Below are 70,331 nucleotides of genomic sequence, written 5' to 3' on the forward strand. Positions count from 1 at the left end.
ATACATGACTTGAGCATTTATTGTCATATTGCTTTGCATGATCGTAAGATAGCTAGCATGATGTTTTCATGGCTTGTCCATTTTTTGATGTCATTGCTACGCTAGATCATTGCACATCCCGGTACACCGCCGGAGGCATTCATATAGAGTCGTATCTTTGTTCTAATATCGAGTTGTAATATTGAGTTGTAAGTAAATAAAAGTGTGATGATCATCATTATTAGAGCATTGCCCACCAAAAAAAAGAGAGGCCAAAGAAGCCTAAATAAAAAAAGGGGCCATAGAAGCCCGCAAAAAAAGAGAAAAAGGGGGGCAATGTTACTATCCTTTTACCACACTTGTGCTTCAAAGTAGCACCATGTTCTTCATATAGAGAGTCTCTTGAGTTATCACTTTCATATACTAGTGGGAATTTTCATTATATAACTTGGCTTGTATATTCTGATGATGGGCTTTCTCAAATGCCCGAGCTCTTCATGAGCAAGCAAGTTGGATGCACACCCACTTAGTTTTCAGTCTGAGCTTTCATACACTTATATCTCTTAGTGCATCCGTTGCATGGCAATCCCTACTCACTCACATTGATATCTATTGATGGGCATCTCCATAGCCCGTTGATACGCCTAGTTGATGTGAGACTATCTTCTCCTTTTCGTCTTCTCCACAACCACCGTTCTATTCCACCTATAGTGCTATATCCATGGCTCACGCTCATGTAATGCGTGAGGGTTGAAAATGCTGAAGCACGTTAAAAAGTATGAACCAATTGCTCGGCTTGTCATCGGGGTTGTGCATGATGTGAATATTTTGTGGTGAAGATGGAGCATGGCCAGACTATATGATTTTGTAGGGATAACTTTCTTTGGCCTTGTTATTTTGAAAAAAGATGATTGTTTTATTAGTAGGCTTGAAGTATTATTGTTTTTATGTCAAATGATAGACTATTGCTTTGAATCACTCGTGTCTTAATATTCATGCCATGATTAGATATGTGATCAAGATTATGCTAGGTAGCATTCCACATCAAAAATTATCTTTTTTATCATTTACCTACTCGAGGACGAGCAGGAATTAAGCTTGGGGATGCTGATACGTCACCGTCGTATCTATAATTTTTGATTGTTCTATGCCAATATTCTACAACTTTCATATACTTTTGGCAACTTTTTATACTATTTTTGGGACTAACATATTGATCCAGTGGCCAGTGCCAGTTCCTGTTTGTTGCATGTTTTTTGTTTTGCAGAATATCCATATAAAACAGAGTCCAAACGGGATAAAAACTAACGAAGATTTTTTTTGGAATATATGTGATTTTTGGGAAGAAAAAATCAACGCGAGACGATTCTTGAGGGGCCCACGAGGCAGGGGGCGCGCCCCTGACCCTCGTGGCCACCCCGTAAGGCGGTTGATGCCCTTCTTTCGCCGCAAGAAAGCTAATATCCGGATAGAGATCGTGTTAAAATTCCAGCCCAATCGGAGTTACGGATCTCCGGAAATATAAGAAACGGTGAAAGGGCAGAATCTGAGAACGCAGAAACAGAGAGAGACAGATCCAATCTCGGAGGGGCTCTCGCCCCTCCCACGCCATGGAGGCCATGGACCAGAGGGGAAACCCTTCTCCCATCTAGGGAGAAGGACAAGGAAGAAGAAGGAGGAGGGGGGCTCTCTCCCCCTCGCTTCCGGTGGCACCAGAGTGCCACCGGGGGCCACCATCATCACCGCAATCTTCACCAACAACTTCACCGCCATCATCACCAACTCTTCCCCCCTCTATGCAGCGGTGTAACCCCTCTTTTACCCGCTGTAATCTCTACTTAAACATGGTTCTCAACGCTATATATTATTTCCCAATGATGTATGGCTATCCTATGATGTTTGAGTAGATCCGTTTTGTCCTATGGGTTATTTGATGATCAACATTGGTTTGAGTTGCATGTTTTATTATTGGTGTTGTCCTATGGTGCTCTCTTTGTCGCGCAAGCGTGAGGGATCCCCGCTGTAGGGTTTGCAATATGTTCATGATTTGCTTATGGTGGTTGGCGTGAGTGATAGAAGCACAGACCCGAGTAAGTAGATTGTTTGCGTATGGGATAAAGAGGACTTGATACTTTAATGCTATGGTTGGGTTTTACCTTAATGATCTTTAGTAGTTGCGGATGCTTGCTAGAGTTCCAATCATAAGTGCATATGATCCAAGTAGAGGAAGTATGTTAGCTTATGCCTCTCCCTCAAATAAAATTGCAATAATGATTACCGGTCTAGTTATCGATTGCCTAGGGACAAATAACTTTCTCGTAACAAAAAGCTCCTTACTAAAACTAACTTAGTTGTTTCTTTATCTAAACAGCCCCTACTTTTTATTTACTTGCTCTTTATTATCTTGCAAACCTATTCAAAAATACCTACAAAGTACTTCTAGTTTCATACTTGTTCTACGTAAAGCGAACGCTAAGCGTGCATAGAGTTGTATCGATGATCGATAGAACTTGAGGGAATATTTGTTCTACCTTTAGCTCCTCGTTGGGTTCGACACTCTTACTTATCGAAAGAGGCTACAATTGATCCCCTATACTTGTGAGTTATCACGTGACATGACAAGCAATCTTGTTGAATGCTTCAACTTCCTGTTGAAGGGTGCCCTTCAATTGCTAGTGACAACAATAATGGAATATACATTTTACAGGTTAAATGAGTATTTTTTGAAGCACTCGGATGAAATCGACAAATTGATTGGTGATAGTGAGAAGCCTCCCAATGAGGTTTATCCGAAGAAGGTTGTGGATTGGCTTGAGTTTCAAAAGGACAAATCAGCCTTATAGCGAGCCACTTGTTTCGACAATGTTGAGATGAAGTATCAAGTGGGCGAGTCAGGTGGGACAAAGAGAGATGGGCAATCATATGGTGATCGCTCATTTAAGGTGTATTGATACGTCTCCAACGTATCTATAATTTTTGATTGCTCCATGCTATATTATCTATTGTTTTGGACATTATTGGGCTTTATTTTCCACTTTTATATTATTTTTGGGACTAACCTATTAACCGGAGGCCCAGCCCGGAATTGCTGTTTTTTTGCCTGTTTTAGGGTTTCGAAGAAAAGGAATATCAAACGGAGTCCAAACGGAATGGAACCTTCAGGAACGTGATTTTCTCAACTAACAAGACTTGGGAGACTTGGACCCTACGTCAAGACACAAAAGAGGAGGCCACGAGGTAGGGGGCGCGCCCACCCCTACCAAGCGCGCCCTCCACCCTCGTGGGCCCCCTGTTGCTCCACCGACGTACTCCTTCCTCCTATATATACCTACGTACCCCCAAACGATCAGATACGGAGCCAAAAACCTAATTCCACCACCGCAACTTTCTGTATCCACGAGATCCCATCTTGGGGCCTGTTCCGGAGCTCCGCCGGAGGGGGCATCGATCACGGAGGGCTTCTACATCAACACCATAGCCCCTCCGATGAAGTGTGAGTAGTTTACCTCAGACCTACGGGTCCATAGTTATTAGCTAGATGGCTTCTTCTCTCTTTTTGGATCTCAATACAATGTTCTCCCCCTCTCTTGTGGAGAACTATTCGATGTAATCTTCTTTTTGCGGTGTGTTTGTTAAGACCGATGAATTGTGGGTTTATGATCAAGTCTATCTATGAATAATATTTGAATCTTCTCTGAATTATTTTATGTATGATTGGTTATCTTTGCAAGTCTCTTCGAATTATCAGTTTGGTTTGGCCTACTAGATTGATCTTTCTTGCAATGGGAGAAGTGCTTAGCTTTGGGTTCAATCTTGCGGTGTCCTTTCCCAGTGACAGTAGGGGCAGCAAGGCACGTATTGTATTGTTGCCATCGAGGATAACAAGATGGGCTTTTCATCATATTGCATGAGTCTATCCCTCTACATCATGTCATCTTGCTTAAGGCGTTACTCTGTTTAATTTAACTTAATACTCTAAATGCATGCTGGATAGCGGTCGATGAGTGGAGTAATAGTAGTAGATGCAGGCAGGAGTCGGTCTACTTGTCTCGGACGTGATGCCTATATACATGATCATACCTAGATATTCTCATAACTATGCTCAATTCTGTCAATTGCTCAACAGTAATTTGTTCACCCACCGTAGAATACTTATGCTCTCGAGAGAAGCCACTAGTAAAACCTATGGCCCCCGGGTCTATCTTCATCATATTAATCTCCTGCTACTAAGTTATTTCCTTTGCTTTTTTACTTTGCCTTTATTTTACTTTGCATCTTTATCACAAAAATACCAAAAATATTATCTTATCATATCTATCAGATCTCACTCTCGTAAGTGGCCGTGTAGGGATTGACAACCCCTATTCGCGTTGATTGCGAGGATTTATTTGTTTTGTGCAGGTACGAGGGACTCGCGCGTAGCCTCCTACTGGATTGATACTTTGGTTCTCAAAAACTGAGGGAAATACTTACGCTACTTTGCTGCATCATCCCTTCCTCTTCGGGGAAAACAACGCAGTGCTCAAGAGGTAGCAAGAAGGATTTCTGGCGCCGTTGCCAGGGAGGTCTACGCAAAAGTCAACATACCAAGTACCCATCACATACCCTTATCTCCCGCATTACATTATTTGCCATTTGCCTCTCGTTTTCCTCTCCCCCACTTCACCCTTACCGTTTTATTTGCCCTCTCTCTCTATCCTCCCTCTCTTTCTCTTTTTGCCTCTTTTTGCCCGCTTGCTTTTTGTTTGCTTGTGTGTTAGTTTGCTTGCTTGTCATGATGGCTCAAGATAATACTAAATTATGTGACTTCACCAATACCAACAACAATGATTTTATTAGCACTTCGATTGCTCCTCTTACCGATGCTGAATTTTGTGAAATTAATACTGTTTTGCTGAATCTTGTCATGAAAGATCCGTTTTCCGGCCTTCCTAGTGAAGATGCCGCTACCCATCTAAATAGCTTCGTTGATTTGTGTGACATGCAAAAGAAGAAAGATGTGGATAATGATATTGTTAAATTGAAGCTATTACCTTTTTCACTTAGAGATCGTGCTAAAGCTTGGTTTTCGTCTTTGCCTAAAAATAGTATTGATTCATGGAATAAGTGCAAAGATGCTTTTATCTCTAAGTATTTTCCTCCCGCTAAGATCATCTCTCTTAGAAACGATATTATGAATTTTAAGCAGCTTGATCATGAACATGTTGCACAAGCTTGGGAGAGAATAAAACTAATGATACGTAATTGCCCTACTCATGGTTTAAATTTGTGGATGATTATACAAAAAAATTATGCCGGATTGAATTTTGCTTCTAGAAATCTTTTAGATTCGGCCGTGGGAGGCACTTTTATGGAAATCACTTTAGGAGAATCTACTAAACTCCTAGATAATATTATGGTTAATTATTCTCAATGGCATACTGAAAGATCTACTAATAAAAAGGTGCATGCGATAGAAGAAATTAATGTTTTGAGTGGAAAGATTGATGAACTTATGAAATTATTTGCTGATAAGAGTGTTTCTTCTGATCCTAATGATATGCCCTTGTCTACTTTGATTGAGAATAATAATGGATCTATGGATGTGAATTTTGTTAGTAGAAACAATTTTGGTAACAACGCGTATAGAGGAAATTTTAACCCTAGGCCTTATCCTAGTAATCCCTCTAATAATTATGGTAATTCCTACAACAATTCTTATGGAAATTATAATAAGATGCCCTCTGATTTTGAATCTGATATTAAAGAATTTATTACTTCACAAAAGAATTTCAATGCTTTGGTTGAAAAAAATTTGCTTAAGATTGATGATTTGGCTAGGAACGTTGATAGAATTGCTCTTGATGTTGATTCTTTGAAACTTAGATCTATTCCACCTAAGCATGATTTCAATGAGTCTCTCAAAGCCATGAGAATTTCCATTGATGAGTGCAAAGAAAGAACTGCCGGGATGCGTGCTAAGAAAGATGCCTTTATAAGAGCGTGTTCTTCTAGTTGCTATGAAAATAATGATGAAGATTTAAAAGTTATTGATGTGTCCCCTATTAAATCTTTGTTTTGCAATATGAATCTTGATAATGATGGGACTGAATATGATCCACCTTTACCTAGAAGGCGTTCCAAGAATTCGGAATTTGTTGATCTTGATGCTAAAATTGATAAAAGTGGGATTGAAGAAATTAAAACCCTAGATGTTGCTAAACCCACTATTATGGATTTCAAGGAATTTAACTATGAAAATTGCTCTTTGATTGATTGTATTTCCTTGTTGCAATCCGTGCTAAATTCTCCTCATGCTTATAGTCAAAATAAAGCGTTTACTAAACATATCGTTGATGCCTTGATGCAATCTTATGAAGAAAAACTTGAATTGGAAGTTTCTATTCCTAGAAAGCTTTATGATGAGTGGGAACCAACTATTAAAATTAAAATTAAAGATCATGAATGCTATGCTTTATGTGATTTGGGTGCTAGTGTTTCCACGATTCCAAAGACTTTGTGTGATTTGTTAGGTTTCCGTGATTTTGATGATTGCTCTTTAAACTTGCACCTTGTGGATTCCACTATTAAGAAACCTATGGGAAAAATTAATGATATTTTTATTGTTGCATATGCAAAAAACGATAGATATGCCTTTATATGCAGGGAATCGTGACCGCTCCTGTGTTGTTCGCGATGGAAGAGTTCCCCGAACTAAGTATGAGTGTAGAGCGTGGATTCGATGACCCTTCAGATGTTGCTACTGTCAGTGTTAAAACTCCTTTTTTTTCAAGTAATATAATGAAGACATTTGGCTGTGAAATGATCAATGCCAGGAGTGATCACTTTTACATTTCAGGCCCTCGAATACCTTGCGACAAGCCAAGGAATCGAGAAGACAAGGTTGCTTGCTACTGAGCATGCAAAACTGGCAGCGCGTGCGATTGATGCGCTTCCTGAGGTTGGGAACAGAGTTGCACTGTTGTCGAGACAAGCACTCAAAGACCTTGCTCAAAAGCTCATCACGAGAACAAAGTGAAGCGACAATATGTGATACATCGATAAACATGCCTATTTGTAGCTTTCATGCATGTTTATGTCCCTAACGGTATCTTTTACTGATGGAGTACAGCAGACGTGGATAGGAGATAAGGAGATCTCTCTCTCTCTCTCTCTCTCTCTCTCTTGCTCCCATATTGTCAGCAGCTATTTATCACTAGTCCAAAAGCTAAGGTGCTTCACGGATCTGCGCCCTTGGACAGATTCAGATGAGTTTTTTTTTTTTGCGGGTAGATGAGTTGACTTGTCAGGACTAATTCAGTGATTGTTTGAGGAAGAAAGCTATTCCATCTGCGGCACATTGAGTTGAGGGCTTCTGAAGTTTTTTTGAAACTGTTAGCAAAGAATAGTAGCTGTGGGTACTGTTATGACATGAAGTCATGAACACATCCAATTTTCACCCAAAAGCATCACAAATTATGCCTTTTTTATTTGACAAACAGTCAAGCTGTAGCATGTCCAACCCCCACAAAATGTTCAATACTTTTATTTAACATTTAGAGTGCAAAACTGTTAGAAAAGAATTCATAGATCTACATCAGAATATTGCTCGAAGCAGTGACCGGAAGCAGCACTGCAAGCGGCCATGGCCAGATAGAAGTGAACTTGTGTAGGACGGGCTACTTGTAGCCCGTTATTTCAAAAAAAAATGTCAAATGATATTTCCAAGTTAAAAAAATCCTGTGAAAAGTTATACTACATATTCGCGACGGATTTGTAATTTTTGTTAAAAAATATTATGATTTGCAAGCTATGAAAAAAGATCCTGGCCCAACAACAAAAAAAGTTGGCCCATTCTCATGTATGTATTTGTCTTTTTTGTCTACGCTACGTATGAACTTATATTTGTAATGAAAAAAATTCGAATGTGTTATATATGTAGAAAAAAATCTTCTGCACTGTCGAAAATTGTATTTTAAATACGGGCTATATTGGCAATTTTTGTGGCCAGATACCCTAAGGAAAAGGCTAAAAAACGAGGACGACATTTGGTGCCGGGGAGCATTTGATTTTGCTGATGAACAGTAAAATCAAAAGAAATAGAAATAATAAACATTTCGAAATTTTTTGGCACAAAAGTTGCACAGGCTTTCTAGGTGTATGCAAAAACTGGTGGCGATATGACATCATAGGAGCTCAGGAAAAAAACAGAGTATTGAGAAAGGTTCATTTTTTTGATTTGGAGCACTAATTTTGTTTTTTCTGTCCCGAGCTCCTCCCATGTCACATTGCCATGAAACTTTGCACACACACAGAAAACTTGTTCATGATTGATGTATAGAATTTTTAGATTTTTTGCTGTTTTATTTTATTTTTAGATATGATCGTGTCTAGCTATGGATTTTCACTACAAAACCCTAGTGGATAAGATTTCCCTATTGTATACTCTAGGGGCAATGCCCTAGAGTGATGGGGAAATCTTTGTTTCCCTTGGATTTCAGGAGAATACCCCTAGGGAACGAATAATTTCCCATGGGTTTGAAGATTCTAGAAGTTATGGTATGGTCCTCAACATGCATCCGATGATTTCTCCAGCAGTGTGGAAGAGCCCTCGACTCTCTCAAAACCCTAGAATCCAGCTAGCGTTACGTCGTCAGCCGGTAGAGAGGTTGATGACAGTGATGGATTCGGGTGAATCGAACGGTTTGCGTGCAAGGCAATCAAACAGCTCTTGAGGCCGCTTGCATCGGTCGACTGATGGCTAGTGTCTGTAGTGTCGGCCTATTATGTCTGTCTTGTACCCTTAGATGCTTCATTCTGTATCCATAAACTCTACTCCCTCCGTAAAAAACATAAAAGCGTTTAGATCACTGGAGTACTCTTTATATCATGTACAATGATCACAGATAATGCACTGATAGCTTTTGAATGTTTTCATAAAATCCAGCACAACAAACATCCACAGAACACATACTGTGCGTACAAGCTCGACCTAGCCAAAGCTTATGATCGGGTGGACTGGAATTTCCTCGAAGGAGTCTTAAACAAATACGGCTTCAGCAAGAAATGGATCGTGTGGGTTATGGTGTGTGTCCGTTCAGTACAGTACACGGTAAAATTCAATGGTGAATTGTTGGAGCGTTTCAAACCATCGAGGGGGCTGAGGCAAGGACACCCGTTAAGCCCGTATCTTTTTCTGTTTGTGGCCGAGGGCCTAAACCGATGTCTGCAAAAGGAGGTGGAGGGCAGAAATATTACACCAATTAAGATTGCCCGAGGAAGCCCGGGTATCTCAAATTTGCTTTTTGCGGATGATAGTTTGCTCTTTTTCAAGGCGTCTGTAGACCAAGCAAAGGCAATTAAACAGGCACTTGATGTGTTCCAACAGAGTACGGGCCAATTGTTGAGTGCTAATAAGTGTTCATTACTTGTGAGTGAGAAATGCCCAAGTGATACTCAAGAAAGAATAAGGCGGGTTTTGGAAGTCGAAACGTCCACTTTTGAGAGCAAGTATCTTGGACTTCCCACCCGAGAAGGCAGAATGAAAGAGGGACATTTCCAACCTATCATGGAACGATTCATGAAAAGATGCAATAACTGGTCGAGCAGGCACATGTCTTATGCGGCGAAAGAGGTGCATGTTAAAGCAGAAGTTCAGGCTCTGCCAACATTTACAATGGGGGTCTTCAAGTTGTCGGCGGGCTTCTGGGAAAGATATGAACGGCTAATTCGAGAGTTCTGGTGGGGAAAGGAGGACGATCATCATAAGGTGCACTGGATGGCATGGGAAAGGAGGACGATCATCATAAGGTGCAGTGATGACGCTAGGGGTAAAATACTTCTATTGCTATGGCGGGCTTGGCACCTCCGGGACGACATGGTGCATGGAAAAAGGCAAGGAAACCATCTCGGCATCTGTAGGTTTCCTGCTCCGGTATGAACAAGAGGTGTCCAAAGCTAAGGACAAGCCAGTTTTAGCTATGAACACATGTGGCCTAAATCTCTTCGGAGATCAGCAAGAAGAACAACCAGCCACCGCCAGCCGGGTTGGCAAAGATTAACACCGATGCGGCTTTTGATCCAAACTCTGGAGTAGCCTTCGGGGGAGCCATTGCTAGGAATAACCTGGGTCAGGTTTACCTGTCGATGGGGTGCAGCCTGAACCAGTGCGCAACAGTGGAGGAAGCGGAGGGACTGGCGCTGCTACATGGCCAATTATTACAATGGGCCAATTCAGGTGGAGGTGGACTGCTTGTTTCTGTCCAGTGCCATGAAATCGGATGCTATAAATAAATCAAGCTTGTTTCCCGTTGTTGCAGATCTTAGAGCAACGTTAGCAGGCTTCAGTGAGTACATGATTAGTTGGGGCAGGAGGGATCAGAACAAAGTTGCCCACAGCTTAGCGAGCCGAGCAAAGAGCTCTGGGGACGATGTGTTAGATACCCTGGCTGGTTATTGTAATGGTTTGGCCTAACCCCTTTGGGTAAAGCTCAAAAAAGAATGTTCATACCACTAATACCAAATTGGTGTAGAGGGGTGGGACAGCGAGGCGAAACTCAAAAAGGAACGAAGAGGAGCGTCTAGTGACAGCTTGGCGCCACTGAGCTTTTTTTTTTTTGAGTGGTAAACCAAAGCTTTATTATGGCGATGCCGAACGGTTTACAGGAATAACAAATTGGTCATGGGTACTCCCAGCCACAAATGACGACCAACATCTAAAGAAGACGAAAATTTAGCTAAATTATGGGCATCAATGTTCCTCGCCCGACCTTTAAAAATAAACTCACAGCTTCTGAAACTCCTCGCCCTGGCACGAATCATCTTGATAATGGCACTGTATGGGCCTTCAGTTCCGTTATCGATATCCGCCACTACAATCTTATTATCACATGCGATGATAATGTGTTCAACTGATAAATCCAAAGTTAGATTCAGCGCTTCTCGACAAGCTAGCGCCTTTAGCGTCTCTGGGTCAGAAATATCTGAAAAGGCCATAGCCGACGACCCAGATAGACGTCATTATGGTCTCGGCGAGCACCACGGCGCCGTAGACTTGTGTAGACCAGTCCTAGCGTGTCAGTCCCACGCACCACTGGCTTCCCCATCGAGGCGATCGGCCCGGAAAAGCCCAACGGACAGGGACGCCTTGATACGACGATACCCGTCGCCGTCGGCCCAGAAGACGCCGGAAACCGGGCCCAGCCAAAAGCGCTGGCCGCGCGCGTGGACGCCACGCCGCCTGTCGTCTCGTCTCCCCCAACCAACACCGAGCTCACCCTCGCTCAGGCTCAGCTCGCCAAAAGCACACCAGCCAGCCAGCCAGCTCGTCCGTCCGTTCATTTCCTTATCTCCTCCCAGCCACCAGTCCAGGACGCACGCGCGCACGCAGCTCGAACGCCCATGGCCGCGCCGGTGGCCTCGCCGCTCACGGCCGTCGCCCGCACCGCCCGCCTCCACCCCGTCTCCTGCTCCGCCTCCTCCTCCTCTCCCAAGAACCCCAAGCAGTCGTCGTCCTCGTCGTCGTCGTCTTCGTCGCCTGCTGTGCCGTCGCTGAGGTCCGCGGCGGTGGCGTTGGCGGGGGCGGTGCCGCTGCTGGCGGCGCTCCCGCCGCCGGACGCGCTGGCGGTGGGCGGCGAGCTGGGGATCATCGAGGGCCGGACCGTCGCGCTGCTGCACCCGGCCATCATGGGCGGCCTCTTCGCCTACACGCTCTGGGCGGGCTACCTCGGCTGGCAGTGGCGCCGCGTCCGCACCGTCCAGGACGAGATCACCGAGCTCAAGAAGCAGGTCCGCCCCGCCGCCGCCGCCACCCCCGCCGCGGTCGGCGCCGGGGACTCCGCCGCCCCGCCCCCTCCCCCAGCCGCAAAGTCCCCCACCGAGATCAAGATCAACGAGCTCACCGAGGTAAGTGACTAGCAATAACCTTCCACCTCGTTCGACCTGCTGTTCCTGCAATGGCGCCGTGACTGATTGCTCTGTTCCATGGCCATGGACGGCGCAGGAGAGGAAGAAGCTGGTGAAGGGGGGCTTCCGGGACCGGCACTTCAACGCGGGGTCGATCCTGCTGGGCCTGGGCGTCACCGAGTCCGTCGGCGGCGCGCTCAACACCTGGCTCCGCACCGGCAAGCTCTTCCCGGGCCCGCACCTGTTCGCGGGGGCGGCCATCACCGTGCTCTGGGCGGCGGCCGCGGCGCTGGTGCCGGCGATGCAGAAGGGGAACGAGACGGCCAGGAGCCTGCACATCGCGCTCAACACCATCAACGTCCTGCTCTTCATCTGGCAGATCCCCACGGGGCTCGAGATCGTCGGCAAGGTCTTCGAGTTCACCAACTGGCCATGAGCTCCACCTAGGCAGGCCCGATCCGCCCACAGTGTTGTTTGGTCCGTCTGTCTCTGTTCATAAGATCGTAGCTGACTTTTGGAGTGTGAAGTTTTGCTGTCACGAGTAAATAAAAACGAATTTGCAGTGTTTTTGTGTTCCTTTGACAAAGGCTTCTCGCCCCGTTTTATATATAAAGCAACGACCAAACATCACAACCCAACGCAAACCAGCACCAAACACGACGCTACGACACACGCGATGCAAGATACAAGGGTGCCGAATATCAACCACAACACCCTATACAACTCCGAGTATACCACAAATGGAGACTAAGCAACACTACAGAGTCGATGGAGCCCACAACCGTGAAAGACACCGCGAAGAGGTGAAGTTGAACGTCGACAAGCCGTGAGCTCCAAGGCGGTGCCTTCAACAAAATCACGACACCGGAGCGCCGCCACTGCCCGATCTAAAAGATCAAGATTTTCATCTGGAGCACGACGCATGATCCGGAGCAACCACGACAGAGACTTCAAGAAGTAGATGACGTCCACGGACGTCACCTCCATCAGCTTAGCCAAAAGCCAGACAAGGTTTTCACCCTGGCACACTCCACCTTCGGTCAGTGAGCGGCAAGACACGAAATCTCTGCCATACCACCATCACGGAGGCCAACCACCAACCACCATGCCGCCCCCACAACCATGGTAACTAGTGTGCACCCGAGCCCCGGTGTCAGCCCACGAGCACCGTGGCTCCCACCACCAGGGCCGCCATCCAGGAGACCGAGCCCATCCAAGGCCATGGGTGAAGCATTGGTCAACATACCCCGACCACCGGCATCGACCGACATGGCCCATGACGGTCAGGGACCAGGAGCAACTAGTGCGGGGGAGAGGTGAAAATGCAAGAGTAGAACTCGTCCACAACCTGCACTCCCTATGCCGGTGACGGGTGGCCCAACCTCGTCGGAGCAACCCATCCGTCCCGCCACCGTTCCATACGCCACCCCTTGTGACCCCCTACCATGGCTCCCTGTCTGAATCCGCACACGCCCAACCCAGCAACCCACCCAATGACGCAAGGTGTTAGACCAGCCGCCATTGATGAACAGCAACAGACCATGTTGAGATCCTTTTGAATTCGTGAAGTTGGCGATCTCACCAACACTAATGTTGTGACATCGCTCATTTTTTATCCCCTTCTACATAATTTTGTCCCCCCCCCCCTTTTCTCTTCTTCCATCGTCTCATATCCTTGTTTTGTGTATGAATTATCTTTCTTCTCCTTAGATTACCATTAATGTTTCTTCTTTCGCTTCTTTTACCTTACTGTTTGGGTCACCGGAGGCGACCATTGTAAGCAAAAACAACAAGAAAGGAAGAATGCGTGGGTTTGACCACTATACTATCATGAGACGTGAAAAATCTACATAATAAATACTTAATGAAAAATATGAATGTTGCTGAGTAAGTGTTGGTTGACGACTTGACTATATAAGATAATTACGTAGGGAGTTATTCTAACGAAAAGTAATGCTATGTTTGGTTTAAACTAAAAATTGAAAATGGGGTAATAGGAACCAAGTATGTTTCATATACATAAATTATTATGTGTACCTAAGATGCAATTGTAATGTGTTGCATAGATTCTGTGTTGGGGGTCATTTTAGTACCTTAGATATATTATTTGTACTTCTCTTGTGGACACTGCAATCTTACATGTAGCATCATAAGAAATTCTAATGGATATAAGTATCTAGTTTAGAAACGGTTGAGTCCATTGATTATGAAACTGAAAGCAAAAGGAAGAAAACAAAATTGCGCCATAACTTTGTTCTGCTACATTTCTTTAAGTAATTTGCACTTCTTAGATATCTCAATTTACGTGAGAGTAGATATTATAGTCTGCACCATAACGTGGACCTTCGGTAGCCTCAAACTAGATAGTAAGGGGGTGTTTGGTTCCAGAAACTTTTTTTGTGTTGGGACTAGAAAAAGTCCCTAGCAAACCAAACACGATTGGACTTTTTTGAAACTTTTTGCTAAAAAATCTTAGAAGCACCTTTTTGAGAGTCTTTTTCAAAAAGTTTTAGGAACTAGAAAAAGTTCTAGGATTAGAGAACCAAACACCACTTAAATCATCTCGGGCTTCCACCTGGCTGAAATGAGATCTTTGGCTATAAAATTGCATGGGTACGACGATGATGAAGACATACCGAACACCATCAAAGAACCTGGTGCCCAAATCTTCCTATGAAAAAATTGAGGGACTTTCGAGGTAGCGCCTTCCTAGAAAAACATTGACTAGTCATAGTTACTGATCCTCGCATCTTTGAAGAGGATGGTAACGACGTTCGGCAACAATATCCCTAGAACGTACAACACTGTAACTTTGATCTCTTCCGTTGTCAGCACCAGGATCTACCAATGTTTTAAATAGCGGGCTATGAAAAATAGCAGCGGACCTTCAAATCAGCTATAGCAAGTTAAAAGCGGGCTATTTGTGAAGACGATTATTTAGCAGCACCCTACTGAAAAGGTTCCCGCTATTTAAAACTATGGGATCCATGTATGCATGCGTAGAGGCGTACATGCAGTCTACCATGAACCATCAGGTTACAGGTGGACACGGGCCGCTCACGGCGCCCACATAAAACCCCACTCTTTTTCGAGACAAACTCACGAAGCTTTAATTCAACTGTCACAATGTTTACAAGAACGAATAAAAGATCGCTGGGATGGCCTAATTAAACATGACGTCCGGTCCCCAACATTAATGCATGCTTCGCGAGGTTGTGGGCCTCAAAATTCGAGCTCCAAAATTGATTACCAAATGTACAAAAGGAGAAAAAACGAGCTCTATACGTTATTTCATGTACCACTGCTCTGTATGCTGCCGTCGTTCCTCCTTTGATCGCCTCCATCGCAGCTATGCAATCCGAAGCGATGAAAACTTTCTGCTCGTACAGGTCCTCAGCAAGGGTCAGTGCTTCCCTGGTAGCTAGAACTTCAAGCACCTCCGGATCCTCAATGTTGTTGAAGATAACTGCCGCGGCCCCAAAATACACACCTGATGCATCGCGGCAAAACGGCTCCCACAGCCCCCCTTCCACCAGCACGCGGCACAGCCGCATTAATATTAATTTTAAAAAGTCAACATAAAACCCCACTTAATCTGTGTTCGTGGACGCCCGCGTAACCTGTGATTTAAAAAGTGGGCTAAGTGGGCTGACCCACGTCTTCTACATAACCCACTTAATTCTTCCTTCCTATCTTCCGAAATCACTAGTTGAGGAGTATCCGTTGCAAAGATCACTCCAACTCTCAGATTGCGACAAGTGATGCACATGCAGCACGCCACTTGTCGTAACCTGAGAGTTTTCCCTTTTTTCGTAGATTTGTTTATTCAAAACGTTTTATCTCTCAAACCGTGCGTCCAAATCTCAAACCGCTTTTACCGTTGGATTCCATGTTGATAGATTTTGATGAACTTTTTTTCACGAAAAAAATCGAACGAAAAAACCGAACCGGAAGCACGGGTTTTTTCCCTTTCCGAAAGAGGCACGTCCGTGCCTCTCACGAAATCACAACCGTGCCTCTCGCGGAAGCAAAACCGTGACTCTCGCGGAAGGAAAAAAAAAGAGAAAATGTTTTTTTTTCGTTTCCGAGGAGGCACGGCCGTGACTCCCGCGAAAGCACACCCGTGCCTCTCGTAGAAGCAAAACCGTGACTCACGCGGAAGTAAAAAAACAGAAAACGAGTTTTTTTTCGTTTCCGAGAGGTACGACCGTGACTCTCGCGAAAGCACAACCGTGCCTCTCACGGAAGCAAAACCATGACTCTTGCGAAAGAAAATAAAATAGAAAACGCATTTTTTCCGTTTCCGAGAGGCACAACCGTGACTCTCGCGAAAACACAATCGTGCCTCTCGCGGAAGCAAAACCGTGACTCTCGCGAAAGAGAAAAAAAAGAAAATGTGTTTTTTTTCATTTCCGAGAGGCACGGTCATGACTCTCGTGAAAGCAAAACCGTGCTTCTCGTGAAAGGAAAAAAAACACGTTTAAATAGCTGAAAACGCATGCGAAAAAATAAAAAATAAAAATCCAAAGACAATGCGACACGTGACAAATGACTGAGAGCGTGTCAAGTAGCGCTGATCGTTGCGAGGCTCCCGAAGGCGCTCGTTAACTCGTGGCTCGCCTATCTTCCTCGTTCGATCGTTCCCCTCTCCGCACGATGGTAGGGTACGCTGTCGCGCTGCGTCCACCTTCCCCATGGCCAGTCTAGCGCCGCCGTCCACTACCCCATGGACGCCGCAGCGCCGACATCCATCATCTCCATCGACGCCGCAGTGCCGCCTTCCACCTCCATCGTAGCCGCACTAGCGCCACCCCCCACCTCCTCCACGGCTGCACCAGTGCCGCAGTCCACCTCCCCCATGGCTGCACCAGCGCCGCCATCCAACTCCTCCACTGCCAGACCAGAGCAGTTGTTCATCTCCTCTATGCCCGCCCCAGCGGCGCCGCCGTCTACCTCCACTATGGCCGTCACCGGCAACGGTCGCAAGAAGCGACCTCGACATGAAGTCCCAAGGTCTGGCTGCAAGAAGAATAAGAAGATTGCTGATTATCTGATTATCCCCAACATGCCAAGGTAGTTATCTGATTATCCCTTTGAGATCTGGATGTGCGTGCTGTTCAAGAAGATTGCTGTTGTTTGTAATCCTCAGATACCAGTGGAAGGTTTCTCTGCTTCATACATGGTGCTGTTAAAAAAATTCTTGGAATTTATCCCAACCCAAATTCTCTATTTGTTCTATCTAATGTTAGGTTACGGTTACTCCCCTGTCATGCGAAATTCTTGGAATTTATCCCAACCAAAAAAATGTGACAATCTAGTATAGTTTGAAGGTTAGTGGACTGATATTTTTGTCTGTCTACTGAACTTTCTGAAATTCGTTGCAGTGCTGGTGTCTCCTGAACATCACTGGCTTCTAAAATGTTAACATATACTAGTATCCTCTACTAATCTGATTCTACTATACATCTGAATCAGATCTGATGCTAGTACCCTCTACTAATCTTGACATATACTAGTGTGTGTTTGAGTTCACTTTATTTGTAAACCAATAGCAGCAGTTACAACTTCTTTCTCTGTATAGTACTAGCTGTTGCATTCTTGTGTTCTGTAATTGTGCAAAAAAGTCTCTTTTTTCTCTGTGTTATACTTCTAAATTGCGAGTTCTGAGTGCTTATTACTGTTCTCTCTTTTGTTAGCTTTTATTCAGCTGAGTTGAAGAAGCAAGTAAGCTGAACTTCAGTCTTCCTTGATGACCATGCTGGGCGCCAGATAGATGTTTAGAACATCCTGAAGAAATGAGAAAAGTCCATCTAGGATGTAGCCTAATCTGTGTACTGGAATGCTCTGTCCTGCTCAAACTATGCAGTGCTATAGCCTGTAATGGAGTCTGTGGTATGTGGAGTACTGGAGTATGTGGGTATGTTATGTAATTCTCAACAGCTGTACTGTTATAGCCTGCAACAGTGCAACTGTTCTTTTATGTAGTGGGTATGCGGCAACCCACATAACCTCATATAATTTATGTGGGAAGCCCTTTTCTTTTTTTGAGTTATTTGGATTGCTTACCACATGTGTCACGTGGTGTGAGAAGCCCATTTAGTCCCACATAATTATATGGGAAGATGCGGCAATATGCGGGACGTCCACAGGTCGTCCCACCTGCAGCCTGACTGAACCATAGTAGGTTTGTTTATAAATGGGGGCATTATTTTCTCTAATCTCTGCTCTCTCCAAAACAAACTTCACAAATGTGCAAAACTTGAGAGGGCCATCAAGGTACTCCCCATATGGCCCTCTGCGGCACACGTCCGCAAAGGTCATTGCACACGTCGTCCTTGTAGCAAGCTACGTGTTTGCATGTAGGCACCCGTAGCAGATTCCAAAGTTCGGGCTAATTAACCAACAAAGACAAGCAGGAGGACGATGCCCTTGCGACGGCTCGACCGTAAGCGCAGTCGCTGGCTGAAAGAAAGTGGGACCATGGAAGTTTCCCAATGTGTTCGGATATGAAAGATAAATTAGGGCACTCAGCGAGAGAATGAGATATGAAATAATCCTTTTTGTATATGAGCCTAACCATGTGCCTAACATATCGCGGGGAGTACTTGCCGGCGTGGCATACATCGCTGTTGTGGTTGGTAGATGCACCGGCTAGAATGCCGGCAAGAACAAGGAGGAAGATGCTTCTCGGGCTCAGCATCGTCACCACCCTTTGCTTATACTTTTTTGGTGGTTTTGTGAGGGTTCTTGGCGTGACGGTGCCTCCAGTTCACTCTCGTATGTTTGTGTCCATTCAATATGTGGTGACTTTAGGCGGTGTTCGGAGTCCTTCCGCTCCGGACTCAGCTTCGCGGAGCTGCGGGCTAGAATAATGGAGTTGAAAAATAGGCACTTCACAGATCCGGTAATTCTGCGGAGCCGGTGCAGAGCCCAACAGGCCCTAAGGGACCAATCAACCGAACATGCCCAAAGTAACCAGCAGCGCCGCACATTCCCGTGCCACCGTGGACAAAATTTGTTACAACTCTGCAAGGATCTCACATGAACCTTCAGCATCAGTGAGTCATCTCAGTGCATCCGAACTACTTACTCGTATAGTAGTAGAAGCGCAAAACAACGACAGGTCGACAGCAGACGGGCGCAGCGCACGCCGCTGTCTCCCACCCTTCTAAACCCCCCTCCCCCTCCCCCTCCGCCGCCGCCGCCGCCGGCAATGGAGGGCCTCCACAACCTGCTCGCGCGCCCCAACTCCGCGCCGCTCGCCTTCTCCCCCCCGCGCCCGCGCCCGCGCCGCAGGCCGCCCGTCGCCTGCCGCGCCGCGAGCCGCTGGGCCGACCGCCTCTTCGCCGACTTCCACCTCCTCCCCGCCGCCGCCGCCGCGCCCGAGCCGCCGGCCGCGGCCCCCGCGGGCGTCTCCGCGTCCCCCTGCGTCCCGCTCTTCCCCGACGCCGCCGACCGCTCCCTTCCCCTCCAGGTCGACTTCTACAAGGTCAGACCCGTACAGCATTACTTCACGGGCATCCCGTGTGATTTAACTGAACCTAGTAACACACATCTGATACTGATAGATAAAGATGCATCAGTATTGAAACGTGATGGTAATTTGTCGCAGAAAGGCCGTATCATCCAGCATTGTGCCTAGAATTTCCATTTTAAAGAATTCTCTCTAGGTTATCGTCTCCCTCGATCCCATAAAAAGCATGACCCATTTTTACCTGATAAATTAACTAGGGGTGGAATGAAATTGCTGCAACATTTAATTAGTTTGGGAAATGATTGGTTCGCTTGCTCTGCTCAGGTTCTCGGCGCCGAGCCGCATTTCCTCAGCGACGGCGTCAGGCGGGCCTTCGAGGCGAGGGCGGCCAAGCCACCGCAGTACGGCTACAACACAGATACCCTTGTTGGCCGTCGGCAAATACTGCAGCTTGCACATGATACTCTCACAAACCAGAGCTCCCGCACCGAGTATGACCGCGCGCTCTCTGAGGACCGTGACATGGCGCTCACATTGGATGTTGCTTGGGACAAGGTGAGGCTGTAGGGGCAGTAAACGGTGCACTTGGATCTTGCAGGATTTCAGATAGCATTAGCATATAATTGGTCTCCGCTTAAACTGGGTATCTTGCCAATCAGGTTCCGGGTGTGCTGTGTGCCCTTCAGGAGGCTGGGGAGGCACAGGCAGTGCTCGCAATTGGAGAGCACTTGCTGCAGGACCGCCCGCCCAAGCAGTTCAAACAGGATGTGGTGCTGGCAATGGCTCTGGCCTATGTGGATCTATCAAGGGACGCAATGGCGGCTAGCCCTCCAGACGTAATCCGCTGCTGTGAGGTGCTTGAAAGGGCTCTCAAGCTCTTGCAGGTTAGCTGTTTTCACCACCAAACAGTATTGCAGATTTAATATGTTTATGATGGTGGCTTTACACAAACATTTGCTCTTATATTTCTTTACGGATGGAGCATTTATTAATCCCAGTGAACATAATTTTCTTCTTTTACTGCTGTTTATACTATGTAGTCTAGATTGATCTAATTGCTGTCAATGCTAGTATCAATTCTGATTTTATTTGGCTATAAGTAAGTCCCCTTATGGTAAACATAAGATGCAGCACCTTTCCTTTTAGTATTTCCGTATGTGATTTCTTTTAGTTAGGATTTATCAAACATCTGCTTCCATGTCTTCCAGAAGAGCAGGGAGAGATCCTACTAATAGGTTTGTATAAGTAGTATAATAAAATGTACAAGTCTAACTATACAAGATAAACGTATAAAAGGGAGACTCAGTAAAACAATGGTCTTTACATTTTACATTTTCACTGGGACGATATTGGAATTGGTTAGATTTAGATAAATATGTGAAAACCAGCATGAAATGCATGTGATGTATGTTGCTAAGAAAGATCTTCTGGAAGCAGTACTAAGATGTATGTTATCCTTTAGGAGGATGGGGCAATCAATCTCGCACCTGATCTGCTTTCACAAATTGATGAAACTCTGGAGGAGATCACACCTCGTTGTGTTTTGGAGCTTCTTGCCCTTCCTCTTGATGAAAAGCACCAGAGTAAACGCCAAGAAGGTCTTCGTGGTGTGAGAAACATTTTGTGGAGTGTTGGTAGAGGAGGTATTGCTACTGTTGGAGGAGGATTTTCGCGTGAAGCCTACATGAATGAGGCCTTTTTGCAGATGACATCAGCGGAGCAGGTTTGTAATTATCACCAGTTTTCATGAGGCAGTAGCCTTTTCATGTTTCTGTAGCACATGTTTCGAGAATGTGTTGATTCATTTGTATTACAAATCACAGATGGATTTCTTTTCAAAAACGCCGAATAGCATACCACCTGAATGGTTTGAAATCTATAGTGTGGCACTCGCAAATGTTGCTCAAGCAATTGTAAGTAAAAGGCCAGAGCTCATCATGGTGGCAGATGATCTTTTCGAACAGCTCCAGAAGTTCAATATAGGTTCTCAATATGCTTATGATAATGAATTGGATCTTGTGTTGGAAAGGGCACTTTGCTCATTGCTTGTGGGAGACATTAGCAACTGCAGAATTTGGCTTGCGATTGATAATGAATCCTCACCACATAGAGACCCCAAAATTGTAGAGTTTATTGTGAACAACTCTAGCATTGACCACCAGGAGAATGATCTTCTTCCAGGCCTGTGTAAGCTTTTGGAGACTTGGCTTGTCTCAGAGGTTTTCCCTAGGAGCAGAGATACTCGAGGCATGCAGTTTACACTTGGAGACTACTACGATGATCCAAAAGTTTTAAGCTACCTAGAAATGATGGAAGGTGGTGGTGCTTCTCATTTGGCTGCTGCTGCTGCTATAGCAAAACTCGGTGCTCAAGCTACAGCTGCGCTTGGTACCGTGAAATCAAGTGCTATCCAAGCATTCAACAAGATTTTTCCATTGATAGAACAGCTAGATCGATCAGATATGGAGAATGCTAATGATGGCCCTGAGGAATCTGTCAATAAATTTGACCAGAAAACTATTATGGGATTTGATATCCGTGATTCCAAAAATGCTGCCCTGAAGATTGTCTCTGCCAGTGCATTATTTGCTCTGATGACAGTAATAGGCATGAAGTACTTGCCTCGTAACAAGGTGCTCCCTGCTATTAGAAGCGAGCATGAGTCCATGACAGTTGCTAATGTTGTTGACTCAGTTGATGGTAAGTAGACACTCCTTTACTTTCCAACTACTAGTAAAAAAGGAAAAAAAAACTCTGCTCATGTGTTACTACTGGTCATGCTTGATGTCTAATGACATTACATTTTTGAGATTGTAGCTTTGGGTTGACGTTTTCAACAAAGCTGTGTACCAAATGTTTGATCCATATATTGTTTCTGAAATCATAGTGCTTATATAGTATTAATTATATATTTATTTATTGAAGATGATGCACCAGATGAGCCAATGCAGATTCCTAGAATGGATGCGAATCTGGCAGAAGGTATTGTTCGCAAGTGGCAGAGTATCAAATCCAAGGCCTTGGGATCAGATCATTCTTTGGAATCATTGCAAGAGGTGAGGTTCAAAACTTTGGCTGGCTGGCCTCTGTTGCTGGTCCTGTGTTTCCACTGACAAGATACCTTATGCAACCGGAGACACTTCAGATAGTCATATAGGTTACACTGTTCATAAGTATGCTTGAGTGATAGTAATCCTGTCACAGCATAATTTCTCGAGTTATTTCCACTGCCAACTTATCGCCCTTACAACGGTAACTGAAAACTGGTATTTCCATGTCTCCCACAGGTTCTTGATGGCAACATGCTGAAGGTATGGAGGGACCGAGCAGCGGAGATCGAGCGCAAAGGCTGGTTCTGGGACTACACACTGTCCGACGTGGCGATTGACAGCATCACCGTCTCCCTGGACGGACGACGGGCGACTGTGGAGGCGACGATCGAGGAGGCAGGCCAGCTTACCGATGCAGCCAACCCCAGGAACAACGATTTGTACGACACTAAGTACACCACCCGGTACGAGATGACCTTCACTGGACCAGGAGGGTGGAAGATAACAGAAGGTGCGGTCCTCAAGTCGTCATAGGGCGTCCGGTGTGCAGTAGACCGTTGTTGATTGATTCCTCGCGTGTTCTTTTTGGTGTGTAAATAAGCAGTCTAGGCCCTTTTCAGTTTGGAAGTTGGAGATAGTTTGGTTAGTCTGACGTGCAATCAGTGATGAGCTTTGTTTTTCCCTGTGTCGTGTTCGGATTATTGCTAGCCTGGAAGATCTTTGAGTTGGGGATAAGAGAAACGTAGTGCTGAATTTGCTGCTGAAATTGTCTTTTTGATCTTTCACAAAACCCCTACAAAAAAATAGGGGAATGTTATTGTGCTGACCTTCCTTGGAAAGGCATGGCAAAACGTAAGGTTTTTTATGGCAAATTTAGTTGCCACGAGGATGACAAACTTTAGTTAGTAAGCACGGGAAATCCTGGCAAAAAAAATGAACCGGAAGGATTTGTCATGCTTGCCAACTAAATTTGTCATCCACGTACAACAAAAACTGTCATGCAAATCGATCACAATTGCCATGCCTCTGAGTGGGCGTTAGCTTGTTACGAGGGTTCAAAAAGTACACTATTCATAGATAAATAGTTGTGACCCCTATTGAATTTCCTCCCATCTCTCATTGTTGTCACCAGCTCCATACAATCAGACTGCACCAGTAACCTCGTGCATCCAATGTCTGAAGCTAGGAGTCCATCTCTCAAAGCAAGGGCCTCAGTTGTCGGGGCATCATTGACGAATTCAGTTGCTTGTCTATTGGATGCAATGACATTGCCATGATGAGCTATGATAAGTTAACCACTCCTGTAGCTCCTCGCTCTGTCATTGCAACAAAATCTGCCTATGCTTTTTCCCATCCGTAGCGTGCAATTCATGAGCTTGATTTTTTAGCCCTGCTATTGTTCATTCTAGAATAGCGCAATTCCCGAGCTTGCTTTTTTCTATCCCTGCTATAAGTCATGCAGAGTGCTAGAAGAGCCTGTGCTGATCGGGCCGGCATTTGGAAATGGTGTTCAAATTTAGTGTTTTGACTTTTTGTGCAAAGTTTAGCTAGATTTGATCTCGGTTTTAAGAAAATTCAGGATCTGACCCTTTTCCTACCGTCGGGGTTGCTCGTTGCTGGCGGTAGGGTATAACAGCCTACCGCCGAGGACCCTGACGGTAGGCTCCATTAAGCGGATGTCTGGGATGACGTGGAGTAAACCTCCTACCGCCAATATGTCTGTCAGTAGGTCGGTAAACCCTACTGCCTATCTCGCAGGCGGTAGGATTCAAAACCCCACTCAACCCCCCCCCCCCCCCCCCAAGACACACACACACACACAAAACCCCCTACTCTACCTAGGTAGGGGGAAATCCTTGTGGTACGTCTGTGGTAAACCTACCGCCAGGTTGCTTGCCGGTAGGCTATTCACGACTACCGCCAGGGACTATGGCGGTGGGGTGGTACAGTAAGGGTAAAACTACTGTATCTGAAAACGGAACTTTTTTACGGTAGGGTAGGGTGTTGTCCCATTTAAATTTTTATTCTTTCTTCAAAACTTAATCATTTTAATTCAAAAAATTCATCACTGAGTAATATATTTTGCAAATCAAAATATTACGATCTCACACATCATAACATGCATCACACATTGATATAAAATGGTAGTTCAACATAGCAAATAGTTTAACAAATCGATGATAGCAAATGGTTTAACTAGTTCAACATAGAAAATTGTTTAACAAATCCACGATAGCAAGTACTTGAACATAGCCAACAAGTTCTCCTTGAGCTCAACACAAAGCGAGTAGTTCCACATATGACCATATCACTTGGTCTTCCTCCCCCTCTTAGCGGTACACCCTCGTTTCTCTTTGAGCGGGTCTTGCTTTGTTGCTCGGCGAAGAGGATGTTCTTTCTGGAAAGGTGATGGGCTCAATACATCCTTGTGCGGATGAGATAGCCTCTTGCCCTAGGTTGGTTGAGCGGCATGGCTAGAGGAACCTCCGCTGGCACAGCTAGATGAAGCAAGGGTACGTGTCGAAGGAACATGCACATCAACCGAGCTAACACACCCAAGCATGCCCACTAGTTTGTGACAACGGTTCATGAACTTATGCAATAACAAATAAACAAAAACATGATATGGATCAAGATTATGGTTATGGATATAGCAGTGACAAATACTATACTAGATTATGATTATACTAGATCATGATTATGACCAGTAGGCTCAAAGTAAGTGATAAAAACTTGACATAGACCAATGTAAACTAGAGTTCATCTTCAACACATCCATCATACAGAATCAAACTAAATAAACCTAGGATCAACAAAAATTAAAACTACTAGATGAACTAACTAGGGTTCATCTTGTGCCAAATAATGCATCAAAACGGAAACATTTTGACTAAAACTACTTGGAGGGATTGAAGGAGCTTACTTCTCTCGTCGTGGAGCCATCTCGATCCACAAAAACGATGGAGAAACAGAGGAGATAAGAGGGGGAGTGGAGGGGATGAGAGAGCCGCCGCTTCTCTGTTCCTTCGGGCGGTAGCAGGAAGATGGGGCTGGCTTGGTGGGTGGGCCCTGCTGGCCGCCCCCCGCAACTTATAACCGTTCAAAGCCTGCCGCCGAGCTCGCTGGCGGTAGGGTATAACAACCTGCCGCCAGGGGCTTTGGCGGTAGGATTGACGGCATAGGCGACATGCCGTTTACTAGTGTTGACGTGGATAAGTGGCCTACCGCCAGGGTCCTCGACGGTAGGCTGTTATACCCCTACCGCTAGCGACCCCGACGGTGAAAGGGGTCAGATCCCTTTTTTTTAAACCGGGGTCAAATCCGGCTAACCTTTGCACAAAGGATCAAAACACTAAATTTGGCCCAACTGATGAGCGCGAGAAATTCACACCAGCCCACTCCAGGGATAGCGTGAGGCCACACCGCTGCTCATGAAATGATATTCCCAGCATAGATACTCTATTCCCACTTTGCACATAGCCTCATCATTTGTGTCTTAGGGCACCGAAATAGAGCATGGTTAATACTTCCACAATCAATAGAGCACGGAGAACATTGACCACTCAAACTGTTGTGTCTGTTGGCAAGAATTCCTTCGCATGGGATAGCGTCCTTTAGAACCCTGCAAAGTGGTCACACGGACGATGTTTTTCAACCACAACGCATTTAGCGAGGGAATGGCGCTAAAGTGTGAGTTCTTCCCACCCGAATAACAATGACAAATACGGTGCTGAAACGTCTTACATTTCTTTAGAGGGAATACTTGTAATAATAACTTAAAAAAAAAGACGAATGCCCCCATGATTTGACTAAAACCCTAGGAATTTTCCGATCAAAGTTCACGGAATGGAACAGTAACCGGACGCCCGGACGTAACTCGTGACCGCATCCGTGCCGTTCCGCCTCCTCGCACGCGTCGTATGTACGCTACGCATCGGCCGGTGCGAAAGCCGCCACTCCCCCAACGCGCGGGCAGCACGAGCCACGAGCCAGCCAGGCAGGCCGAGAAGGCGACCCAAAGAGGCAAGCGCGCAGAGCCAGCTAGGCAGAGCCCGACCCGTCAATCCTTTCCCCTCCAGAACCCTCCCTCCTGCCCCCTCCCCTCCCCGCCACCACCCGCCGCCGCCGCCTCGCCGCGGAAACCCTAGACCCCTCCCCCGTCCGCCCCGTCCGTTCGCCGCTCCGTCGCCGCCGCCACCCGCTTCAGATCTCGACGACTTCCGCCCGCGATGGAGGACTGGGGTGAGCGCCTCCCTCCCCCCCTCTCTCCCGCGCCTCCCGATCTGCGTGGGAGCCGATGCTCGATTCGTTCCCGATGCGGGCAGTTCGTTTTTGCGACGGACGAGCCTCACTTGAGTCGCCGAATCTTAGGAGTCGGCTGTTTCGCCGGCGCGACCAGTCCGTCGGGCGATTGGCGGGCCTCATGGGCCGCCTGCGTGCGTTCATAATCGCAAATTTCGGGCGCTGCGATTGCGCGTGAGATCGGTTCACGTTCGCTGCTGAGATCCCAGCGCGTTTACGATTCTGGGCGCAATCATCAGGAATTTGGGTTTTTGGTATTTGTACGGTTCATTTGTTTGTCAGCCCCGTGGATCAGTTCCAGGCGCAGGCTGCGTATTGTTTTCCGAGCCCTGGCACCAACCGTAATCAGTTAGCCCTCCGCGTGTTTCTGTTTCAGTAGTAACAGTGTAACGATTTCGTGCTTTCGTCAAGTATTTTGTGCTGCTTTTATCTGTTGGGTAATTTAGAAGACATGTAGAACATTTAGGGCGGGTTTTTACTTTTCATAGTAGAAACTAGACTGTTGAATTTGCATGTGCGACCATGCTTGCTTAGAGCGGCCATCGATAGGTTGCACTATTGCGATGGCCTGTGCTGTTATTAGTTGTGCTACAGTATGTGTACCGTGTTGTTTGGACTTGTTAGCCAAATCATTGCACACGCAGTATTTTGATGGTTAATGCGATGCTGCGAGTTTGTGACCTAGGAATTCGGCCGAATTCCTGTCTGTGCAATTTATTTATTTTGGGAGGTTGAGTGATATCTGATGGTGCTTCCCACATTTTATTAAAGACAACATTAGTGCATTATCAGAACAAGTTGTAGGAAGCCTTGAAATTGTCGCTATTTTTTATTGAATCTATGGTGCTTGTTTGTTCTGACACTTCATATTCTTTGACACTTAATATTATTTTGGGGTATTTACAGAGAATGATGATTTTCAACCAATCGCGCCTGTTGTGAAAGCTCAACCTCTTAAAAGTAACTGGGAAGATGAAGATGTGGATGAAGATGATGTCAAAGAATCTTGGGAAGAGGAGGAAGAGGTACTGGAAAGATTTGCACACTGTTTAGTGCACATAATCCCCCTTTCCCCCTGGCCCACATTTTTGTAGCTCTTCATTTTATAGAAAGTTTAAAAAGGGAATCACCTCGTTATTTTCAGATTTTTTTCATTTATTTCTGGGCATTATTAACACTGCGAATATGTGAAAGTAGAAAGTAATATCCAATCTGAGGGTTATCAGGGACATGTGGCATGTGGCCACTTGCCAAACATTAATTCCACCCCCAATGATTTTGTACTGTTGCTGGAAATTCGCCAAGTAATCCTTGGTGTTCATTGTCGCCATGAATTTCAACATATATCACTTTAATGTGTAGATGAATCCCTAACAAATCTAACTGATCACTATGTTCTGTCTGTTCGCATGGTCTATTCATTTTGCCACAAGTATATGTTCAGTGAATTGTTTAACAGTGACCATATATGCTCTTTTGTGTATGACTGGTTCTGATGTGCATATTAATTACCAAAACTTCATGTTTATGCTACGCTGTCAGCAGTAAGCTTTTATTTGGATATGTGCTACTAATATTGAATTGTCATTGATTCAACACTGGTTCTGTAATACATACAATGCAGAAACCTAAGCCACAACCTGTAGAAAAGCCTGCTCCAAAACCTAGTGCTAAAGCTGCTGTGAAAAAAGGCAAACAGCCCTCAACGAGTACTGAAGTAGTTGATGATGATGTTCTTGATGATCCTATTTCAGAGAAGCTTCGCCAACAAAGGTATTGCTATTTCTTTTCCTGCCGTGGCCTTCTGGCATTATGTGCCTACCATTCAGTTTGTTCACTCTGATGCTTTACTTGTTACAGGCTAGTGGAAGAAGCTGACTTTAAGGCAACAGCAGAGCTTTTTGCAAAGAAGGACGGCAGTGAAAAGTCACTAGAGACTTTCATCCCGAAGTCTGAGAGCGACTTTGCGGAATATGCTGAGCTTATCGCAAACAAAATTCGCCCGTATGAGGTCTGTTCAACGTTTGCAGAGCTCTCTGTTTGGTTCATATTGAGACTCCCTTTCCTTCGGGAACTGACCTCGTTGGCTCATGTATACAGAAAAGCTTTCACTACATGGGTCTACTTAAGAATGTCATGAGACTTTCCATGACATCGTTGAAAGGTGCGGATGCGAAAGAAATATCCTCCTCCGTCACGGCAATTGCTAATGAAAAGATCAAGGCTGAGAAAGAAGCTGCAGCAGGCAAAAAGAAAGGAGGTGAAATTCTGGGCCTAATCTAGGCACTTTCTGTTTCTGGCCAAACATGATGTGTAGCCCTAGGATGGGAATGCTGTTACTATCATATGCCTTCTGTGCTGATGTTTGCCATAAATCTCCAGGAGCAAAAAAGAAGCAGCTCCATATAGAGAAAGGAGAGGAGGACTTTGTTGCCCGACCGGGTGCATCTTTTGACGATCCCGACGAGTTCGACTTCATGTGATTGGCTGGGAGGGGAATAGCCTCTTCCGTGTAATACCTTTGAGGCAAAGCAGAGACTAGGGTTTGCGGCGGTCTGTATTCCCTTCAGAGGCACCTGAACACTTGGAACTGCGTGGGAACATGTCTTATCTATTTGAGGTTGATTTTGACACTCGGAGAATAAGAAGAACGCTTGCGGCTCCCTGAGGCGTTTTTCTTGTTCAAGACCTGTTTGTGTTTTTTTACTCTTGTTCTGTGGGTTGGGATCTGTTCCTTTTTGGCCAACTGTACTATAACGTGTTCCTGGTTATATTGGAGTCATGCAAGTAAATTCTGGCGGTTGCCTCAGTTAAATTCTCGAGTTCTTGTCAGTGTGCTTTGAAAGCGAATATCTCGTTATTCCAGCAAATTTGTCTGGCATGGCTCTGACTCTGTCAGTATCTCAAGTCGTATGCTGCATAATGCTCAGGACAAGTTGCACGTAGGCAGGCTCGTTTGCAGAAAAAGAGGTCACTGTTTTCTGTCATGTCCGTCCTGCGGCCTCCTAAGATCATCTACAGTCGGCTGCCTCGACCCTCCTCCTTAAACGCCGTCAGTCACCAATCAAAAAAAGTGATCTAGATGGTTGCCTCAAACGCTCGGGGCTGATCGGCATCCCTTGTATTCAGTCCAAATCTAGTGCGAATATGAAGTGGCTCGGGAGCACATCGGTGGCGGTCCACTCTGGCTCACCTCAACCTCACATATTTGTCCCCGTTCTCTTACCGGACCAAAACCTAACCACTCCACTTTGCCACCCAAGCTCCCGTCTAGCCTTGTGTCGTCCAATGAGGGTTGGAGGATGCTATGGGCTATGACCGTCCGCATTGCCCTTTGGCGCTCCTGGGAGGACTGCGCCCGACCAATGAGGGATCTTTTCGACGCGAATTCATTGTGTCGGCGCAGAGGACACTGGGGTAGGATCTTCGCGGTCCGGTTGCCTCCCCATCTCTGGGCCGTTGGAAGAAGAGGATAAGCCCGAGGCTTGCCTCGTTGTCGATATGGCGGCGGCGGATGCGGGGGCGCGCACTCTGCATAGGAGGAAGCTCTCCGAAAGCAAAACCGGGCGGTCCGTGTCATGGCTGGACTGCCCCCGAAAGTTGAGAAGGAAGGCATCGACGGATCGCTCAACTCCGACTAGATCCATGGGCGTCTCCGACCGGTACTTCCGGGATAAAGATGGCAAAGGCGCTGGAAAGGGCAAGGGCAACCGTGGATGAGCTTCTCCATAGTTAATATGTAGGTAGAACATGCCAAAGTTTGATAGTTCGATGATATGTCATGATGTAATAACCGGATGATGTAATAACCCGAGGAAGCCATCTTCATCAAAACGAGGCTGTCAGATCAATTGCTAGTATACTCCACGCAAAAGCCTATTTTGATCAGATTAGTACTTGGTGCACGCTGAAGTCAAACTCTCCTCTTGCTTCTTTATTTATTTTGCACGGGGAAGGAAAGGAGAAGCACAAGGATATAAGGATATAAGGATCAGAATATAATGAGGAAGGCTGGTATTTCTTGATTGTCTTAATACTTGTGCGCACCCTGATTTGGGACAGAAAGCACAAGGAATTAATCGGCGTAATTTCAGCATCTGTCTTCGCCTAATATACAATTGGTAACACTTTTCCCTCTGTTCGCTGAGTTATTTACAATCCATAATTTTAATATCACAGTTTGGAAGATGGAATATTATGATTGTATTTTCCATGGAAATTATCCATCACATTATTGATTGAAACAAACTGGACAAGGCCAAATTCGGAAAGCCGCTATTGAGGAAAAGGAAATATATTATAGGTGTCAAATGGCTTGCATACATATGTCAGGTTCATACCATAGTGAACAAATTGCATGGAAAATTAGTGTAATCTGGAATACTGTCTTCATTTTTCGGTTGATGTCTCTTGGAAAATACATATTGCTGGCTTATATCGGTTATTTTTAACTCTGCCAAATTGATCAAAATAATTGATTTTCCAATTTAACTTCATTTGATAATGTGCAATATGGGACATTATTTGCTCTATGGAGGAAGACTGAAACTCTCCGAGGGGAGGATTTGACCAAATATTACTGGTTGCACCTCGAAGAGGAAGATATAATATTTTATCTATTCAATTGGCAAAGAGGAGGTAATTCCAAGGAAATGCCAAAGTTAATAAACTTGGAATCGTAAATCATGCCCACAAACTCCGTTGTGGAGGAAAATAATTATTGATGTATACACTATTATACTAACCTTGCATGAGAAGGAATGCAAAAAGTGTCTATTACGACATTCACTTATTTATGGAGGAAGATGGGAACCACTCCGTGGGAAATTAAGGAAATTTTCTCTCACTTCACGATATGCACATTGTTAATATTTGCATTAAATATGTATATGTCAATACTTTTTCAAATAGTTGGAATGTGGATTTAAGTGTAACGCCCCGAGACCGATGTGCCAGGTGTCGTCCAGTTATTCGCTATTGTTGCCTTGTCATTGTTTGTGTGTCATGCATTGCATATCATGTCATCATGTGCATTTCATTTGCATACATGTTCGTTTCATGCATCTGACCATTTTTCCCGTTGTTCGTTTTGCAATCCGGCACTCCTATCTCCTCCGGTGGTCATTTCTACCTTCTTTTCATGTGTGGGGATTAAACATTTCCGGATTGGACCGAGACTTGCCAAGCGGCCTTGGTTTACTACCGGTAGACCGCCTGTCAAGTTTCGTATCATTTGGACTTCGTTTGATGCTCCAACGGTTAACCGAGGGACCGAAATGGCCTCGTGTATGTTGCAGCCCAACACCCTTCCATTTTGACCCAAAACCCACCTAAACCTCCTCCATCATCTCGGTCGTTCGATCACGATCGTGTGGCCGAAAACCGCTCCTCATTTGGACTCTCCTAACTCCCTCTACCTATAAATATGTGTCCCTCCCAAAATTTTCGCGCAGATGAAACCCTAACCTCCTCCCCGCGTGCCGCCGGACAATTCCTTCCGCGCCGGCCGGACATGTCCGCTGCGCCCTCCACCTCACTCCGGCCAATGAGGGCCTGCCACGTCACCCGCCGCCGCCTCCCGCGCCAATCGCAACGCGCCATCTCAGCGCCCGCACCGCCCCACTTCGCCACGGCCCGCGGAGCCCATCCAGGGCCCGCGCGGGCCCATCTCGCCGCCGCCGTCGCCCCGTGGGTGCCTGCGCCTGCAACCTCGCCGGCTCTCTCCTCCGCCGCGCTCGCCCGCCGTCTTCGCGCCGTCGCCGGCGACCAACTCCGGCGACCGGAGCAAGCCGCCGTTCGTCCTCCCTCCGCCTCGGCTATCTCAGCCGAGCCGCCCGCGCGCCTTCCCTGTCGCTCGCGCTCGCCGTCTTCCCCATCGCCGGCACGCGCCGCCGCCACCGCGAGCTCCGGCCACCGTGCGCCGTACCCCGCCATCGTCCGCGCTCGCCGGCTCCCAGGACTTCGCCGCCTTCGCCGCCACTCCGCAGACATCGCCACCCGCCACGGCCGCGCCCCGGAGCCGCCCTCCTCGACCTCCGCCGCCCCACGCCTCTCGCAGAGCTCCTCCTCGCCGGCGCACCGCTCCGGCCAACTCCGGCCGGCGTCTTCCTCCACTCCGGCGTGATCCCGGAGGGTGGATCAGATCCACCACACCCTCCATCCAAACAGCCTCGTCCCGATCCAGATCTTCTCGTCCCGGATCTCCTCGTCCTGGGTTGACTTTTCCCGCGAGGTGATATGACTAAGTCCCCGAAATTCTCAGATTCATGCCCATGTTCATCATGTCGTAACTTTGCATCCATAGATCCGTTTTGGGCATATAGCATATCAAAATGTTCGCCTCAGAGAGCACATCATTTCATCTCATTGCAACATTTTCATTTGAGCTCATCTTGATGCCCGAATGCTGTTGGAAGAGAGCTAGTTGAGTTAATTGTCAGATCTGCTGCACCAAATAGCTATTTGTCATTTTTGCCATGATTATTGTGTGCATGATATGCCCCTGAGCTCTACATATGTTTTGTTATATGCTTTGTCATCTTTCCAGAGGTGCCATCCATGTATTTTTGTGATGTGTGTGGTGACTAGCACAAGCTTGCAAAGTGGAGCATTCGTTAATGCAGATTTCAGGGACTTAGCAATTCCACTAAGTCCTTAATCTGTTCTTATCAATGTGCCATATGTTCATGTTGTTTCCTAGTGATCCGTGCCTCTTTTGAGGATGATCATTAAGGATGTTTTGTTAATCTTGTAGTGCTCTATCGACCGTGCTTTGCCTTCTCTTCTCGCTCTCATTTGCGTATGTTAGCCACCATATATGCTAGTCGCTTGCTGCAGCTCCACCTCATACCTTTTACCCTTCCTATAAGCTTAAATAGTCTTGATCGCGAGGGTGCGAGATTGCTGAGTCCCCGTGGCTCACAGATACTTCCAAAACCAGCTTGCAGGTGCCGATGAGTCCGTGCAGATGACGCAACCAAGCTCAAGGAGGAGCTCGATGAAGATCTTGTCCTTTGTGTTGTTTTGTTCTAGTTGATCAGTAGTGGAGCCCAGTTGGGGTCGATCGGGGACCGTGTCGCATTTGGGGTTCTTCTTTTATTTTGGTTCCATAGTCGGACCTTGATTGTATTTGGATGATGTAATGCTTTATTCATGTATTGTGTGAAGTGGCGATTGTAAGCCAACTATGTATCTTTTCCCTTATTGTATTACATGGGTTGTGTGAAGATTACCTCACTTGCGACATTGCTTTCAATGCGGTTATGCCTCTAAGTCGTGCTTCGACACGTGGGAGATATAGCCGCATCGAGGGCGTTACAAGTTGGTATCAGAGCCTTCCCCGACCTTAGGAGCCCCCATTGCTTGATCGTTTTTAGCAGCCGTTGTTGAGTCTAGAAAAATGTTTTGAGTCATTTAGGAATTATATATCGGAGAGCTTAGGATTTCTTTTACTCCTCAGTCCCTTCGTCGCTCTGGTGAGGCATCCTGACGTAGAGTTTTCTCTCTTCTCTTCTCAAATTTCACTAAAAAAAATTTAGGATCACGCGGGTATCTTGGAATCGTTTCGATGGTTTTGTGACGAGAACATTGTTCTTGGTGCCTCCTGTCATTTAGGGGTTGTGGCAGTGTCCCGGGGAGTTGAGCTTCGAGGTGTTGTCGTCACAATTTTATCGTTGCAGTTCTGGAATACATGAGTCTAGTTTCGCCGACATCGAAAATCTCTTTTATGCAGTTGTTGGTGAGATAACCTCGACGCCACCCAGTACTGGGGCGGGAGTTCGGGAGTATTGCCATAACTTGTATAACAGATGCTTTTCGAAGGTTGAGGTAGATGATTTCCGAAGGTTTCTTGGTTATGTGTTGAAGGATGGATACAGCTGGATGTAGGATTTGCTAGTTTTGGGTGAGATATTATGCTTCCCATGTATCCCCAACACCTGATTGCATAACCGGAAAATTTCGGGAGTTTATAAGTGGGAATTCAAGTAGCTCCTAGGATTTCTTTCCGACAGATGTATGATTTGAAATTGGGGTTCGACGTCTAGTGGTCCGCCTATTCACGGTTGGTTTTACAGTGGTCTCGTTGTGTCTTAAAGAGTCCTTGGCTATGCCGACTCGGGGACGCTTTGTATGTCATGTGCACTACCTTGTACATGATGGTGCTGTACGATCGAGCCCGTGTAGGCCCCACCATGAAAACTTCGGACGAAATCTCTATCATATGTTTGTTCCGGCTTATTCTGCAAGCCAATCCTTTGTTTTGTTTTCAGTTGTGGTATTCGAGTTGCTTCGAAGTCAAATGTTGATTCCATACCTTCCCTAAGCGGTGTTCTCATATTCCTATGTGAATACTAATCCTTCGGGATAATCAAGATTGTCCTGACAACCTTTCTCAACCGGTGTGCTTCTCTTCAAATGGATCCAATCTTGTCAACATCCGCAAGATTCAATTTCAGTTCTTCTCAACGGTGTTTGTTTCTTCCGTCTCCAAGTTGCCTTTGTTTTTTCCCGCCCACCCACCCTTTTTCTTCAAGGACTCAGAGTTCTTTTTCACTATTCATTTTATCGATGGAAGTCTCTCCATTCTTTTCCTTCATGTTCTTAACCGGTGATTCTCATGAAGATTCTAACGGAGATTCAAGTTCGTCACTCTTCACTCGTTTTCTTCTCCGGTGGATTCAAATTCAAGCTTTGGCAATTATATCCCTTTCCTCGTTGCAAATACCTTCTCATGCCGGTGCACCTCATATTCATTCACTTCTCGCTATTTAATTGTTCCGGAGTGCTCAAGATATCTCGAAGATTCGTGTTTTTCCACTCTGCATTCATTCAAGATCTTTCGAGGTTGTTATCTCATTCAAGTCATTTAATTCAATCGGTGCAACCTCTCTTTCAAATCATTCAACGGTGTTTCTTTTGAGTGGGCCCTAACCCACAGGTCTTCTCCCAGGATCTTACCTGACTCTTCTTATTTTTCCCGGAGCTATTCTCAAATATTTCGAAGTTTGACGTAAGAATGATTTATCATCAATCAAATGCCTTTCTCCAAGATCTTCCAAATTCTTTTCATCATTGGTTCAACTTTTATATTCTTCTTTATTCCGGAGTACCTCAATAATTCATGGTGGTGTTTCTCGTCGTCATTCTCAGATTGGAAGACCGAAGAAGATTTTTCTCTCAATCTTGCTCCATTCTCTTCAAGATTCGTGATTCTAGCTTGTTCCCATCCTCTCATAATTATTTTTCGATTGTGAGAATTCTTTTCACCCATCCGGAGCATTTCATGAGTTGTTTTCCTTTTCTTTTCCCCGAAGCCCACCATTTAAGAAGACTTATTCATTCTCAGCTTTCAGCTATCATTCTCCAATTTAAACGGTGCTTCGTTCAAGTGATCTTTAATCGGCTCGTGATCTCTTCGTTCTCATGTATCTAAATCCTCTCAAGCATCTTCGTTCATTTTATAATTCTTCCCGGTGTTTCTTTATCTTCTCTTCGTTCATTTTCAGTGCTTACGGTGGTTCGTTCAAGATTTTTTTTCTTCTTCTTTCTTATCATATCAATTCATTCGTTGTTTCCTAATTCTACCGGTGGATCGTTCAAGACTTTCTCAAGTTTGTGCTATAACTATCTTAATCTTTCTAGGAGGATAAGTAGTATGTCAAATCCGTTGCTTGTGAGCAATTAAATTGTTGAAGGATACGCATAACATAAATCTTGTTCTTGTTCCATCCAAGTGATTAATTCTTTTTCCGGAGTGGTTCATCATATCAAATTCTCGATTCGAGATGCTTTATCAATTTTTTTCCTGGAGTCCCAAGTTCTCTCAATCATTTCACCACGGAGATTCATCTAAATCGTTACAAGGATTCAACTTGTGTTTTCAACTTCTCTTTCCTTTCGTTTGACCATTCTTTTGTTTACCGGAGTTCTTCATCAAGGTTCTACATGATGGTTCATCAAGGATTTAATTCCTTCTTGAAGTTTTCATCAAGATTCTTTTCTAAGGAGCTCAAGTGTTCTTCATCTTGCAATCCGGAGTGCAGTTCTTTTACCTTATATTTTGAGCTGGTGTTATGTCATTCTTGATAATTTTTCTTCGTGTTTCTTGTTTCACAAGGTGTCAGGTATGAGATATTTTAAATCCATCAATCTCGTCATTGGAGTTATCTTGGGTTATATTACACCTTAAGCCTTCCCTAAGGAGTGTTGCTATCTATGGTGCTTATAAATGACCCAAGTTCTTCATTTATCCTCCCGTTGAAATATTTTCTCATCTCCTTGTTCATATCAATCCAAATCCATTGTTTTCGTTAGTGGCAGAATTTCACACCATAATTTTGAGATGTCTTCTATAAGCCCACATCAAGCTTATCCTTTCGTTGTTGATAATCCAACAACTCCGTTCTAGCATTTGTTGTAAGCGTGTTCTACCAAGATCTTGTTTTCTCCTCCGTTCATTCCATTCCATCCTCTCATTTCGTCCGGAGGCTTTGTGATGTTGCTCTCTTCAACCCATCTTCTTGTTTTGTCAAGATCAATTTCTTTCCTTTGCTTATCCATTTAACCGGAGTGTTGTGTCCTCTGCTCAAGTTCTTTTCGCCTTATCAAGCCTTGCATCTCTTTTTAACCGGAGTGTTTTCGACTTGGTTCACCTTCGTTGTATTCTTTTCTCGAATCTGTTCAACCTCGCAAGGTTCTTTGTTTTCACTCGTTTGTCAAAGAAGCAACTTAATTTTACCTCTTCTCTTTCCCTTCCGTTTTCCCTCCAGTGCCATTCTAGATCTCGGGACGAGATCCTCTCGTAGTGGTGGAGTGTTGTAACGCCCCGAGACCGATGTGCCAGGTGTCGTCCAGTTATTCGCTGTTGTTGCCTTGTCATTGTTTGCGTGTCATGCATTGCATATCATGTCATCATGTGCATTTCATTTGCATACATGTTCGTCTCATGCATCTGAGCATTTTTCCCGTTGTCCGTTTTGCAATCCGGCGCTCCTATCTCCTCCGGTGGTCATTTCTACCTTCTTTTCATGTGTGGGGATTAAACATTTCCGGATTGGACCGAGACTTTCCAAGCGGCCTTGGTTTACTACCGATAGACCGCCTGTCAAGTTTCGTACCATTTGGACTTCATTTGATGCTCCAACGGTTAACCGAGGGACCGAGAAGGCCTCGTGTGTGTTGCAGCCCGACACCCTTCCATTTTGGCCCAAAACCCACCTAAACCTCCTCCATCATCTCGGTCGTTCGATCACGATCGGGTGGCCGAAAACCGCTCCTCATTTGGACTCTCCTAGCTCCCTCTACCTATAAATATGTGTCCCTCCCGAAATTTTCACGCAGATGAAACCCTAACCTCCTCCCCGCGCGCCGCCGGACAATTCCTCCCGCGCTGGCCGGACATGTCCACTGCGTCCTCCACCTCACTCCGGCCAATGAGGGACTGCCATGTCACCCGCCGCCGCCTCCCGCGCCAATCGCAACGCGCCATCTCAGCGCCCGCACCGCCCCACTTCGCCGCGGCCCGCGGAGCCCACCCGGGGCCCGCGCGGGCCCATCTCGCCGCCGCCGTCGCCCCGTGGGTGCCCGCGCCTGCAACGTCGCCGGCTCTCTCCTCCGCCGCACTCGCCCGCCGTCTTCGCGCCGTCGCCGGCGACCAACTCCGGCGACCGGAGCAAGCCGCCGTTCGTCCTCCCTCCGCCTCGGCTATCTCAGCCGAGCCGCCCGCGCGCCTTCCCTGTCGCCCGCGCTCGCCGTCTTCCCCATCGCAGGCGCGTGCCGCCGCCACCGCGAGCTCTGGCCACCGTGCGCCGTACCCCGCCATCGTCCGAGCTCGCCGGCTCCCAGGACTTCGCCGGCACTCCACAGACATCGCCACCCGCCACGGCCGCGCCCCGGAGCCGCCCTCCTCGACCTCCGCCGCCCCACGCCTCTCGCAGAGCTCCTCCTTGCCGGCGCACCGCTCCGACCAACTCCGGCCGGCGTCTTCCTCCACTCCGGCGTGATCCCGGAGGGTGGATCAGATCCACCACACCCTCCATCCAAACGGCCTCGTCCCGATCCGGATCTTCTCGTCCCGGATCTCCTCGTCCCGGGTTGACTTTTCCCGCGAGGTGATATGACTAAGTCCCCGAAATTCCCAGATTCATGCCCATGTTCATCATGTCGTAACTTTGCATCCGTAGATCCGTTTTGGGCATATAGCATATCAAAATGTTCGCCTCAGAGAGCACATCATTTCATCTCATTACAACATTTTCATTTGAGCTCATCTTGATGCCTGAAATGCTGTTGGAAGAGAGCTAGTTGAGTTAATTGTCAGATCTGCTGCACCAAATAGCTATTTGTCATTTTTGCCATGATTATTGTGTGCATGATATGCCCTGAGCTCTACATATGTTTTGTTATATGCTTTGTCATCTTTCCAGAGGTGCCATCCATGTATTTTTGTGATGTGTGTGGTGACTAGCACAAGCTTGCAAAGTGGAGCATTCGTTAATGCAGATTTCAGGGACTTAGCAATTCCACTAAGTCCTTGATCTGTTCTTATCAATATGCCACATGTTCATGTTATTTCCTAGTGATCCGTGCATCTTTTGAGGATGATCAGTAAGGATGTTTTGTTAATCTTGTAGTGCTCTATCCATCCATGTCTTTGTTTGCAATTATGGAGCACCCTAGCTTGATTCAATCGAGCTCTACTTTTGCTATTTCGTGAATCTGGGCAGATTGTCTAATTGTTAGCGATTTTGCCGAGGATGTTGTAGTTGATCCGTGCATGCTATGTTATTGTTCTTGCCATGTTTATCTTTTATAATGTGTATTCTTAATGGGTGTATGCTTAGATTGTCATGACATGCTCTGTAGTGAGTGCATCGAGCTCGTAAACATGTCTACTTGATATCTGATTTGCATGCTCCAGTTTTTCTCTAAGTCTGTAATCTGATTATGTTTTTGCCATGTTCACATGCTTGCATTTGTATTTTCTGACCCCTTTTGGATCAAGGTCACTAAGGGACTTTTGTTAAGCTCTTTGAGTAGCTCCATGACATGCCTTGCTTTGCCATGTTAAGTTCCTGTAGCATATAGTTTTTCTTGATCCAAAGTGTGCTACCTGATCTGAAATTCCAGGCTTGTGTTAATTTCACAAAGTCTGAAACCTGTTTACCGATTGCACTTTTGCCATGCTTGTTTGAACCTGTTAATGGATGAATTAGCCGTAGCTCAGTGTTCATCTTTTGTCAAGCATCTTGATTGCATCCTTGCCATGTATTTTTGTCATGTTTGAGTGCTGTAGCATAATTATCTTGTTGCATTTAGATGGCTACTTGCTGTATATCGCAGACCGGTGCCATATTTGTTTTGCTTGCCATTTCAAAACCGTGCATCCGATTCCGGTGATCTTTATATCGATTTCAACCGAAATCACCTCACCTATCTAGTGGCACTCTTGGATTTCCAAGTTGAGGCCAGGTTCATTCATTCCCTTGAAAATCATGCATATGCACCGCATACCCCATCCCGCATATCATACCATGTCCATGTGTTGGTTGTTTACTATGTTGTGTGCTTCTTTCCGGTGTTGCTTCTTCGTGTTGGTTCCGGTAACGTCGTGCTTGTGAGGACCCGTTCGTCTACGTCCGTTTGTCTTCTTCATGGACTCGTTCTTCTTCCTTGCGGGATTTCAAGCAAGATGATCATACCCTCGAAATCACTTCTATCTTTGCTTGCTTAGTTGCTCGCTCTTTTGCTATGCCTATGCTGCGATACCTACCACTTGCTTATCATGCCTCCTATATTTTTGAACCAAGCCTCTAACCCACCTGGTCCTAGCAAACCGTTGTTTGGCTATGTTACCGCTTTGCTCAGCCCCTCTTATAGCGTTGTTAGTTGCAGGTGAAGATTGAAGTTTGTTCCTTGTTGGAACATGGAGATGTTGTTCCTTGTTGGAAAATGTTTACTTGTTGGGATATCACAATATATCTTATTTAATTAATGCATCTATATACTTGGTAAAGGGTGGAAGGCTCGGCCTTATGCCTGGTGTTTTGTTCCACTCTTGCCGCCCTAGTTTCCGTCATGTCGGTGTTATGTTCCCGGATTTTGCGTTCCTTATGCGGTTGGGTAATAATGGGAACCCCTTGACAGTTCGCCTTGAATAAAACTCCTCCAGCAATGCCCAACATTGGTTTACCATTTTCCACCTAGCCTTTTCTTTCCCTTGGGTTCTGCAGACTCAAGGGTCATCATTATTTTAACCCCCCGGGCCAGTGCTCCTCTGAGTGTTGGTCCAAACTGTCAGCCGCCGGTGGCCACCAGGGGCAACTCTGGGCTGGCCTACCGGAATTTTAGACAATCTGAGCATGCCCTGAGAACGAGATATGTGCAGCTCCTATCGGGATTTGTCGGCACATTCGGGAGGTGTTGCTGGACTTGTTTTACCATTGTCGAAATGTCTTGTAACCGGGATTCCGAGTCTGATCGGGTCTTCCCGCTAGAAGGAATATCCTTCGTTGACCGTGAGAGCTTGTGATGGGCTAAGTTAGGACACCCCTGCAGGGATTTGAACTTTCGAAAGCCGTGCCCGCGGTTATGGGCAGACGGGAATTTGTTAACGTCCGGTTGTAGAAAACCTGAAGTTGACCTTAATTAAAATGCATCAACCGCGTGTGTAACCGTGATGGTCTCTTTCCGGCGGAGTCCGGGAAGTGAACACGGTGTTGGAGTTATGTTTGACGTAGGTTGTTCTAGGATCACTTCTTGATCATACTTTTATCGACCATGCTTTGCCTTCTCTTCTCGCTCTCATTTGCGTATGTTAGCCACCATATATGCTAGTCGCTTGCTGCAGCTCCACCTCATACCTTTTACCCTTCCTATAAGCTTAAATAGTCTTGATCGCGAGGGTGCGAGATTGCTGAGTCCCCGTGGCTCACAGATACTTCCAAAACCAGCTTGCAGGTGCCGATGAGTCCGTGCAGATGACGCAACCAAGCTCAAGGAGGAGCTCGATGAAGATCTTGTCCTTTGTGTTGTTTTGTTCTAGTTGATCAGTAGTGGAGCCCAGTTGGGGTCGATCGGGGACCGTGTCGCATTTGGGGTTCTTCTTTTATTTTGGTTCCATAGTCGGACCTTGATTGTATTTGGATGATGTAATGCTTTATTCATGTATTGTGTGAAGTGGCGATTGTAAGCCAACTATGTATCTTTTCCCTTATTGTATTACATGGGTTGTGTGAAGATTACCTCACTTGCGACATTGCTTTCAATGCGGTTATGCCTCTAAGTCGTGCTTCGACACGTGGGAGATATAGCCGCATCAAGGGCGTTACATTAAGATTATATGTATTATATTGCTGGAATACAATAGCAATTTTATTGACATCCTATCAGTACCAAAGGAAATGATATATATTGTGTGTTTTGCCATTGCTGCTAAATCTTATATACTTTGGAATTGGAAATTTTTCCATGAAACTCCTTGATGGAGGAAAAGTATTATTGTTATGACACACTATATGCAACTTCAATGTGAAGGGATTTAATTTATGTTTCTATCTTGGAACCAATTTTTCTATGAAATACTATTTGGAAAAGGAAGAGTGGAAATATTGCTCAATGATAAAATTAGTGCATTACGGAATTTCACAAAACGGCCTATTCTTTCTTGATGATCCATTGGAATTTAGCAACCCAAATTGTTATTTGGGGAAGATAACTCCATAGAGAGGAATGCTGATAATGGGAACACATGCTTGGAATTTATAATTTTGTCATGGACGACTTGGTCACATATCATGGAACCGGATCGAGTGGCTTACTTATTCCGGAATTCAAAACTTTAGTGGGAGGAATTTATATTTTCTGAAGCACATATATAATGGGTATTTGACTTGCACGCCTTTTCTTAAGGTGGAAGGAAAATCTTCACTTCATTTTTCCTATATACTTATGGTATTTATTTATTTTTGCACTCCCACTAGAGGTCAGATTGTTTATTTCATTTTACTCATCGATGGTTGCACTTTATATGGTTAAATGTTTACCACTCATTATACAAGTCGGAAGGTTTTATTGTGATGTTCACATGTTGTACTGAAGTGGAAAATAAGTTGATTAAAGAATATCAAAATCTTAACAACTGATTGGTGGGGGAAGTACACTTCAGGAATATATCAATTTATAATATGTAAAGAGCATGGAACTTCATTCACCATTATAATATACCGTATACTACACATGATAGGAGGAATTGAATATGTTTAATACTCCCGTATACTTCACAATTGAGTGGAGGAAGTAAATATCTTTGATACTATTTTTTTCCTTGGAAGAAGCATTACATATTGCATTTATACCATTTTTTATCTACAGTCACCCCTTATGGTTTGTAGACTGGAAGGAAGTATTTTATTTTGGCAGGAAATTCTCAATTACTACAAATCACACATCGGGAATTTGTTAATTTTTTCTAGTGGATCAAGGGTATTTATTTGATCTAGGAAAGGAAAACTGGTGGAAAGTGGGAGCACAGTATTTGTATGGATAATGGTGGAATTATTGGCAATCATACTAGAATATAATCTTGACCCCGAAGGAACTACAAGTGAAACTCTTGGCACTAACATGCTTAGGATAAGTGGGAGGAAATAACTTGGAAGATAATATCTGGAAAATTATCGCGTGTTTTTTGGGGGGAAGTGACTCTGAATTCTTAGAGGAATAACTGAAGTCTCTTAAGAAAGCTTTACTTTTCCATCAACTCAAGCTATGGGTGGAAGAAATGCAGGAAGGAGTAAACTCAATGAGGAAGAATAAAGTTTGGGAACTTATTATCTTACCAAACAACCGCAAGCCCATTGTATGGAAATATACTTTATGGAAGTTATTTCTCCGGAATTTAGGGAAAGAGGGAATAAATACATGGTTTGCTAATTCAATATATTAATGTATGGTCTTATAACAAGCTTCACATCAATGGAATAGCAGGTCATATGGTTTTCTAAATGAAGCAAGGTGGTCATCTACAAATTCACATTGATGGAAGTGAAAGCTTGGCCATATTCTAACTTTCATATGGAAGGAATGAGCTTCCTATGTTTTGGGAGTGGAACTACATAGATAATATTTTGAAATATTTTCTATTGAAAATTGCAAACTTTAAAAAAATACCTTAATAAGGGAAATCATACTCAATGAGGAATTATGTTTGAACTCATGAGGAAAAAGGGGATACTAAATGGTATTGGAATTTGTATATATTTTCATTATACTATCAACCTTAGCTAACGGAATTTATTGTCGCGCATTCACGCAGTGGAAGGAATTATGTGTCGCTAAGGGAATTTCACACATCATATATGATCGTGGAATGTGCATCACAACCTGTCCATTATTTTAAAGTTTATGGTTAAAAGCAAACACACCGAGGAAGTTACATTGTATACACGAGGTGTGGAATGATTAAAGTCAGGTACGTGTGTTTCATTTATTTGTATAATAATATTAATATAGTGCAGGTTCACTGACTATAGTCAGGAATACTTTTCAAAACATGTTTACACATGGAACTTCATTTATTGATTAATATGTTTCAGCCAAGTGGGAGATGTTGGATATTTTTGTGGCTTTCAACATTTATTCAACATGGTTATTATTTATTTAGCTCAACATGGAATTACTCATATTATTAATGTTTATGATGGGGAATAATTGATGTGGAATTTCACTCGAGGAAGTAATACTCGAGGTGCCGAGGACGACTGTGATGGAATACAATAGAGGAATTAATAGGGATCGACTCTACTGGAATTTATATGTACATACGTATTTTTCCCGGGACATCATAGGGTGGAAAGTTGGGTTTGTTTTGTAGAATCGGCTCTGCAGGCTGTTGACCCACATGATTAAGATTGGAAATTGATCTCACATATACAATCTAATCATGACACATGACTCACACATGTGTGCTAGGGACTAGTATATTTAGACTCGGAAAAACTGACATAATTTATCGTGGTTGGTAACATTGTTCAGGAGTCATACGGATCTTTCCGGAAACAGGTGGAATATTAAAACACCTGGAAGTGGAGTCTATAAATAGGTCCGTACCCTCTAGCCTCAATATGCATTGCGAGCGGCACCACGGAAAAGGTAGAGGAATTAGAGGGTAGACCGCATAGCCCACAATTCCTACAAAGCACACAAGCAAAAGTAGAAGCATAGGAATGCCCCAAGCATGAAGTTCATTAACATAACTCGGAGTCTCTATGTTTTTTGGGTTCAGAGTGGGACCATCACGAGGCATCATCGGGTTTGCTTGCCCAACTCCAGGTGCAGCTACCGGCACATTGTCTTTTAAAAGCCTTAAGAGCATCTCCAACCGAGGCCCTCAAATCCTCCCCATATGTTCGGGCAGACAGTCTATACACTTCGTACATGTTTAGATAGAAAAACAGCTCTCCAACTGGACCCCCCAAACCCAGCCCATTTGTCCGGGGTGTTAGGTGATACGTCTCCAACGTATCTATAATTTTTTATTGTTCCATGCTATTATATTATCTGTTTTGAATGTTTAATGGGCTTTAATATGCGTTTTTATATTATTTTTGGGACTAACCTATTAACCGGAGGACCAGTGCCAGTTTCTGTTTTTTTTTGCCTATTTTAGAGTTTCGCAGAAAAGGAATACCAAACGAAGTCCAAACGAAATGAAACTTTCGCGATGAGCTTTCTTGGACCGAAAGCATACCAGAAGACTTGGAGTTGAAGTCTGGAATGCCATGAGGCGGCCACGAGGCAGGAGAGCGTGCCCCCACCCTCGTGGGCCCCTCGTACCTCCACTGACGTACTTATTCCGCCTATATATATATACTCTTATACCCTAGATCGATCGTAGAGAGCCACAAAACCACTTTTCCACCGCTGCAACCTTCTATACCCGTGAGATCCCATCTTAGGGCCTTTTCCGGCGATCTGCCGGAGGGGGAATCGATCACGGAGGGCTTCTACATCAACACCACAGCCTCTCCGATGAAGCGTGAGTAGTTTACCACAGATCTTCGGGTCCATAGTTATTAGCTAGATGGCTTCTTCTCTCTCTTTGATTCTCAATACAAAGTCCTCGTTGATATTCTTGGAGATCTATTCGATGTAATATCCTTTTGCGGCGTGTTTGCCGAGATCCGATGAATTGTGGGTTTATGAACAAGATTATCTATGAATATTATTTGGTTCTTCTCTGAATTCTTATATGATTTGATATCTTTGCAAGTCACTTCAAATTATCTGTTTAGTTTGGCCTACTAGATTGATCTTTCTTGCAATGGGAGAAGTGCTTAGCTTTGGGTTCAATCTTGCGGTGTCCTTTCTCAGTGACAGTAGGCGCAGCAAGGCATGTATTGTATTGTTGCCATCGAGGATAAAAAGATGGGGTTTATATCATACTTTTGAGTTTATCCCTCTATATCATGTCATCTTGCCTAAGATGTTACTCTGTTCTTATGAACTTAATACTCTAGATGCATGCTGGATAGCGGTCGATGTGTGGAGTAATAATAGTAGATGCAGAATCATTTCGATCTACTTGACATGGACGTGATGCCTATATTCATGATCATTGCCTTAGATATTCTCATAATTATGCGCTTTTCTATCAATTGCTCGGCAGTAATTTGTTCACCCACCGTAATACATGCTATGTTGAGAGAAGCCACTAGTGAACCTATGCCCCCGGGGTCTCTTTCTTATTATATTGCATCTCTTTTATTTACATCGCATCTCGTTTACTATTTTGCAATCTTTACTTTCCAATCTATACAACAAAAATACCAAAAATATTTACTTTACTATCTTTATCAGATCTCACTTTTGCGAGTGGCCGTGAAGGGATTGACAGCCCCTTTATCGCGTTGGTTGCAAGGTTCTTGATTGTTTGTGCAGGTACTAGGTGACTTGTGCGTTGTCTCCTACTGGATTGATACCTTGGTTCTCAAAAACTGAGAAAAATAGTTACGCTACTTTGTTGCATCACCCTTTCCTCTTTAAGAAAAAACCAACGCATGCTCAAGAGGTAGCATTAGGCATCCCCCAAACCTAGCCCATATAAGAAGGAAATGGGGATTTGGGCGTGTTTGGACAGCCTGCCACGTTGGACCCAGCCCACCCGGACCACTTTCTCTCTCTTTTTTCTTGTCTTTCCTCCCTCTTATGGGACCCTGGACCATCCTCACGAATGATATGCATGTGTATGGAAAATTTAGGGATAAGTTGAGGGACACTGTTGTGTACCAAGACATCCGAACGTGTCTACTTGAGGGTTGTCAATTAGCCTAGTCTACTTGGAGATGCTCTAACTCACGTTCTATTGACATGGGTCCCAATTTGATGATGTTGCTTGACGTGTGACCTTTGTTTATGAAGAACCTCGCTCTGAACTCTACCATGAGTTCCAGGATCTTCTATCTGGTGTGCATGAGATGGTAAACTGAAGACGACAATACATGTTCTATTCATCCTTGTTGGGCACATTAAAAAACCATCAAGACTCACCTACCTACAAGCCTCCACAACGTTTTGTGCCACTCAACCGTCGGATCGATCTAACATAAGATCGTGATCAACTCGGTTGTCCATGTGCTCCTGGCACCATCTCGTGGGTTGCTGCTCCGCAGAACGAACTCATGTTTCTATCCGCAATCAAGTCGTCGAAGCCCTGGGTCTTCGTGTTCGCGCGCTAACACATCAGGCTGTCCAACTCATATGTTCTTTCCTCCGTGATACATCATTGTTCCTTCCTCCGGGACGGGATGCCTCATTCGCGATGCGCCTCCACCATCGGCGAGCTTCTATTGCATGTCTAGGGGGCTGATTGCTTTTTTTAAAATCTACTAGGGGTCTGTGTGTGATTATCTTGCCAAGTCAGCTCCTTACAGTCCAGCCCCATGTGTCAGAAAGTGATTAAATGGACAAAATCACCTGGTTAGTGCATTTTGCAAAAAAAAATTACTAAAAACACGGTGATTTTTGCACAGAATGAGGGACTAGGTGGTTTTCTACAAACTTTGCCTCAAATGTGGTGGTTTTCTGCAATTAACTCGCTCTCTAGGAGAGGTAATACCCTACATTCTGCAATTAACTCGCCCTCTGGCTTTAAGCAAGTTTGCTCCACTGAGACGGAGGACCAGAGACGACAACGAGCTGGCGGCATAGAGTTTTGCTCATGGCACTGCCGGTGAAAGCAGTAGGAAGAAGGCTTCGACACTCAACATTTTGGATATACTTTCAAATTTTTGTATAAGTCTTTTTGTAAGGGTTTCTGATAATTAATATATGGCCTTTGGCGTTCTCGCAAAAGAAAAAACTTGCATTAACCACAATATTTGTTCCATGTAATGTTGTGATTTAAAAAAAGTATAAGTATTAACACTATTAGTACAATATAAGATTTCCAATTTGTATGCGAGTGTTACCATATACCTTTCCAGGTTGTAACAAACTAACGGGGTTGTAGGCCTTCCCTAAAAAAAACCAACGGGGTTGTAGATTTGGGGTACAATACGATACCATCCTGCCTGCAGATCCGATCTTTCGGCCTCGCGACGACTAGCGGCTCGCGGGCGGTTCCTTCCGGCCACCGATCGACCATGCCGACGTCGATACCGAACGACGTCGTCTCCGAGATACTCTCCTGGGCGCCGGTAAAATCGGCGTGCCGGTTCCAGTGCGCGTCCAGGGGGTGGCGAGCGCTCATCTCCGACCCTGCGTTCGTCGCGGCGCACAAGGCCCGCACGGAGCCGCAGCTCCTCATCGTCGCCAACTCCTTCCATGGTGCATCCAGCGGAGGGCGCCGCCGCCGCCGCGACCTGCGGCTGCTGGACACAGACGGCAGCGTCGTGAGGGTGGTCAAGTCCGCAGGTGACCTCTGGACCATCATCTCCGGCCCCCGCGGCCCCGTCTGCGCCACCCGTGTCGGCCGCGTCCTCAACGTGATCGATCTGGCCACCGGGGACGTGCTCGTGACCTCCACGGAGATGGGCGACAGTGGCGGAGCGTTCTGCACCTTGGGCATCGGCTACGCTGCCCCGTCGGGCATGTTCAAGGTGGTCCGCCTCACGACCACATTCAGTCATGGTCATCAGCCGGAGCACACCTGCGAGCTTCTGGCGTTGGAAGACGGCGCCAGAGGATGGAGGCGGATGCAGTCACCACCAATTGGAGACTATTTCGGCCTCCACAAAAACTCTATGGTCACGATAGATGGTATGCTATACTTCCTTTACAGCTTGTCGCCACCGCGAGTGGGCGGGGACTATGTCCTCCGCCTTGACCTCGAGACCGAGCAATGGAAGAGGTCCATCAAAGCCCCAAAGATGAGATCGACGATGCCCCGTATGGTCGAGCTCAATGGAACCCTTTGCATGGTTCACTCGGAGGGACGCCGGACCAAAAATGCTTGCACGACCATATGGCTCCTGTCTGATTTGGCCAAGGGCACCTGGGTCAAGGCGTATGTGATCCCGATGCCTCATGCCGTCGATCTAGTGATCCCTCTGAGGATGATGCGTCATGATGCAAAGCTAATGTGCTATTGCTTACATAATGACAGACCAAGTCCGACGCTACAAGTTTATGATCCGCTCAATGGGATATGCACACAGCTCCCAGATCTTCCGGGTAACAATTTGAGCGACGTTGGTTTTTGCAACCTGCACTTGGAATGTTATATACGGTCCACCTAAGATCTCACCGGCGGCTGCCATCGGCCCCACTTGATGCTGTATTGCTGTTCATCGTCCGCCAGCAGGGAGTCACCCCATGCTCCGCCTCTACATCTCTATTCACGGCCTCCACCCCTTGCCGATGGTCTGCCACTACCACCGTGAGATCCCGGGCGCACATCGCGTCTCCTAACTCCTAAGTACTGCGGGCTCAAGTGGCAGCAGATTAAAAAGCCTGTATCTGGCGAACGGTTTCATCTTTATTTATCTCAGATCTGGTTTAGTTCCCAGTCGTTTCGTGGATATTTTTTTCATGGTTTGGTTGTGTCCAACGATCTCCTGTATACAATGGTTCAGTTGTGAATTCGATGGTAGTGCTAAATTCAAGCGCTCATGATGTCCTGACTGCGACCTAATACCTATATGCTATGATGATATACTCATTTTTTCAGTTGGATATTTTTATGTTCAGAAAATAATCTGCTATTCAGATCTGAAAAAGCGGACAATCTATGTTTTCTTGGAAAATAATCTGCTCCATCAGCTTGAGTTTTTCCTTTATTTTCTGAAAAAACGGACAATCTATTTTTTGTCAGGAATTGCTTAAATGAAGAGGTTACCTTCCTATTTTCTTGTTGCTTAAAGGAAGAGGTTAAATATTCTCTAGTACGAGGCCTTTAAAAAAAATACATAATTGTAAGTGGTATAGGTTGGTTCCTCCTTACAATATTTGAGGCTGAATCTATGTTTTTACAGTTATTACTCTATTTTCCCGTTCAAATATCAATGTACTATAGAATCAATTTTGTTATATATCCAGATTTTGGTGAATTGTCCAAAATTCATTCTATAGTTTATGGCCATAGATGTAGCGGACCAATCTTTGTACATAATTTATGCCATACTCCAGTTCCACTATGAGCATGTGTTCTCCATATCTAATCTGAATGATAAAAGTTCGGTCAGGGTAGCATTATTACTTGGTTATTCATTCGCTAAATATATGTTGAGCCATGGACTTGTGATCTTGAATGCTTTCTCCGTCCAATTATTGTCAAGGAGGATTATTAAAAAAAGATGCATGAGGGTATTAGTAACTTTCATGCCACACATTTCAGCTAGCAGGTTGATTTATGAACATTTCTCCATTCAAGTCATTTTCCATATTGATTTTTTGAAGCACTAATGTAGATTTGTATAGTACGAATGATTTTTAGATTATATTTTATTTTATATCAAATTATTTGGAACAGTTTAGACTGTTCATCAGATACTATGAAGACAAAACGTATGAAGCTTGGACATTCTAAACATCCAAATAAGAATGGACAGAGCATTGCCCCAAGTATACCATCCTTCTGGGCAATTTAACATATATGTCCACAGTCTACTTGATCACGCCCTGTTACAGGTGAAAGTGACCCTCTTGGGGAAGGTTTAAATACAGGCGTGAGAGTGAGTTCAAAGTAAGCTTGCAGTAAAATTTTCGAAGGACAATGTTTAACAAAGAGACAGAACTGAGTTGCCATGAGTGGATGCAGTTTCTGCTTAGAACATCTGGAAGAGGGGCTGGGAAAGCTATTTTGATGCATTAGCTGAATAATAAGCTAGGGCTGTCAACTTCATCTTTGATATAGCAAGGGTTGTAGATGCTTAGTTAGATTATATGTACAAACTTGTTACACAAATTCATTATGGCAGGTTCTGCAACCTCTTGGCAAGCAAATTCCATAAAGACCTCAAATCTATGACCTTCATATTTTTCTGAGTAGATATGTCACCTAGGAGGTTAAATATTTTATCATGAATATCAGTGTGCTCTATTGTATGTGTTCATCAACGATGATATAGTGTTTGTATCTCCGTTTTCAAAACTCCAATATCTACAGTTGTCACTGGCAATAAAATCTATCAATATAGCATGTTTAGTTTTTTTTTCAGCTAGCATCTTTTGGTACCTAAACTTAAAATTGTTATCTTTGTCACATTTAATAGTCGTCATTGTGCCTCTATGAACACGGCACAGCAAAGCACGCGTCACCCTTCTAGTCTTATTTGAGAGATGGTGTGTACAAATGGTTCTATTCTTAGGCTTGTGCATTTTGGTTTTGTTCTAATGCGACCTCAACATCTTTTCCAGTCATGCGTGTACTCTAGAAAGGTACATGAACTCATCTAATTAAGATTACGGAAATTTGTGTTAAGTTGTTAATTGTGAGAGGAAGACGTACATATAACAGTATATTCTTCAGGAATTTAAACAAAATGATAGTGTATTTCTACTATATAATAATATAAATGGGATTTGTTGTTGGCTTTTAAGTCACAACCTTCATTGTTTCACATCATTACTTCCATTTTGAATATCTTTTACAATTGATTCAATTTGTTTTGTACATAAAGCTATCAGTCCTTAAAGACTCATGAGATTTGTTGACACGTTATAGAAACGTTCTTCAGCTTTAATTCTTTGGTAGAAACGTTTTTAGCACTCTACATCTTTTATTATGGTTGTACATTTATCCACTTACTTGTTATTTATAGAAATGTGTTTATACACTTGCAGTTATGCCTAAAATGTCATCTTCAAGCAATAATGGTTGTATCGAAAGAGGGGACAAAGAAACATGTTGTAAATGGATCATAATGTTGTCTCGAACATTTTTCTTTACATGTAAAGATGAATGGCTGTACCTCTAAACTTTTGAGTCTGAAGATATCTCATTTTGTGTAATAACATGTGATTCAGATAATTAGATTTCATTCAATGATGTTCTTTGGTCGTTAAAATGTATTATGTCAAACTTGTCACCAATTATGCTTCATACCCAAAAGATGTCTTTTTTTGGTTATTTGATTTGCATCAGGATTTGTCCCCGCACTGCTCTTATTGGCTACTATAGCAACGCATGGCCACATACCTTCATGGCTAATATAGGATGTTAGGATCTAGGGTTCACAGGATCCTAGTCGGTTAGGGAGGTTGAGGAGTCCTCCTGGATGCCGACTTCCTTGTCATATACTCCAAGTCTTCTGACTCCTTCCTTTCATAAGGCCTCTAGGCCAAGACGTCGGACCAAGCTGTAAACTGACCTAGGGTGCCACGGGCCAACTTCCGATATGATGAGGCACCCCTAGGCCGTAACACTGGCATATATCCAGACCAAATATCAACAAACAAATATGTTGTATTAGCTAAGTAACAAAAGATGCATCTGTTGTTCATTGTAGGGTGCAATCGTTAGAAAATAGAGGAAATGGAAGGTAATTCTTAGTTTTTGACCCTCTGCTTTCACAAAGCTCTTTGGTTCATCTAACCAAAGTTATAAGCATAATTCGGTGGAAACATGTAGTAACTAGCTACAGTGATTGACTGGCATAAGTTGACATATTAACTTAAGTGATTGAATTGCATCACAACCATTCAGGATTTAACTAGCAACATTTGTACAATACACTGGCAAAACAACATGTTGAATGGAGTTAATTGGCATGGAAAGGGCGATCTTGTCGATGCGCAACGAGAAACAACATATGCAAGAGGATGATAATCATGTCGATGGTTGATTTTGGATGTCGTCTATTAAACCTGCAGCAGATACAATTTGAAGAACTCTGGTCACTATTGAGACATGCAAATTTAGTTGAAGTATGTGTTTGGATCGTTCTCACTAGCAAATTGAGACCATTAAAGAACATTGTAACGAAAAAGGGAAACAAAGGTAAGGAAACCCGAATAAAAATATTGTCTTTTATCATTCACTCCACCATTCAGCTTTTATTTCTAACAAAATATGAGGGTGTGGACACACAAATGTCGTGGGAATATAGCATTTAGAATGAGCTACTAATCGAAATACAATGCACAACTAAACTCTACAATTGGGATGCCAGTGCCACATTTCAACCACCATAAACATGTAAAGCAATGAAAGATTGATATTAGGTTTCAAAGAAACTTACAAGAATTAACATTTATATCTCTGTACTTCATGTAGGAGGATGCTAATCATAAATGACAAAAAAAACATACTCACCAGAGCTAAGATAGACAAAGCATTCTGATGAACCATAGGTCTCGAAGACGTTGTATATTTTAGTGCGTCTACTGTTACTTGATGAGACCTCCTGTGTGAGCCTCACAATAATTTTTTTAATCTTTGGTGCGAATACAAGTAGTTTTCTCAGTAAATCAAACTCATGATCCACTCCTTCAAATCCATTGATTTCCACTTCTTCAAGAGCAGTCAAGGAGATAGCTTGGGACCTCCAGTTTGTGGACTCACAGGGACAATCCGTTGGGCATTCTTCTTTTACCTAGGACCGAAAAGTAAATGTAAACTACTACACATCTATTATTGAGATATTGTTAGAGCAGAAAAATAATTACCACTGATCTTAATAGGATGATCTTAAGCTTCCGAAGTGAACTAGAAATTTGGTCAATCTGAAGGAGATAAAACACGAGTGCTCCAAAAACATGTCCATCTGTTTTGAGATCTAGCTCCAAAAGAGAGAAGTCAACAACCATATGCTTCTCTATCTCCTGTGCAAAGTTGGGCTCATAGGGGAAAAGTGACGAGTCCTGAAAAACAATTTTGCAAGATCTATGTAATTCATAAATTTTAGTTAGTATAATATTCCAGTAAATTAAGTAGGAGAGGGGGCTTACTACACTTGCACGAATATGCAACAAAGGGAGTTGTCCTTGTCTATCTGTCGCCTGCAACCCCAACAACTCGAGATACCAAGGACCAAACACAATAGATTCCTCTGTGTAGCAGCAGTACCACCAGACATTCTCCATAATTGGTGCCAAGACCGAAATGTTGACCTCCAACATCACTGTAAGGAGAATCTCCAATTTCTTAAGCATGGGGGCTACAATGTTGACATGTTCTGTCGAGAATGGGTTCACAATAAGCTCCTGTAGCGACGGCGAATTCACCCTTAGATCACATGTCTCAAATAAAATGCCGCTGAGGAGGAGGGTGCCCAAGCGCGGGCAGCATGAGAACAAGGCATCGAGGTTGCCATTGCAGTGCAGTAGGGACAACGTCTCGAGCACAGGAAACTCAACGCCGACTGGCACAGAGCGAATGTATACATGGTCCAGCATGATGTAGGTGGTGTGGCGGAAGCAAGGCAAATCAATGATGATGGACCTTCCTAATAGGCCAAAGCTTGAGGGGAAGGAAGCAACGAACTCCTTCGGCTCAAGTTCCGCGGCGACAGACAACAACGAGTTGACTTGTGCGGTGCTCGCTATGTCCTGCTGGGGGGCATGGATTTCCAACAGGGAAACTGCAGGAGGAAAAGAGATCTGGCCGAGTGCTGGTTCGATTGAGTCGAACACGACCTCGCGAAAGATGATTTGGCGGAGACTGGCCCAGAGGCCGCGCCATCGCCGTGAGAGGATGCTTGTGCGCGCCGCAACTCCGATGCAGGGGAGCTTGGCAAGGATGAGGAGGAGTAGATCATCGGGAAGGGTGCTGATGCGATCTGGATCTAGGAAACCCAGGCGACACCTAGATCTGAACTCCATCGGAGCTTTTGCAAAACACCACCGTTCCCCCTCCAATGAGAGGGGTGGAGGGACGAAATAAGCCAGAGGTGAGGAAGCCGGGGAGAGGTGAGGACGTCGGGGAGAGGTGAGGACACCAGGGAGAGGGGAGGGTGGGGAAAGGGGGCAGTAGTGGTGGTGTTTGGTGGGGTCGAAAGGGTGGGTGGCGATGGAGATTTAGTGGTGTGTGGTGGTGTCAGTTTATTTGAGGAAAGTTCCTTATTTGATAATGGTAAAATTATGGATTCCTTATTTGACCCTAGAGATTTCAAACTTCGTTGTTTGAAGCTAGGTCTAGATTTCATTCTTTAATACGACACTACTGACATGTCAGATTTTTGTTTGATGGACGAAATTACCCCTTGTTGTATGTGGGCCAGCCCTGCCACTCGTCCCCATAATACATGCCTCTCTCCCAACTTTGCCTTATTTGGAATCTTCTCATATGGATCGTCTCCCCACACCTTGCAAAGTGGTAATAAATAGCTTGGCCTTCAATCAAGCCTCACATGCCCTGGCCCTCCAGCCAAAGTAGTGTTAATTGTGTTATGCAGTTCATATGTGATGCCTGCTATGAAGTGTGCTGCTTTTGGGTAGTAAGGCAACCAAATTTAAAAGGGCGAGCAAAACAACTACGTGCACATAGACAAACATGTGGGGTTTGCATCTGCTCACCCCTAAAGCACAAATGCAGGCCACCAAATAGCATAACTAATTTGGCAACCGATGCAGTGTAGGATACCAAACGATTGAACAACATGGTATTGAGCTTGCATTAGCTAAGGCAGGCCCAGTTGAATCACACATACAAGGGGCCAAAAAACGACGCATGATACCAAAAACACCACAAGTGGAGGAAGCATTTCCCTCTCCCCCCGTCCAATCTGCGGAGCCCCGTGCTGCCTCGTGGCGGCATTCCAACAACTCTCATATGAACAACATACACTACAAAAAAAAGACACATCCGTGATATTATGGCCCGAACAAAAAAAGTTTATGTCATGGTTATGACACTTCTCTGATGATAATTATGACAAAACCACGTAGCATCATAGATGTGGTGGGCTCCTATTTCTATGACAAAAAATCATGACAGAAAATAGACTTTTCATCCTAGGCGGGCCGGGGACGCACCTGCACTTCAGTTGGTATACAACCTTGCTGAGCTAGCGCTGGAAACAGAATTACCAGTACTACATCCTCCCTCAGTTGATGCTTCTCTCCTAGTCTTCCTCACGGTCGGGGTGGCCTCATCATGCTCATCATGGCCTCTTCCGTGTGTTTTCTTCATCTCTGCTTCATAGAGAAAAATTGTTATAATTTCGGGATTAATTCAGGAGTTGTATTTTATTATCATTGCCTTCATGTAGTAAGTTCACTAGTGAAGTTTATTTATCTACTCTAAATGAATATGCATAAATGTTGGAGAAATAAATTCCAGAAATAAGAATGATGCAGATCAGCTACCATTTGCAATTTGGATTTCATCACATGCCTTAAGTACATTATATAGAAATGTACACTTTGCACTTCAAGGCAAAACAGTTTATCCGCTGACACTGTCATTTTGCTTTTGGCGAACCTGTATGAAAATATGACTATTTTAATACACTAAAGTGGACATTTATGAAAACGACAGGAGAACCTTTTGCTCAAAATCCTCTAATCACTGATGTATTCAAGATAAGAAAGTGATTTTTCATCATAATTAGTTAAGCCCAGTCCCAATTTCTGAAAACATAAGAACTCATACAGATGGGGCTGTGATAATTGGGAATACTGATAAAATAGTTGTGGCCATGAAGCTTCTGAAGCAAATCACAAGTAAAAGTTAGCCACATATGTAGTTTAGAAAACTTTGTTGTAAGACCTCTATTTTTCAGCTCTGATTCGAGTTAACTTGGCTCCTGAAAGATTTTTAAACACTTACTAGATAGCTTCACACTTGACTTGGGTATAATAAGTTTCAGAGTTCACACACGAAGTCCGAAAGATTCAGGGCTAACATTCAGCTCTGATTCGAATTCAGAGTTCAGGGTACAAAATTTACACAACGGTTACTGTTTCCATGCATGCGTGACTCGTTCAGATTGTTTACATCCAAGTGAAGATCCAACAAAATGTACAAAATTGATTAAAGTACCAGATGCTGCCAGTTTATTCAAATCTATTACTTAACTTGCAAGATTCAAAAAAGATTAAAGTAGTAGCTTCCCTAAATAAAATTCACGCCAGCATCAGGCCATACTTGTCACAGAAGCCTTCTGAATCATGTCAGCAAAGTCATAGCCGCCATGTTTCATCTTGTTTCCTGGGAGAAGAAGAAAAAACACCATCCAGTTTCAGCACATCTTCACCTGGAAGAAGGAAAACAGCATCCACATTCAGGCCTCCTTTGGTTCATAGGATAGGAAAGTCATAGGAATAGGAAAGTCCTAGGAAGTGAGGTGACATGTATCTCAAATCCTATGAGTAGGAATAGGTAAGGAGATGCCCTTTGGTTCACATCATAGGATTTTTTCCATTGAGTCTAGGCTAATGTTTATTTTCCTATGAAATGTGGAGGATAGGAAGAATTCCTCCATAGGAATAGGATTCCATTCCTACAAACCAAAGGGCTCTAAAGGAATTTTTCCTATAAAAATCCTATCCTATGAAATTCCTACAAGATTCCTCTAAACTAAAGGAGGCCTGAATTAGTATGCTCCTATTGCCCAGCCACTTTTTTCTTGAGGGAAACTCGACATCATCTCACCTAGTGGTAAGCCACTTCATGATCGATCCATTCCCAATCCCCTTGCTGACATTTCATTAATCTTGTTTCTATAATTACAACAAGCACCAGAGAAGGGACACGCAGCTGATCTTTAAATCACATTTCTTCACCAATATAGCATGGACCTCTCCTTTGCCTTACGTACTACAAGCACACACCAGAGATCTCATTTCTTCCAACTTCTACAATCTCACATCAGGAACAAACAAATGTGCACCCATCCTCACACAGGTTGGTTCATACACTGAGGTACATAGTAAATCCTATGTATGAAATTCTGCAAGACTCTATACTACATGGCATCCCATCCGGCTTTTCTTCATTTTCCTTTTACCACTTTCCAGATAGAAATTTGCAAAAATGATGGTACATAAGACCCACTAAACAAATATTCTAAGGGATAAAGATGCCCTCACTACCTATACGGATAGTGTTATTACGGAATAAAATTAGCTAAAGATATAGCAGAAATTAACATGGTAATGCTACAACCTTTTTTTAAGGTTACCATAACATAAGTTCCCTTGTTGTATGAAATGCCCTCTGTTTTTCAGCACCATGGCATACACACATCAGTTTGCTTCTCCAGTAGAAATACAAGGGCATTAGAAATATATGTTTACGTAGTGATAGACAAGTAGGCCGTCAATAGAAATGTGACTAGCCCCTAGAAAAGTATCACCCAGAAGGCCATCCAAAACTAAAAGGGAAAATAAACAAAAATCGATACAAACTACTAGTCAACAATGGCCTGCTTAGAATAACTATATCAAAACTGCATTCTCAGCAGTGATCAGCAGGGCCGGCCCTGGGCCATGGCGAAGAGTGCGACCGCCTAGGGCCCAGCCCGAGCAGGGGCCCATATCCTGTGATGTATGTGTACTACAGGATGTAGAAGGAAAAAAGAAAAAGCAACGATGGCAGCAGACCCAGCCATTTTGTTACGCGCACGTTGCTCTTCCCGAGAACGCCGCTGTCACCTCCTCTCGTTTCTTCTCCCAGTCTCCTTTCTTCAATAGTTCAACTTTCCCCCAATTAATTGACCCAAGTTCCCAAAGGCTGGCGCTACAAACGATGCTAGCCAATGGATAAGTACTCTATGTCTGTGGCGACAAAGCCTCGATGGGCATCGCCAAGGACTAACGCGGCGAACCAGCCACACACCACCCCGATGTGCAATGCGTTGAGAGCAGCGCAGGCCGCAGCGTGTTCCAGCGACCGGTGAGAAGCTGGCCGTGGCTGTCAAGGCCATGGCGAGGCGAGGGCCCAAACCATGGAGTTTCTGAGTTTTAGACTGCACGTAAGTCATTCAAGTGATTTTTTCAGCAAATACTTTGACGCTTGTCTATGTATTTCTGTTATGTGAAGTGATGATTAACTTTCTCTCATTATGTATGACTCTTGCAGGCTGCCTGGCAAGAGATATGTTGATTGCTTGAAGCATTGCTTGAACAAGGACTCAAGAAATCAGGTGTTTTCTTTCTTTTTTTGTTACAAGAATGTTGCCTAAAAGGCATTTATCCGGTTGTAAGGAGAAAAAAATGTAGATCAGTTAATTGAACCTCAAAAAGGGTGGTCTGCATAAATTCATTTTAACAAATGTCACTGCTGAGAAGAGTTAGATGTTCATAATTCCGACAAATGCTACTGCTGAGATTCCTGAGGAGTTATATGCTCGTAGTGTTAGAGGATAACAACATTTTTTGGAGGAGAAAATAACAACATATAATATAAGCGTGGAAGTAAAATTTTTCTCTACTCTAGCCATTGGGCCCATTTTGCAGGGCTCGCACAAGGGCCTCCAGAATATTAGGGCCGGCCCTGGTGATCAGCACCTTGTGGCCAACTGACCATCAACAAATCCAAAATTGTTTCACACAGAAAAATTAGTCCAAAATTTCCATCCAAAGGAAAATTTGAGACTTCATATCATCTTCATGGCCAAAATGAGAACATTCTTTCATGGATAGATAGATTGAGGATTGCATTGAAAACTGCAACAGCCATTTCAGAACATAAAGATACAGAGTGTGCAGAAATACTGCTCATTCATACTTCAAAGCACTTGAGGGATGCTCTGATCTCGCACTCTTGGTTCAAATATGTGTGTCAATATGAGGAAGGACAAGTCATAGTAGTGCGATGCTTTCTTCTTGACCGAATGACATAATGAACATACCAATTTTCATACCGGTCTTGGTAATGCAAATATGAATCTCGCAGGCACTTCCCCTCTGCAAGCTGCTGCGTAGTCTTCAGCAAGGTGTGGTGCAGCTTCCTTGTGAGGGCATATGTACTTCTTCATGAAATCGTTATTGCTCACTAAAACTGGAGAATAGTAGTCCCGGTCGTGGTTGAGCAATCCATTTTCCTTGAGAAACTTTACAGCGTAATACCGGGGGCCTGAGCCGGCCCTCCAGGCTGTAAGTGAGCACTGCCGGCCGACGAGCAATGTATGCCGGTTCCAAGCCAACCTCGGAGATTAGGAACTCAGAGCTACGCTGCATCGACTCCTTGGACCTCGTCAGCATCAATGGAGCCTTAGAAACAGCAATGGCCACCTCAGAATCCGTCCACATGAACATGTTCTTCAAGTAGTCCACTCTGGCTGCGATCTCCTCTTTGCTGAAACATGCAACAGCATGCAGCGCGTGGCCGAACATCCCAGAACCACAGTGCACACCCATGTTTTCGGCACATGCCACCATGCCCTGGAAGCACTCCGGGTTGGTGTTGAGCAGAACTGGTCGGCTGATGCATAGCTTGGAAATATCACAAGCACCTAGCCCGCACTCCCGCGGCAAGGCCAGGTTGGGCTTGACCACCCCCTCGAGGTCAGAGGTGAGAAGGTAGAAGTTCCTCTTGAGTGCCCGGAGGACGTTGTCAGAGGACCCAAAGAGAGTAAGGTAGTAGTGCAGCCTAGAGACGATGGATCTGCACCGGAATCTGTGATGGGAAAGCGAGACGAGGCGCGCGATGTCAGAAGGCGAGAGTCCGAGGTTGGTGAGCGCGACGACGTTGGGTGCCAGGGTTTTCTCCACTTTGGCGCAGAGGAACAGCGGGTCCTTGGCGACGAGAGCGGCGACGTCGGCGCCGGAGAGGCCGAGGCCGGCGAGGAAGGCGAGGACTTTGTCGGGCTTGGATGGTGATTTGAGGTGGGAGAGCTCGGCGGAGGCTTTGATGGCCTGGGGTCGGGTGAGGCCGCGGGTGGAGACGAGGTACTCCTCCACGGCGAAGCCAGAGCCTGGGGAGATGGCGGGCGCCGCGGTGGCGAGGAGGCGACGGACGGGGGATGCATGGGAGGTTGCTGGACATGAGAGGAGATGTGCGAGGACGCGGCTACGCACCCTGAGCATGGCGCCGCGACGATGGAACGACGGCGGCCCGGTGCGAGAGCGAGAGGATTGGCGTGGTCTGGTCTGCTTCGACCTTGGAGATGACAAGGTGACCCCACGCGTCACTCGCTCCTCTGATAATGGGCTGGGATGGAGTCACTCGTATACACGATTATACCTGGCCAAATGGGCCGGCCCGGCCCGGCTAGGCTTACACGGGCCAGGCACGTATAATACAGGGGCCGTGCCGGGCCGGCGCGCGTGCTCGCCTCTCCGGCCCAGGCACGGCACAACAGCCTCACGGGCCGGCGTGCCGGCCCGATTAGCACGGCGGCCCGAGTGGCACGGGAAGGAGCGAGCAGCCGAGCGCCTCGTCACGAGGGGTGCCGCATGCCCGCATCGTGCCAAGCGTCGTGGCGAACGCGTTCGTCGGCTCGTGCCATTGCACCTGCATGCATGTCATCTTTTTTATTGCATCTCAACTGCACGCATGCATGCCCGCCTTCTGGCTCAGTGCGTTCGTGGGGCTCGTGCCGTTGCACATGCATGTATGTATACGTGTCCTAGCTGCGAGCCGTGCCATGCCGAACCGGCACGCGTGCCTGGGTAGCCAGCCTAGGCACGGCCCTAGCCGGGCCACGTGCCGGGCCGGCCATGACGGGCCGGGCATGCGGGTTATCGGGTCGGCACGCTAAGGCCGGCTCATCTTTTCTAATCCTTCAGGGATGTTCGCTAGAACAAAAAAATCTATATTTCTTGCAAGTTAAGTGAAACCATGAGCCAAAATTTTACGGACTCTCAAATTAAGACTGGCTGCAATACTGGGCGTCTGGTCCTTGTTGAATGCTATCTCCGTGGCATCATCTGGGCAAGGACGATTTCCGCAGACCGTTGCCTGGTTGTCATTGTCACTATTGTCCTTGTCCTCCTCCTCCTCCTCGGGATACTCCAACTCTGAGTCGGTCTCCGAGGGGTCCTTCGACTCTTCCATGACCTCGATAAAGTTAGGGTCATCGTAAGTGTAGGGGCAGGAGGGCTACGTGAGCGCACCCAAACCCTCACTTATAGCAAGACTGTGGGTGTCAACTTTGCTAGAGGAGTCGACATTTCATGTGTGACGCCTTCAATTTAACCGTACACTAATCATACGTGCAAATGTGTACGATCAAGATCAAGGACTCACGGAAAGATATCACAACACAACTCTAGACACCAATTAAAATAATACAAGCTTTATATTACAAGCCAGGGGCCTCGAGGGCTCGAATACATAAGCTCGAATACACAAGAGTCAGGAAGCAATAATATATGAGTACAGACATAAGTTAAACAAGTTTGTCTTAAGAAGGCTAGCACAAAAGTAGCAACGATCGAAAAGGCAAGGCCTCCTGCCTGGGACCTCCTAACTACTCCTCGAACCCGAACTCCATGTAGAATCATCCTCGGGATCCTCTGGCTCCTGAAGTCCATCATATGATCGCAATAACCGGGAAAGGGGAAAAAGAAGTAGCAAGCAACCGTGAGTACTCATCCAAAATACTCGCAAGCAAGGATCTACACTACATATGCATTGGTATCAATGAAAAGGGTAGTATATGTGGACTGAACTGCAGAATGCCAGAATAAGAGGGGGATAGCTAGTCCTATCGAGGACTACGCTTTTGGTAGCCTCCATCTTGCAGCATGTAGAAGAGAATAGATGGTAAGTTCACCAAGTATCATCACATAGCATAATCCTACCCGACGATCCTCTCCTCGTCGCCTTGTTAGAGAGCGATCACCGGGTTGTATCTGGCACTTCAAAGGGTGTGTTTTATTAAGTATCCGGTTCTAGTTGTCATAAGGTCAAGGTACAACTCCGGGTCGTCCTTGTACCGAGGGACGCGACTATTCGAATAGATAAACTTTCCTACAGGGGTGCACCACATTTCCCAACACGCTCGATCCCCTTTGGCCAGACACACTTTTCTTGGTCATGCCCGGCCTTGAGAGATCAACACGTCGCGGCCCCACCTAGGCACAACAGAGAGGTCAGCATGCCGATCTAAATCCTATGACGCAGGGGTCTGGGCCCATCGCTCATTGCACACCTGCATGTTGCGAACGCGGCCGGAAACAGACCTAGCCTCCCTAATACAAGAGCAGGCGTTCCAGTCCAATCCGGCGCGCGCCGCTCAGTCGCTCACGTCAAGAAGGCTTCGGCTGATACCACGACGTCGAGTGCCCATAATTGTTCCCGCGTAGTTGGTTAGTGCGTATAGGCCAGTGGGCAGACTCAAATCAAATACCAAGATCTCGTTAAGCGTGTTATTTTGAAGTAACTGCGGACGCCGACCAGGGCCAGGCCCACCTCTTTCCTAGGTGGTCTCAACCTGCCTTGTCGCTCCGCCACAAAGTAACAGTCGAAGGCCATCGGGCACCCAGGCCCACTACTACCTGGATGGAACCACCTGCCCCTTCAGCCCCTCACATCGGAATCACTTGTTGGTACTCTATGAGCCGACCTGACTTTAGTCACCACATGTATCACATATTATGCATATAAGTATATACCTGTGATCACCTCCCAATTGATCACGACCCGATAGTATAGTATAGCATACGGACAAGAATGTAGGGCCACTGATGAAATATTAGCATTTATACTAAGCATTTAGGATTGCAGGTAAAGGTAACAACAGTAGTAGCAAGGACAGACTATGCATCAGAATAGGATTAACGAAAAACAGTAACATGCTACACTACTCTAATGCAAGAAGGAGAAGAATAGGCGATATCTAGTGATCGGGGGGGGAGGGGGCTTGCCTGGTTGCTTTGGCAAGAAGGAGGGGCCATCTTCAATGTAGTCGAACACACGGACATCGGCAGCAATCTCGTAGTCTACCGAAGAATAAGAGGGGGGAAACAGTAAATACGGAGCAAACACAGCATCACAAAACATAACAAGGCAATACGCTGTACTAGGGGTGACCTAACGCAGTACTAGATGCTACCGGCGAAGGGGGAAAACATCCGGGAAAGTGTTCCCGGTGTTTGGCATTTTCGGACAGATGAAATGGAGGGGGATTGTTGCATGCTCTTTATGCTAGGGACGTGTGGCAGACGAACCGACTGCATATTCGGATTCGTCCCGTCGTTCTGAGCAACTTTTGTGTATAAAGTTTTTTCAACCGACTTACAGTTTAATTTATATGATTTTCTAAAGTTTAATTGAATTTTTAGAATTACCGAAATTATCTTAGTTCGAAAATCATTTTGATATCTAAATGCTACGGTCTACGGGAACCAGAAAGTGTACCCAGCCAGCGTAAGGCAGATGGGATAGTTGACTTAGTCATCTGTCCAGTCAGCATTGACTGGTCAAGTGAACAGTACATGGTCCCACATGTCAATGTCCAGTGTTTAACTAAAAGAGGGTAGTTAGACGGGGCGCATGTGATGGGCCCAATAATTAACCTACCCTATTTACCCCTTAACTAAAACAAATTAGCAGGTTCAGACGCTTTCTTATCCAGCGATCTTCCCCTGGCGGCTCTCGTCTAGGGTTACAACTCCTCCGGTGGCGACACCGAGAGTCCGTATCGAATTCCATCTGCCTCCTACCTATCGCCGGCAAGGTCTCGGCTGTTTAAGGGGATAGCCTCGCTATCTACCTGGCCTCGATTACAACCGAGCGACGTGGGGTCTTTTCTAGGGTTCGTGCAGCAGGCCGAGTCTTAGGGTTTCGGCATGGCGGGTTCGGGTTCCCAATCATCAGCAAACAGTGCAACGCCGATGGGACAGTCAGCGGGCGTGGACGAGATGATCGGACGACTGAATCTCCAGGAGAGAGAAGAGGATGATCTGAACTTTGATGAGGAATTCCCAGATGAAGTGGAGGAAGCTGAATTCATGGCGCTTGCTACTGTTCATATGAATAAACCTTTTAGTAGAGGCTCCTTCTATGATACGATGAAGATGGCATGGAGCCTGGCACAGGGGGTAACCTTTAGTGCCCTCGGGAAGAATTTGTTCGCGCTCACGATGAACTGCTTGGGTGACTGGAAGAGAGTAACAGAGGAGGGGCCATGGTTATTCCGGGACCATGGAGTCTTGATCGAAAAATATGATGGATACTCAAGATATGAAGAGGTGATCCTCGACAGATTGGCTGTGTGGGTGCAGATCGTTGATCTTCCCCCTTTATATAGGAAGGATCCTGTTATACGATCTTTGGCCAAGAAGATCGGCAAAGTGGAGTCAGTAATGCTTAATCCTAGGTGGGGTAATGGAAGGATCGTCCGAGTTAGAGTAAAATTGGATGTGAATGAGCCTCTAGTGCGCTGGGTATCTATTACCAAGGATAAGAAGAAAGTGTTCTACTCTGTCTTGTATGAAAAGATGCCGGTCTTCTGCTATGTGTGCGGTCTGATGGGGCACACATATCTTGAGCATGGTAATGGGAAGCACAGCCCGGAGAATATGGACTGGGGTGAATTTATACTAGCACCAAAGCCTGGATCAAGGGGACAGAATAACAGGGGCCGCTATAAGGGACAATCTGGAGGAGGTGGTCGGGCAAACTATGAACCACAAGTTGATGAGGACCTTAGGGATACTGGGACCAGCCCGATTAAGGCCCAAATTAATATTGATGGTGGTAAAAATTCTGGGAGAAAAAGACTAACCTTTGATGAGAAGGGGTCGTCCCCCGGGCTGCACAAGACGGCTACAGCCGTTATTCCTGCTCTGGAAGCTGCTACTGGTGCAACGACGGACGGTGGGAAACAGCAGAAAGTGGGAGAAAATAGTCAGAGGGAAGGAGACGAGGGGGACACCTCCTCGCACGACTCCAAGCATTCAAAGAAGGATGATCTGGTTGTGATGGATGCCAACCACAATTTATCGGCGAGCCCCGAAAACGGGCTCGACCGGTCGCAATGAAACTCTTAAGTTGGAACTGTCGCGGGATGAGGAAGCCCGCGGCAGTTCGAGCGCTCTTGGGGGTCCTTGAGCGTGTAAAACCGGATGTGTTGTTCCTGTCTGAGACACATTTGGATAGAGCTAAGGCAGGGAAACTAATGAGGCGATTGGGTTTCGAGGAGATGGAGGTATCAGAAAGTGATGGCAAAAGTGGGGGATTGGCAATGTTTTGGCAAACCAGCTTGGGAGTCTCCTCACAGGAGGCACACACAAATTATATTGACATTCGCATCAGAGAATCTAGTGAAGCGGGATGGCGCTTTACGGGGTTTTATGGTGAACCAAGTGGTGATAGGAAACATTTGTCATGGGACTACATTCGTAGTCTGCAAGCAATGGTGAATCTGCCATGGCTTATGGCCGGGGACTTCAATGAAATTCTGCATGCACACGAAAAAGAAGGGGGTGCATCCCGTTCACAACGGTGCATGCAAGCTTTTAGTGACACCCTACGTGACTGTAACCTTGATGATTTGGGTTACTCAGGAGACATATTCAGTTGGCGCAGAGGTCGTATTCGTGAGAGGCTGGATAGGGCAGTGGGAAATAGCTCTTGGGCCGACCTTTTCCCTTGCTTTGGAGTCTCAAATGAACCGTTCAATAAATCTGATCATCGCCCTATACTGATCGACACCGACTATCAGTTGGGGCTGCAGCCGAGGGGTCCAGTGGGACCAAGAAAATTTGAAGCAAGATGGCTTGTTGAAGAGGACGTGGACACCATTGTGCAGGAGGCTTGGGAGAGGGCAAAATCACTAGGCATCGAGCCGTTCTCACAAGTGACTAGTGATGTTCATCTTGCCTTACACAGATGGGACAAAGAAACTTTGAAAGGTCCACGGACGAGACTACGAGAACTCCAGAAAAAACTAAATGAGGTAATGTCGGGGCCGCTATCGGATGAGGCAGTTGCTCAACAACATGACCTACATTTGCAGATTGAAAACCTCCTTGAACAGGAGGAGATTTACTGGATGCAACGAGGCCGCGCAGATTGGCTTTGTCGTGGGGATCAGAATACTGATTTCTTCCACCGCGCGGCAACAGGGAGACGAAAGAAGAATTTCATTAAACGTTTGAAGGATGATGCGGGAAATTGGATAGAGGACCAGAACCAAATTAAGATGCATGCGACGTCTTATTTTTCCTCTTTGTTCACTTCGGGTGTCCTGGAGCCCGACCAAGAGGTGATAAATAAAGTGCAACCGAGGGTTTCAGATGCAATGAATGAAGAGCTTAATAAACCATATACGCGTGAGGAAGTGAAAAAAGAAATGTATAGCATCGGTGATCTTAAGGCGCCTGGCCCGGACGGGTTGCACGCTGTATTTTATAAGAGGTTTTGGCACATTATTGGAGAAGATTTAACTGACGAAGTTTTGTTGGCAGTGAACACAAGGAAAATCCCAGAGGGCTGGAATAATACTACCATCGTACTGATCCCGAAGGTGGTGAGCCCTGAGGTGATCACAGAATTCAGGCCTATTAGCTTATGTAATGTTGTTTACAAGGTAATCTCTAAGCTTTTGGCCAACAGGCTCAAGTTTCTCATGTCAGAAATAATTTCTCCAAACCAAAGTGCTTTTGTCCCGGGACGGTTGATCACGGACAACTTCTTGGTGGCTTTTGAATCTTATCATGCAATCAAAAAGAAGATAAAAGGAAAATATGGAGTTTGTGCGGTCAAACTTGACATGCACAAAGCATACGATAGGGTCGAGTGGGTGTTCCTAGAGAAGGTACTCCTCCGCTTGGGTTTTTCTGTGGCTTGGGTGACACTTATTATGGAGTGTGTGCGGTCTGTTAAATACCAGGTGCGAGTGAATAATTCCCTTTCAGATTATTTTGTGCCTACTAGGGGGCTCCGACAAGGAGACCCGCTATCACCCTATTTGTTTTTACTATGTGCTGAGGGTCTTTCAAGCCTACTGATGCATGAGGAGGAGAATGGAAATTTGTTGGGGGTTAAGGTGTGCAGGGATGCGCCGGCAGTGTCCCACCTTTTGTTCGCTGATGACTCACTCGTCCTCCTGAGGGCGGACGCCACCAATGCAGCGAGTCTCCGCCGCGCACTTGATGATTATTGTGCAGCTTCTGGCCAGCTGGTAAGTGAAGCAAAATCTAGTATCTTCTTCAGCCCTTGCACACCAGTGGAGACTAGGGCCGAAGTTTGCACGATCCTGAATATTATGGTGGAGGCAATAACAGATAAATATTTGGGTTTACCCCCAATTGTGGGGGTGGATAGAACAGATTGTTTTCAACACCTTGTGGATAGAGTTCTTAGCCGGATTAGAGGATGGAAGGAAAAACTACTTTCTTTTGGGGGAAAGGAAATCCTATTGAAAGCCGTCGTGCAGGCTATACCGTCATATGCAATGTCAGTCTTCAAGCTTCCCAAACAAGTGTGTAATGGGATAACTACTGCTATGTCCCAATACTGGTGGGGAGATGAGGATGAGAAGAAGCATATGCATTGGTTTGCGTGGTGGAAGATGTGTGTCCCGAAGAGAAATGGTGGCATGGGGTTCAGAGATCTACACTGTTTTAACTTGGCACTGTTGGCCAAACAATGCTGGAGACTAATAGCGGAACCGGAATCACTATGTGCTAGAGTACTCAGAGCTAAGTACTTTCCAGATGGGGACATCCTAAATTGCAGCCTCAAAAAAGGGAGTTCATACACTTGGCAGAGCTTATGGAGTGGTATCCAAACTTTCAAAAAAGGGTACATTTTGAGGGTGGGAGACGGCACCCAAATCAGCATATGGGATGACCCGTGGGTTCCTAGCAGCCCAAACAGAAGAGTTATGACAAGGAGAGGTAATATAATCATCACCAAAGTTTCTGAGCTTATTAACTTGGAGAGTAGAGAATGGGACGAATAACTAATCAGAGATATATTCTGGCCCGTTGATGCTCAAAGAATTCTGAACATACCCCTTGCCTTGGGTATGATGGAGGATTTCGTTTCATGGAATTATAACCGGACAGGGATATTCACAGTTAAGACCGCCTATCATATGGAGTGGGATCACCAGCATGGACGAAAGTTGAGGAGAACCAATTCTATGATCTCCGCAAGTACTAGTCCTATATGGAGAATTCTTTGGAAATTGCGAGTCCCAGCCAAAGTGAAAATTCACTACTGGAGGGCACTATATGGTGCAATACCCTGTCGGGGCATTATGGCTAATCGGCATATGATTACTAACTCACAGTGCCCTATTTGCGGTCTGGATTGTGAGAGTATCAGCCATGCCTTCTTCAAGTGTCAACGTGTTCAAGCTATCTGGTGTGCACTGGGCATGGCAAACAGGATCAACGAGCTTTGCTCCCTCGAAAGGGAAGGTGCGGCAGTGTTGGCTAACCTACTTCTAACTCCTAATGTACCGGCACCGCTGCTTCCGAGTGTTAACTGTAAAGAGTTAATCGCAACGACAGTTTGGTACCTGTGGTGGGAGCGGAGGAAGTTTACGCACGGTGAACAGCTACAGGATCCTACACGATCAGCACAAGCGATTTCGACGCTGTCCAAGAACTTCTCAAGAGCAAAGAAAAAGGGTCCAGGCCAGATTGTGAGACATGGATGGACCAAGCCAAGTGAGGGATTTGTAAAACTCAACGTAGATGCCTCCTTTTCTGAGGACACTGGTTCAGGGGGTTCAGGTGCAATCTTACGCGATGCTTCTGGATCCTTCATTGCAGCATCATGTAGCGACATTCGGTTCGTTGAGGACGCGGCGACGGCGGAAGCCCGAGGGCTCCGAGACGGCCTCATTCTGGCAAACGACATGGGCTGCAACAAACTGGTGATTGAGGCCGACTGTATGGAAGTGATCCAAGTGATGCAATCTGGAGGCAACTCGCTTGGACCGGCAGCAGCTATTTATGAGGAGTGCGCTTTTATTTGTCGTAATTTTGCTTCAGTTAGTTTTCAACACTGCCCTAGGGAAGCCAATATGGCGGCTGATATGTTGGCTACTATGTCGGAGGACTCGCGAACCATTGTATGGCAGTCCGAGCCTCCGGGTTTTTTGTTAGACATTTTGTCAGAAGATGTAGCCCTTTTTGCTCATGAAATATAAACCGCCATGATGGCATTTCCCTCAAAAAAACTAAAACAAATTAGCCTAATTAATTGGGATAGCCCCGCCTGGTAGTGACACTAGCCGGCTACACACACTACACACATCGCTTGGCCATGGCCATGGCCGAGGCATGCATGAGTAGCAACAGGAAGCAGCAGTGAGCAGCGCAGCAGTAGTAGCAACTGCGGGTGGTTGCGGGCG

The 70,331-nt window shown here is 45.3% G+C and overlaps 6 protein-coding genes and 1 pseudogene across 7 annotated transcripts; 5 read left to right on the forward strand and 2 right to left on the reverse strand.

Annotated features, from left to right (window-relative positions):
- The first annotated feature begins 11,231 nt into the window (after nt 1–11,231).
- LOC125514885 (plant/protein) lies at nt 11,232–12,438 on the forward strand. Its single transcript, XM_048680254.2, has 2 exons — nt 11,232–11,862; nt 11,960–12,438. Exons 1-2 carry the CDS (start codon nt 11,359–11,361, stop codon nt 12,296–12,298), a joined length of 843 nt encoding a protein of 280 aa, XP_048536211.1. The 5' UTR covers nt 11,232–11,358; the 3' UTR covers nt 12,299–12,438.
- A 4,079-nt stretch (nt 12,439–16,517) lies between these two features.
- On the forward strand, nt 16,518–18,070 carry LOC125515155 (uncharacterized). Its single transcript, XM_048680595.2, has 2 exons — nt 16,518–16,935; nt 17,559–18,070. Exons 1-2 carry the CDS (start codon nt 16,589–16,591, stop codon nt 17,593–17,595), a joined length of 384 nt encoding a protein of 127 aa, XP_048536552.1. The 5' UTR covers nt 16,518–16,588; the 3' UTR covers nt 17,596–18,070.
- A 940-nt stretch (nt 18,071–19,010) lies between these two features.
- ARC6 (Chaperone DnaJ-domain superfamily protein) lies at nt 19,011–23,152 on the forward strand. 2 transcript variants are annotated; one of them, XM_048678936.2, is made up of 7 exons: nt 19,011–19,351; nt 19,661–19,891; nt 19,996–20,220; nt 20,799–21,059; nt 21,160–22,036; nt 22,262–22,392; nt 22,624–23,152. In XM_048678936.2, the coding sequence occupies exons 1-7, from the start codon at nt 19,076–19,078 to the stop codon at nt 22,918–22,920; spliced, it is 2,298 nt and encodes a 765-aa protein (XP_048534893.2). In that variant the 5' UTR covers nt 19,011–19,075; the 3' UTR covers nt 22,921–23,152. The 2 variants fall into 2 exon arrangements, with proteins under 2 accessions (XP_048534893.2, XP_048534895.2); XM_048678938.2 differs by having other exon boundaries at nt 22,274–22,392.
- Nucleotides 23,153–26,442: 3,290 nt separating this feature from the next.
- LOC125514604 (uncharacterized) lies at nt 26,443–29,503 on the forward strand. Its single transcript, XM_048679939.2, has 6 exons — nt 26,443–26,628; nt 27,595–27,713; nt 28,313–28,461; nt 28,549–28,699; nt 28,789–28,948; nt 29,071–29,503. Exons 1-6 carry the CDS (start codon nt 26,616–26,618, stop codon nt 29,169–29,171), a joined length of 693 nt encoding a protein of 230 aa, XP_048535896.1. The 5' UTR covers nt 26,443–26,615; the 3' UTR covers nt 29,172–29,503.
- An 18,788-nt stretch (nt 29,504–48,291) lies between these two features.
- Nucleotides 48,292–49,816, forward strand: LOC125517326 (F-box/LRR-repeat protein At2g43260-like). The gene has a single exon (XM_048682519.2). It carries the CDS (start codon nt 48,330–48,332, stop codon nt 49,422–49,424), a length of 1,095 nt encoding a protein of 364 aa, XP_048538476.2. The 5' UTR covers nt 48,292–48,329; the 3' UTR covers nt 49,425–49,816.
- Nucleotides 49,817–52,772: 2,956 nt separating this feature from the next.
- LOC125516493 (FBD-associated F-box protein At5g60610-like) lies at nt 52,773–55,139 on the reverse strand. Its single transcript, XM_087527969.1, has 4 exons — nt 54,076–55,139; nt 53,794–53,988; nt 53,441–53,720; nt 52,773–52,992 (listed from the first exon to the last, which is right to left on the reverse strand). Exons 1-4 carry the CDS (start codon nt 54,946–54,948, stop codon nt 52,955–52,957), a joined length of 1,386 nt encoding a protein of 461 aa, XP_087384095.1. The 5' UTR covers nt 54,949–55,139; the 3' UTR covers nt 52,773–52,954.
- A 4,717-nt stretch (nt 55,140–59,856) lies between these two features.
- On the reverse strand, nt 59,857–61,146 carry LOC125517192 (transcription termination factor MTEF18, mitochondrial-like; annotated as a pseudogene).
- Between the last annotated feature and the right edge of the window lie 9,185 nt (nt 61,147–70,331).

The sequence above is a fragment of the Triticum urartu genome, chromosome 6A (genome assembly GCF_056163025.1).
Source record: "Triticum urartu cultivar PI428250 chromosome 6A, HENAU_Tu73, whole genome shotgun sequence".
NCBI lineage: Eukaryota > Viridiplantae > Streptophyta > Magnoliopsida > Poales > Poaceae > Triticum > Triticum urartu.

Coding starts and splice junctions, on each gene's coding strand:
- ARC6 (XM_048678936.2), top strand. CDS start 19,076: ATGGAGGGCCTCCACAACCTGCTCGCGCGCCCCAACTCCGCGCCGCTC. Junction 19,892..19,995: donor TGGATGTTGCTTGGGACAAG/GTGAGGCTGTAG, acceptor CTTGCCAATCAG/GTTCCGGGTGTGCTGTGTGC. Junction 22,037..22,261: donor TGTTGTTGACTCAGTTGATG/GTAAGTAGACAC, acceptor TATTTATTGAAG/ATGATGCACCAGATGAGCCA.
- LOC125514885 (XM_048680254.2), top strand. CDS start 11,359: ATGGCCGCGCCGGTGGCCTCGCCGCTCACGGCCGTCGCCCGCACCGCC. Junction 11,863..11,959: donor AGATCAACGAGCTCACCGAG/GTAAGTGACTAG, acceptor TGGACGGCGCAG/GAGAGGAAGAAGCTGGTGAA.
- LOC125514604 (XM_048679939.2), top strand. Junction 27,714..28,312: donor CTTGGGAAGAGGAGGAAGAG/GTACTGGAAAGA, acceptor CATACAATGCAG/AAACCTAAGCCACAACCTGT. Junction 28,949..29,070: donor AGCAGGCAAAAAGAAAGGAG/GTGAAATTCTGG, acceptor ATAAATCTCCAG/GAGCAAAAAAGAAGCAGCTC.
- LOC125515155 (XM_048680595.2), top strand. CDS start 16,589: ATGGACGCCGCAGCGCCGACATCCATCATCTCCATCGACGCCGCAGTG. Junction 16,936..17,558: donor ATTATCCCCAACATGCCAAG/GTAGTTATCTGA, acceptor CTCTTTTGTTAG/CTTTTATTCAGCTGAGTTGA.
- LOC125517326 (XM_048682519.2), top strand. CDS start 48,330: ATGCCGACGTCGATACCGAACGACGTCGTCTCCGAGATACTCTCCTGG.
- LOC125516493 (XM_087527969.1), bottom strand. CDS start 54,948: ATGGAGTTCAGATCTAGGTGTCGCCTGGGTTTCCTAGATCCAGATCGC. Junction 53,989..54,075: donor TGCATATTCGTGCAAGTGTA/GTAAGCCCCCTC, acceptor ATTGTTTTTCAG/GACTCGTCACTTTTCCCCTA. Junction 53,721..53,793: donor TCATCCTATTAAGATCAGTG/GTAATTATTTTT, acceptor TTTCGGTCCTAG/GTAAAAGAAGAATGCCCAAC.